The sequence below is a fragment of the Beta vulgaris genome, chromosome 9, assembly GCF_026745355.1.
Source record: "Beta vulgaris subsp. vulgaris cultivar EL10 chromosome 9, EL10.2, whole genome shotgun sequence".
NCBI classification, from domain to species: Eukaryota; Viridiplantae; Streptophyta; class Magnoliopsida; order Caryophyllales; family Amaranthaceae; genus Beta; species Beta vulgaris.
The window spans coordinates 41,056,151-41,128,239 of record NC_079210.1 but is presented as its reverse complement, the minus strand read 5'-3'; the positions used below and the strand labels follow the sequence as shown (position 1 = coordinate 41,128,239).

The 72,089-nt window shown below is 31.3% G+C and overlaps 3 protein-coding genes across 3 annotated transcripts; all 3 read left to right on the top strand.

The window, feature by feature from the left end:
- Positions 1–33,551: 33,551 nt before the first annotated feature.
- On the top strand, positions 33,552–49,097 carry LOC104903831 (cation transporter HKT1;3). The gene is made up of 3 exons (XM_010691955.4): positions 33,552–34,824; positions 43,939–44,172; positions 48,581–49,097. Exons 1-3 carry the CDS (start codon positions 33,638–33,640, stop codon positions 48,777–48,779), a joined length of 1,620 nt encoding a protein of 539 aa, XP_010690257.2. The 5' UTR covers positions 33,552–33,637; the 3' UTR covers positions 48,780–49,097.
- Positions 49,098–58,136: 9,039 nt separating this feature from the next.
- Positions 58,137–67,222, top strand: LOC104903830 (cation transporter HKT1;5). The gene is made up of 3 exons (XM_010691954.4): positions 58,137–59,469; positions 65,001–65,252; positions 66,826–67,222. Exons 1-3 carry the CDS (start codon positions 58,361–58,363, stop codon positions 67,025–67,027), a joined length of 1,563 nt encoding a protein of 520 aa, XP_010690256.1. The 5' UTR covers positions 58,137–58,360; the 3' UTR covers positions 67,028–67,222.
- A 570-nt stretch (positions 67,223–67,792) lies between these two features.
- On the top strand, positions 67,793–70,083 carry LOC104904169 (uncharacterized). Its single transcript, XM_010692364.1, has 3 exons — positions 67,793–68,830; positions 68,931–69,185; positions 70,012–70,083. Exons 1-3 carry the CDS (start codon positions 67,793–67,795, stop codon positions 70,081–70,083), a joined length of 1,365 nt encoding a protein of 454 aa, XP_010690666.1.
- The last annotated feature ends 2,006 nt before the right edge of the window (positions 70,084–72,089 follow it).

The following is a 72,089-nucleotide window of genomic DNA, read 5'->3' as shown; positions in this document are numbered from 1 at the left end:
GAAAGCATTCTTGGTCTGGAGTAGCTCCAGCCTTAGTTTTGACAACCTGTTTCCCTTACCCTTACTCTGTGGGTATTGCTTTTTATTGCCTTTCTTTTGAAAATCCCTTTCTTTTTCTGAACCTAAGAACATTATTCTTAGGTGCAACCTTGATACTTGGTTCAGCAGTCTTGAGCATTCCTAGAAGCTCATTCATAGTCTTCTCCAACTCATTCATGTTAAAGTTTAACACGAATTGGTCATACCCCTTATGAAGGGAGTGGAGAGTGATGTCAATTGGTAGCTCATCACCTAAAGTGACACCTAATCGTTCCAGATTCTCAAAATAACCCATCATTTTGAGAACGTGTGGACCAACAGGTTCACTTTCTTTGAGACTGCTCTCAAGGATAGCCTTAACCGTTTCATAGCGCTCAATTCTTGCTTGTTTTTGAAACATAGCTCTGAGCTGATGAATGATGTCAAAAGCCTCCATATTTTCAAATTGTTTTTTGCAATTCAGAATTCATGGATGCTAACATCAAACATGTGACATCAAGAGATCTAGCTACTGCCGTATCATATGCTTTTCGAGTCTCAGCAGATGCTCGAAGGGTAGGTTCAGCAGGGAGAGGATTTTCAAGAACATCCAGTTTCATTTCAGACTTAAGAACTATTCTCAAGTTGCGATACCAATCCAAAAATTGTTGCCATTAAGTTTTTCTTTTTCGAGAATAGAGCGAATACCATTAGATGACATAGCGGAGTTTGAATTAGGAGTAACCATCTACAAATGAAAAAGTAAAGTTTTAGGTTTATGATTATAAACAATAACTTCAAATTTTAACCAAGTTAAAACAAGTTAAAGGCTTTTAGTCTAAAAAAACGTCCTCAATTAGGCTAAAAGATTCCAAGACCCCAACTCATTTAATCCTAAGCCAGCTTTGGCCGGTCACCTAAGAGATAAATGATTTAGGTAAATAACACTTTATTAGTTATACTCCTATAACTCTTGGTTAATGGGAAACATCGCATGAAAAAACCCATTCCTATACCCCAAAGCCCAAGCCTAATTGGATACTTTGTTGAATAAAATCTTACATACTTGTAAATATCTTAAATATACTCTAAAATTCTAAGATAAAAAAATAATACCTTGCTTTGGCAAGCCTATTACCAATGATCAAAGACATAATAGAGGTGTCTAAGGGTGGGTATCTAATTTATTCAAAAATTAAAAGGAGGACTTAAGTTACTATGTCAGTTCTAAATTCAGTGAACTAATAGTAATTAGAACAAGAGCATAATAACAAAATAAAAGCAATAATTAAATGCATAATTTAAAATGATCCTAGTATCGCCCCTACATCTTAATCTAAACTTGAAGATGCTTCCGTGTATCCGCCTTTTGATCTCCATCAAAGCTTGATTCTCGAATCATCATACAAGTTATTTGAAATTTAAATAAAATTACAAAAATACAAAACGGCGCGCATCCGTATTTAAGATACAAAAATACATAAACGGTACGCAGACCGTATTTTCTATCCTAATTTGGCCATACTAGTCATCCAACATTCAAGCATTAAATTATTCAATCATTCACTTACATAAAGTAAGTGACCAATTTATATTAAACAATTTTAACACAAAAAATTAGTTAAACTAATCAACAATTTTAATTAGTTCAAAACTAACAAAATATTTAATAGTGTTAGAAATTATACTTGGACTTTATATTATCATGATAATAAAATTGCAACTTTATCCAAAAAATTTGAGAGTTAAATATTAAACTAATAAACTCCCACTAAGAAATGGATCACCTAACTATTAGGTTCAAAATTTGGATTGAAGAAACTGAGATTAAACATATTTTAAGCCCAAAAATTAAGTGTAAGCAATGCTGTCCACACAAGCAAAACAAGCCCAAAACATTTTTTTTTAATAAACATGTTGTAACCCAGGCCCAACAGTAGGCCCACAAGAACCACTGCCAGGCCCAGAGAATAGCAAATCAGACTAGCTGTCCGGCCTAGCTGTCCAGACCAGACAGAAGTCCAGCCCGGACGCTGGATGCCAAAACAGCAAATTGCCACAAGTTGACACTCAAAAACACATGCGGCCAAAAAAACACTTTTCCTTCTTCAATTTTCTTTTTTGTTTTCCCTTTTTTTCTTTTTTTTCTATTAAAAATTAAAAACCCATTGTCAATAATTAAAATGTGTAATTTAATTTGAAAAATTAAACAGATTAGACACCCTTGCCTACCAATTTGCATAATTTAAAAAATAAAATATACACACCTAAAAAAAATTGAGTAAGGGATTTCAACTTTTTTTTGTTTATTAAAACAAAATAAATTTAATAATCATATTATTCGAACTTATAATCGAAAAAAAAAAGATTACTGATCTCATCAAAAAAAAAAAATTCGAATATAAGAAAAAAATTTATATGAACCATTCATAATAAATTGAAAAGCGAATATTAAATATCATATATTAATATTATTCGAATTCCAATAAAAAACAAAATAATACGTTGCAATTTCACAAGTCCAAATTTAATACTAACAAGATTAAATAATATGCATCTACAGAGATCAAAATAGCATAAATACCACTAATAGGATTTACGATGCGGAAATACAAACAATTTGTACAAAACCTATTCCCAAGAACACCCTAAAATACTATAATGAATCTACAAGAGGGAGTTAAGTTATTATACCTTTGAAGCGTGCCTCGTTGATGTTTTAGAACGTCAATTGAAGTTCCTCTACAAAGGTCTACCACCACAAGTTGATTATACCTAGGTTTACTAGATCCCAAAAACAAACCCTTATGTTTTATTTAAATTTTATTATCTTGTGAGAAACCTTTTGCTCACATACAAAACTCAAGGCAACTTTGTATATGTGTGTAATTGTGGTCAAAATAATTCACCTCTATTTAATTTGCTTTGTATGCTCATAAAAGGAAGGATTTGATTTCCTTTCAATTAAGAGGATATTAATCCATTAATTGATTGACTTTCTCAATCAATTAATATTGATATCAATCAATTATCCTATAATTGATTTTGATCCAAGATATAGCAAGATATTACCCATAACTTATTATGGACAAAAGAACATATTGGTCTTATTGTATAATATTAATCTTAAAAAGACTAACTTATCAACAATGTAGTTTATGTGTGACCCTGTAGGTCCAATATAGTTTAGTAGTAAATATTAATCGTTTATTAATATTACAAGTCAAGATTGGCTCCTAGCAAAGCATCATGACTACCCAAACTATATGGGATATAATTAATAATTTATAACTTTTGAGTTATGCACTTGATCATAGGACATACTCCAACACAGGGCAGGGGGTGACTCTCCATAGCTAACCTGAATGGATAACATCCTCTTATAAAATGTGAGAGGCTTGAACAGCAGGGATAAATAGAATGAGGTGAAATGTTTTATTGCTTCTCATAACATTAAGCTGCTCTGCCTCTTGGAAACAAGGGTTAAAACCCCTAATATTAGTAATGTGTATTTAAATTTGTGTCCTAGGTAGTGCTTTAATTTACCCACAATAATAGGTGCCACAATAATGGTACGATAATGATTGGGTGGTGCCCAAATTCTTTTATTGTGAACATTGTGCAAGTTAATAGGCAATTTATACATTGCCATGTGAAACATAGGAGTGGGGAGGGTTTTAACTGCACTTCTGTTTATGGGTTCAATGATGGTCATGATAGAGAGGATCTGTGGAGTAACTTGAAACAGATTGCTTCTAGTGTCTCTAGTCCTTGGGTTTTGATGGGTGACTTCAATGCCTTAAGTAATGTTAAGGACATAGTGGGTAATGCTGTGAGACATGGGGAAATTGCTCCAATGTTGGAATTCTTGAACCAGTGTAGGCTATTTGATGTGAAGATAACACGGAAGCGCTTTACTTGGAATAATAAACAGGAAGGTGATAAAAGGCCGTGTTTTCTAGGATTGATAGGGCCCTAGAAAACATAAAATGGATTGATAGATATGAGATGGCTGAAAGTGTCTGTTTGCCAGAAGGAAGGTTTGACCATACTCCATTGTTGTTATGCATGTACCCTGATATTGGTCTGAAAAGATCTTTTAAGTTTCATAATATGTGGTGTTCTCATTCCTCTCTGATAAGTACTGTGCGGAATGAATGGAACAAGGAAGTGAGGGGATGCCCTATGTATGTAGTTTCCATGAAACAAACTGGTGAAGCAAGATTTGAAGGAGCTCAATAAGCATGGGTTTTGGGAGGTTGATATTTTTGTAATTAAAGCAAAGGAGGAACTTCTCAAGGTCTAGGGAGATATGCATGGGAATGTGACTAATATTGAGTTGATTGCAAGAGAAAAAGTGGCCCACAAGAATCTCTGAACTGCTGTTCAGAATCAACTATCTTTCCTTAAACATAAATCAAAGCTTCTGTGGCTTAAAGATGGTGATGAGAACACCAAAGTGTTCTACCAAGCACTAAAAGCAAGAAGAAATCGCAATAGAATTCACTCTATTCACATGGAGGAAGGAGTCTGGGTGAATGAAAAACCACTGGTGGAGAAGGCCTTTTTGGACTTCTACCAAAATCTCTATGCCTTTAAAAGACAAAAACAGGCTTCTCTCCTTAGTCTAATTAGAAAAGGGAAGATCCTAACAGATGAACATATTCAATTACCATCAAAGGAGGTTTCCAGAGAGGATGTTAAAAGTATCATTTTAGTATCCCTGATGACAAGGCCCTATGGGCAGATGGTTTTAATAGCAAGTTCTATAAGCATTGTTGGGAAGTTGTAGGGAATGATGTCACAAATGCTATCCTTGATTTCTTTATAACTGGGAAGCTTTTATAAGTAATTAATGTGACAATAACCCTAACTTTAGTGCCAAAGGTTGATTGCCCTGAAAGTGTTACTGATTTTAGAACAATAGCCTGTTGTTCTGTTCTATATAAATGCATTACAAAATTGCTGAGTGAGAGGCTGAATCAAGTGCTTCTAGATATTATATCACCTAGTAAAGGTGCGTTTGTCTCAAGTAGAAGCATTCTCAACAACGTGATGATTTGTCAGGATTTGTTCAGAAATTATAAAAGGAAAAATAATACTGCAAGCTATTTAATGAAGCTTGACCTTAGAAAAGCGTATGACACTGTGAGCTGGGAGTTTGTGGAACAAATGTTGACTGGTATTGGTTGTCCTAATAAATTCATTGACCTAGTGATGATATGTGTTAAAACCTCAAAGTTCTCTATCCTGCTCAATGGATCAATATCAGGTTTTCTTAGCTCATAGAGAGGGCTCAGACAGGGACACCCAATGTCTCTGTTGTTTGCTTTGAGTATGGACTACTTGGACAGGGTTCTGTGTTACATTGGAGAGTTGAAAGGGTTCAGATTTTATGCTAGCTAGGTTGAAATAGTTGAGATTGATGCACTTGTGTTTTACTGATGATTTATTACTGTTTTGCCATTGTGATTTTAGGTCAATTTACACCATATTGCAGGGATTTAAAATGTTCTCAAATGCCTTGGGCCTGTAGATAAATAATAATAAATCTGAAGTGTATTATTCGGGGATGTCTGATCAGGAAATCACTAGAGTCATTGAAGTTAGTGATTTTAAGCTTAGTTGTATGCCATTCAAGTATCTGGGAGTTCCTATATCCACTACTAAACTGAGGAGGAAGGATTGTCAGGCTTTGGCTAATAAAATGGTGAAGAGAGTGAGAATTTGGAGCTCCATGCACCTTTCCTTTGCTACCAGGTGCCAACTTGTTAACAGTGTGCTTATGAGCATACATGTTTGTTGGGTGCATATATTCATCTTGCCTAAGTGTGTTATTGGTGAAGTCAATGCTGTGTGTAGGTGTTTTTTGTGGACTGGCACTTATAATGACTGTAAACTGGGGGATGTTGCTTGGGAGAACTTATGTAAGTCTAAAAAGGCTGGTGGAGTTGGCTTTAGAGACTTAAAATGCTGGAATCTTGTTGTTATTAGCAAGCTAGCATGGCACATTACTCAAGACAAGGAGAACCTTTGGGTTAAATGAGTCAATAGTGTGTATATAAAGGAGGTTGACTGGAGTGGGTATGTGGCTCCAAGCAATGCTAGATGGGTTTGGAACTTTGTATGCAAGGCTAAGAATGTTGTCACTGAGAAATTGCAACACAATCACTTGCTTCAAGATACACATTTCAATACCAGAGAACAATTTAAGAAGATTAAAGATGAAAGAAGGGCTCAGGCTCACTAGGCTAAACCTGTGTGGATCAAATATTTTGTTCCTAAGCACAGATTCATTTTGTGGCTTGCTGTTCAGAATAGATTGAAGACTAGGTGCAGACTTCACCAGATTGGTCTAAGCAATGATGACAGATGCTATCTATGTATACAGAGGCCTGAAAACATTAAACACCTATTTTTTGAGTGTGAATTTAGTAAAAGGTGTATGCAAGAGGTGATGAATTTTCTTGGTTTCAGATGGGGTAGCAAAAATCTGAGCCAATCTTGTCGTTGGATGAGAGATAGTCAAACTGGTAACCAGTTTAGAAGACATATTGGGTTAGCTGCGATTGCTGATGTTGTTTACAAGATTTGGTTGAATAGAAATCAAGCTGTTTGGGAGGATATTGTGGATACTATTAGTCATACTGTAAAGGAGATTAACTACGTAGTGAAAAATAGAGTTGTACAGATCTTGAAATCAAAGGTGAAAGAAAGTGATAGGAGGTGGGTCGAGACGTTGTAATTGTTGGGGTTTGTCCAACTGTAGGTTGGAGCTTGCTATCTGATAGCTGTCTTTAGGTGTTCTTTGTTTTTTGGTTTAATATATTTACGTAATTACCAAAAAACAAATTACCTATTGTTTCATTTCTTTAAAAATCATGCCCAAAACCCATTGTTCCAGTAGAAATAGAATGGAGAAGTATTTTTCACTAAATCTAATTTCTATATTTTTTATTGCAATATATAAATTTTATACTTATTTTTTAATATTCAATTTAAAATTATAGTTAATTCTATTTTTAATTGATATTTCTAACAATAGTTAAACACGATTTTAACATGAATAATGTTCGAATGATATTTTAAGAAAGTAGAGGGTAATAATTTAATAAATGTGGGACAGATGAATAGAGAAAAACATGAGTGTCAACCACAACTTCAACTTTTCATATACCAAGTAAACACTAACGCATATATAATGGAAGATGGAAAGCCAAAAAAATCATGATGACAGTATCATGAATAAAATTGATTTAATATAAAACTAACTTCTAATAATAATCGAAAATACTATGTAAGAAAAAAAAATACCTCTTCATCAATATGACCAGATCAAGACTTATCAAACTTCTCCCTTTATATGATCCGTGATCTAAAACAATATAGAAACACAAACCTTAATTTTCAATTAGTTTTAGGAAAATTAAGTTCATGGAGAAAAGAATAAGAGCTGGCATATAGATATATGGAAAAAGACAAACATAAATAATTATGTATACAATAAATATCCTAGGAAAAAAATAATTAGTCAATTACATATACCTCTGCAATGTCGTTAACAAACTTTCATTTGTTTTTCATGTAATATCACCATGGTATGATACAGGTTCAAAATTATAGATATGAACTTTTTATCTTTATATAACTTAATTTTCATACTTATGATTTTGAAAGATATAATTGCTAATGTCACATATAATACGCTATTCTTATTAGGGGAAAGTTCACTTGGTACTACTGTACTTTGGGATTTTCCATTTTGTACCCTTTTTTTTTGGATTCTATACGGTATCACTACAGTTTGAACTTATTTTCTACAGTAACATTATGTTAAACAAAATATTAATTTAGGGGTTAAATAGGGTTAGGGGTTTGTCTAATTTTGCATAATTAAGGTTTTGGGAGTCATTTTATGTACTACTCCGTATTGGATTTTGGGGGTGTTACATTTTGTTCTCAAAAAATAAATCTAAGGTAAAGTTTGGTAAAAATAAATAAGTAGGTATTTCCTGACATGTAAAATGAGGTTTTAGTCTTTTTTTCTCCAATTTTGACTTCCACTAGATTCATAATAGCCAAAATGACTCCTAAACCTTAGCTGAACTATTCAAGATGCACAATGCACGTAGATGAGGCAAACTACTAATACTATTTTTTTCCAAAATTAATGTTTTATTTAACTGCTGAATGTTATGATAGAGAATAAGTCCAAACTACAGTGGTATCATATAGAATCTAAAAAAAATTGAGTACCAAATTAAATGGAAAAGCCCAGAGTATAATGCTACTAAATGTAATTTCCATTTTTATAGTTATTTTTATATGTATATAAAAAACGGATAAATAATACGTCATTGTTCATCTTGATAGATATAACTTTGTAAGTTGCAAAACTTCATTGTATATGAAATTTGTTTTGAAGCATATTTCGAGCACTCTACAATGGTAAACAAATTTTATAGAGAATTAACTTTACATAAAATAATAATTTAGGTGTTTATTTGAAATTATACTGTAATCTTCACTTATCCAAAACACCTTATATGTATTTATATCTTTGTTGAACACTATTTTAAATTAAAAATTAAAAATAATGACATGGCATGCTTAGGTGGAACTCTTTATAATATTCTAATAATATTGTTCTTTATAAGCAAACTCTAATTTTTTTCATAATCCAAAAATTCTAATGTATATGTAAATTTCTCGCTATAAATTTTAGTTTTTGTTGTAACAGTAAATTTTGTTGTAATATGAAATTGTTTTGGTTTGTTGATTAAGGTTGATGTTTTAAAAAATAATATATTTAATCTCGAAAATTCAACCTATGATAAAATGTTATAACCACATATATTACAATATACATATAGCTATTATTATATTAATCTAAAAAAAGATTAAATGGTGTCTTACCACTCATCTGACTAAATATATTTTAATGAGTTGTAATGGTATACATGGGAATTTTATTCTCATGAAAGTTTCATTTTCTAGTAAATTATTTCACTTTATGTAATTCCTATTAAATTGACTAAATGAATTTGGTTGGCATCAGAAATTTTTGATTTCCATGAATTATTATGAGAATTTTGAATGACCAAGGGGGTTGGTGAATGAATTCCCACGTTTTGTGAAAACTTCAATTTCCTAGGAATTTTCGTAAAAGATAAAATGACATGGCAATCCTTCGTAGCACGCTCTATGCTCTCGAAATCTTGAGTAGCTTCCTATGCTCTCAAAAAGTTCCTCGCTCCTTTACATGAGAAATGAGAATGAATTTTACGCGCTATAACTCGTATGATTAAGTAATGTAACTCTAATGAAAAAATTATGTAACTCCAAAAAAAAAAATATTAGAAAAAAATAATATTTTTTTTTTGGGCCTCAAATTTTTTAGGGGGGTATAACTCTAATGAACAAGTGTTGTAACTCTAATCCAATCATGTGATTGAGATTTATTCTCATTTCTCATGTAAGGAGCATTCTCATGTGATCTTGCCCCATTTCGGAAAACAATTTTAGATATAAAGCATGAATTATATATTGATACTAAAAATTACAAAATTACTTTAGCCATAAATTCTTTTTTAATTCAATAAACTCAACTCTAATTTTTTTTTAAAATTTATCGTTATCAATTTATTTTCAATGTGATAATTAATATAAACATAATTATAATATTGTTTTAATAGACAACCCTTTATAAATTGTGATAAATAATATCGTAAGAATAAAGTTTTCTTAATCAATTTTATTGTAATATTAATTTGTTTTCGCTTAAATTAAATAAAGTTAAGATTTTGAAAGACATAATTTATTTAATCCTATAAACTCCACCTAATTCTCAAATATTTAACTATTTTAATATGTATCTAACATAATCAAATAAATAATATATTATTAATTATCTACTCCCTCCGTTCCCTAAAGATCTCCCCTCTTTCCGTTTAAGTGCGTTTCCAAAAGATCTTCCCTCTTTTACTTTATTCCTTATTTGGAAATTTTTTTTCCCTTTTTACCATCTCATGTCCCTATCATATGGTTCACTATTATATTATTAATTCAATTTTACTCCCTTTCTCTCTCCTACTTTAACCTCTTTTTATTTGTTTATTTATTTTAACCCCTTTCTCTTTCCTACTTTACCCACCCCATACCCCACACAAATGGATCCTCCTTGGTATCTGTAGGAACAGTAACAAGGAAGATCTTTAGGAAATGGAGGTAGTAAATAACTATCTTTTCATAATTATAAAACTATATCCCAAATAGATTCTATTTTGAAACATATTTCAAGCGCTCTCCAATGGTATAAAAATTATGATTAATATTTTGAATTATGTAGGAAAAGTTATATTCTATTTACATAGCGTAATAATCAAGGTTGTCTATTCAAAATCAAACTATTATTTTCTTTGCAAAGCTCCTTATATGTATTCATATTTATTTAGAACTCTATTTTTTAAAAATTAAATATATGACATGCCATGCTTACATAGATTTCTCAATAAATACATTTTTGTATGTTTTTTTTACCCAATATTATAAATCTATCTTATTTCGAAGTATATTTTGAGCACTCTCCAATGATACAAAAATTATATAATATGATTGTGGGGCAAAAGTTATCTTTGATTTACATAGTATATTAATTTAGGTTGTTTATTTAAAACCAAATTCTAATTTTCCCAAATCTAAAACTTATTATTTGTATTTATATCTATGTAGAACTCTTTTGTTTTTTTAAAAATAAAAATAAAAATGGATGACATGTCAATCCTACTTGGCACTATCTATGCTATTAAGATCTTGAGGAGCTCCCTATTAAGAAATCTTTTTTTAAAAAAAATTAAATATGATGACATGACTTGCTTACATAGCTTTCTCTATAAATATATTTTTATGTGTTTTTAAACTATATTATAAATGGATCTGATTTCGAACCATATTTTGAGCATTCTCCAATGGCATAAAAATTATAATCATCTGAATTATGTAGCAAAAGTTATCTTTAATTTATATGGTATAACAATTTAGGTTGTTTATTCAAAACATAAACTATAATTTTGCCTTATCTAAAACTTATTATGTATTTATATCTATGTCTAACTCTATTTCTAAAAGAAATGGATAACATGCATGGCAGTCCTACGTGGTGCGCTCTATGCTCTCAAAATCTTGAGGAGCTGTCAATGCTCCCAAAAATTTCCTCTTTTATATATATACTAGTTTCTGGACCTCTGCAAACTGCACTGGAACTTTTCAGTAATTTTTTATGGCTAAAATCATTTAACAAATTAATATACAACATAAACGTGATAATATTAGGATACATAAAAAGGTATCATCAATTTAGTAACAAATTTAATAGTTATTTTATACAAAAGAAAGTTAATAAGGTGAACTTTATACACTTATGTGATGAATTTAAAATTAATAAATAAAAATTTCCATAAATATCATTTAAATAATTTACATTAACAAATTAGGCAACTATATAATCACTAATACTTAAACATTTTGAAATACTTCTTTGTACACCACGTTAGTGGTAATGTTCGACTTCGCTCGATCTTTATTACAGATTAGAATCTTCAATCCTTTTTTGCTCGTAACTCTATAAATTGCCACATAAAATTGTCCATGGCTGAAAACGGGACTAGGAAGATATAAACCAACATGAGATAGAGATTGCCCTTGGCTTTTGTTAATTGTCATTGTAAAGCAAACAACCAAAGAAAATTGTCTCATTTGAAACTTAATAGGAACTACCAACATGAGATAGAGATTGTCCTTGGCCTAGTTTTTTAACTCGTGCAAACTGCACGGGAAGTTTTTTGTTTTATAAATTTAAGTTTTTAAGAAATTTAACCGAAAATTATAGTAAGTTTTTCTGAAGTTTAACCGAAAATCATGGTGGTGAATAGTAACTTGTGATTTAAAATTTTTTAATCATGCATTGAGATATTTTAAAACTCACTTATGACCCGTGTATTCAATGGCTTATGTAGTTAATATTAACTTGATTATTTTACTTTTTCTACTAATTCTTTTATTAGAGGCTCAAATAAAATCATAATTCGCATCACCACTTGCACTCAACCATACACCCGCTTTCTCTCACACTTCTGGCAATTCCGCTCACCCTCTATCTCTCTTGCCATCTTGCACCACTAATTTTCTTGTGCAAAGTCATATATATAGTTTAGATCACAATCTATATTAAATTGTCAAATGAGATTCTCTGTAGAAAATTACTTGAGTACTTACAACTTGTACCCACATTACCATTGGCTCCAGTCATGTCAAAAACCACGCCCATGGTTCTATAGAATTGATGATTTAGAAGTTAACCACACCAATGGTTTTAGACCCATGCAAGTTACATTGGGTACTTTTTTGTTTTACAATTTTAAGATATTATGATATTTTCCATAAAACTATGGTGAAAATATGTAACCCGTGAATCTATGAAAGTGATGATTTAAAAGTTAAGAATAAAAAATAAAAACATATATATATATAAGTATGAAAATGTAAATTTTAATTTTAATTTGCTTTTTATCTACTTCCTCCATTTCAATTTAGTTATGACACTTTCCTTATTTGGCATGTTTCAATTTAGTTGTGACACTTTTTTTATTACCTTAAATGAAAAGTTTTAGACTGTGATTTTACAATTTTACCCTTAGTTATAACATTTAATGAAATTGATATCCTACTTAATATAACCACATTAATCCTAATGCATGTGATTAAATGACTCCCACCAAAAATTAAACCCCCACCCACATTTTCATCTCAATCTTCGTCTTCATTTCTACTGTTCATCCTCTCTAACCCCAACTCAACTTTCTCTCTCCTCAAATCGCCTCTCTCTCTCTCCTCAAATTAAACCCCCACCCACATTTTCATCTCAACCTTCATCTTCATTTCTACTGTTCATCTTCTCTAACCCCCAATTCAACTTTCTCTCTTCTCAAATCGTCACTCTCTCTCTCCTCAAATTAACCCCCACCCACATTTTCATCTCAACCTTCATCTTCATTTCGATTGTTCATCGTCTCTAAAACCAAATCAACTTTCCCTCTCACAATCACCACTCTCCAGGATGTTTGCAATGAAGAAAAAGCTAAGCAGTTGAGGTTAATGACGAAAGATACGACGGTGTTTCATGATGTTATGTATCACTCTGCTATCGCTTCTCGTCTCGCCTCTGATTTCTCCAACCGTAACTCCGATGATCGGTGACGATCTGTATTTCTCTCACCTAATTCCTTAGATTCTTCATTTTTTCCTGTAAGTATGGTGTTTGATGCTGCTATCATGCATGAAAAATTGTTTTTGTTAATTTTTTGATGATGTATTATACTTGAAGTTTATTTTATTTTTATTTTGATTCCCTGATTTGCGGTTTGAATTTCTGATGGTTTGCTAATGGTTTTGACGATGGTTTCCTCCAAACTCACGTGGGTCCCTGATTTCTCTATCCTCTCTTCCTTTTTACCCCATGTGAAGTGTTCCCCCATCCCCTCCTAATCACTTTTCCTTACCCCTTCTTAATACCCCATTAAAATTTTGCATAGGGAGTTGTGAAAAAAAAGTGTCACAACTAAATTGGAACGGAGGATGTATAAAGAAGTTAAAACATCTAAATATTAAGATGGTATTATATCAAATATTTCAAAATTTGACCTTGGACAAAAGAAGTGAATGCAATCTTGGAGAAGGAATAAAGATTTTTTTACATGTAATTACCAATGTCGCATTGCCGATCGCAAGTGCTTGCAAATTTTGAGCATTATTCCATTTGGAAAATTCTAGATGATTCTAACACTAGTTGCTTGTGATATAAAAGTTTATAATATAGTAATAAGAATATGATTTAAAATTGGATAAAAACACTTACATAGTGCGCTTATGATTTATAATTATATTTTTTAAACAAAAAATAATGATATTTAAAGTCAAAGAGTTGTAGTGGAAAACAGGTACAACCAAAAAAGGAGGAAAAAAAAGAAATGGAAAGAATACTTTACATAGTTTTAAAAAATTACCTTGCATCCGCTCAAAATAATGGTATAGTTAATGCTAACAGTAATTATGTATTAAAAACTTTATTCAGAATATGATGGCATAGTAACCTATATTTACGTTTAAAATGTACACAAAGACATTGTAAACAAAATCTTAAGCAATTATGAAACATGCATATGATTATAAATTTCAACTATTTTCAAAGTATTATGGTTTGGCAATTAAAAAAATTAAAATATTATAAGAAAAACTAACCACAATAATCAGAACTATGATCGTCTACTTTTAGTGATTTTCACTATGAATTATTTTAAAATATTCCAAATTATGGGACAATGAATATTCCTTCTTACATTGAATTTCGCTCGTCCCTGAACAATTATAAGACATCTTGACATTATGACTAAGAAATACAAAAATTAGTCATAGTAGTAGCAAAAAGAAAAAAAAAAGAAAAAAAAAACTACTGGACTGGTGCCTGGTGGTAGCCTGTCAAACCAGGTTGTGATGAAAAGTAAAGAATATGATTCAGTTAATGTCCCAAAAAGTGCTTAGCCGCTTAGGTGAAGGACATAGACTTGCCAGACTTGCCAAACTTGATGTCTGAGATTTCCTATTTTCTCTTTTCTTTTAGTTTATTATATCTCCAAAATTGTAGCTCCATATATTCTCTAGAAATATTTTCTGACATTATAGTATAAATTATTATTAAGTAATATGTTAAGCCTCAATCGTCATATAAATTAAGACATAATTTTGACTAGTATAAAATCCTAGGTACTAAAGGCAAGATTTCATGTACAATAATATAATTAAGATTACTACTTTGTGAGATTTAGTTTATAATTATATACGTAGAAAGCCACATTCTTTTCTAATGCCTAATATAGATTAAGGCTAATTTATTGTCAATTTTGCTCCTGATTTCAAAATATTGTTATACATTATTAATGAAAAAATGATAAATATGTTAAAATATCTTATAGAATATACCCATTTAATTGCACTCACTTGTTTATACGTTATTCTATCATGACTTCAACATTATTATTATGAGTTCACTAATGTTACCTAAATTATCTCCTTATTTCTCTCCTAATTTATCTACAATTTCTGCCAATCTCTATAATTATACGAAATATATAGAATATCAAAAAGTATTTATATGCCAAGGAACGTATTATAAAATCTTAAATTTATATGGAATGTATCAAAAAGTATTTAAATAAATGTTTTATATTTTAAAATCTTAAATTTATCGAAAAGTATTTATATTAAATATTTATATAGTAGATAAAATGTTGTTGATATTAAGTCGTGAGGGTCAAATATTAAGTCGTATTTTTTTTAAAAAAATGTTACAGTAAGAAAATTATGTCTTAATAGTATTAATCCATACGAATTAATATTACTCCCTCCCTTTTCTTTTGTTGTTCCTGTACTCCTCATTGTGAAATTTCAATATGTTGTTCGAGTTAAGGGTACTTGAGGGTACTGAACTTTGAAGAAAGTTTCAGTTAGGGTACTGAACTTTCAAAAGTTCCAGTTAGGGTACTCAAATTGGACGGATGACAATTGCACTAAGGACCCTTCACCACACTGACTTGACCCAACTCCACTCTATCCATTACCCACCCCAAATGGCCTAACTATTGCATGTTCTATGTACTCATGTACAAGCTTGTATTGTAAAAGCAGTGCTAAAAATGGATCAAATAATTGCTTAGCATAGTCCAAGAACCTAATACCAGTATTAAAGTCTTTCCTAGGATCAACAAAATGAAGCTTAATGATATGTTATTCTAACCCAAGTTCTCTATGATTTGTTTTACATATGAAGCATCAACATTATCTGGTAAGTTTTCAAACACACTTACTTGACCACCATCGTATCTAATGTCACCATTAACAAGCCATTCTCCACCATGGTGCACAATAATGCAAGATTTTAGTTCCATAGAATCTGTCATACAAACATTTATATACTAAATTAAGTGCAAGAAATGGTGAAACAATGACATTGTAGAATCCATATATACCATTCATATATAATTAAAGAGTAAAGAGTATATAGAATTCATTCATACAAAATTTGGCAGGCTCCAACCAATTAACAAACCAACAAACTTAAGTTTTTTGGAGCCTGCATTCATATCAACCACAAAAATAAATCTGTCATAACAGTGACAACCACCCTAAATAAAGCTAGTGGCTGTCACATTATCCCCTTCCTACAGCTATGATAGAGGCAAAAAATCTAAAACCCACCCAAAAAAGCAAAAAATCTAACTTTCTTCCTCTTCAATCCTCCTTGAACAACCATGGGAACCCATCAAAGTACACCGTCATGTCTTTGTTGATCCAAGCATGGAGGTCCCTCCCATTGTTGAAGATTATATCATCCAATATCCACTTCTCAATATGCCTACGATCGTTAAGCCAGAAACTACTACCATAAGATCTGAGTCTCCACCACAGCCTCCATTTTTTACAGGTTTGCTAAATCTTGATCTGATCCTCCCACCTTAGCATAGTGAATATGTGGGTCACTAGGACGTCTTGGTTCAAACATAAAGGGTGTGCATGGCGTAAAGCTTCCATACCTACTCATTTACAAAAAAAAATTAATTAAATTTTACTTAACCCGAATTTTTATAAATTATACTTTAACTTTAACAACTAAACTTCAATCACAATTAACACCCACACAATGTTACTTCTGCAAAACCCAAACCCCAATTACGAAAAAAAATTAATTTACTAACTTTACCCTTATTATTAAACCCTAAGTTTCATTAACATTAAACAAACAAATCCAACAAAAAACAACTTAAACTAGTTCCAAAAATCGCCTTTTTGAACAAGAAAGGAAAAAAAATAACTTTTTACTCCAGTTAAGCAGAACAACCAAAAAGGTAACCAAAAAGTACTAAAAAGGAAAACAAAAGACATAAATGAAGATCTGTAAAAAGAATGGAGTAAATGAAGAAGATTATACCTTCTGCAGAAGTCTCAGTTATTCTTGGAAATTTTGGTGGTGGTGGTACTGGCCACATACTATGTTTAAAAATGTACTAAATGAAGAGAAAATGATAAATGAAGAGGACAAGGGTGTGCAGTGATTTAAAATAAAGAGTGAGTGAGAAGGAAATTAAGACAATGAAAGAAGACATAAAAGACAGAGAGTTGATAATAAAACCCGCCAAATAAACCGCCTAAATAAAGTTAATCATTAGGTGGCGTTTCGTGTGGCACATGCGCCTAGGAATATGCACCAAACGGCGCATTTGACAGATATTCTCCATAAAGTAACGTCCGTCCAATTTGAATAGGTGGCGTTTCGTGTGGTACATGCGCCTAGGAATATGCACCAAACGACGCATTTGACAGATATTCTCCATAAAGTAACGTCCATCCAATTTGAGTACTCTAACTAGAACTTTTGAAAATTCAGTACCCTCAAGTACCCTTAACTCTATGTTGTTCATATTTTGAATCTTTCCATATATAATTTATGAATTAAATTTCCCATTAGTTTTAAGTTGAAATAAATATGTTCATCACACTATTAAGTAGTTACTTTTTACCTTTTTAACCCTCAAACTTTTGTCTAATTGGTTATCTAACATAGAGGAACTCAAAGAGCAATAAATGTGTTCACATTAGTTTGTAGTTACTTTGCTCTTTTACCCCTCAAACTTTTTGTATCATTAGTTGTCTAACATAGAATGACTCAAAAGGACTCAAATCTTTATTTTTAATTAATTTAATTTTATTTAAAATAGTGGAATCTTGTCTATTTTTTGAGTTGCATTGTCTTCTTCCTCGATTCCAAATAGGAACAACAAAAGAGAACGGAGGGAGTAGTAACTCTAATTGGAATATACTTAGCACTTACCATCAAATGACTTGGAATTTTTTGACCCATACAACTTAATATTGATGAAATAAAACTTTCATGCTCAATTTGCATTGATCCAAAAGCAATCTAGCCAGTTATGTAAGATGATAAAATTTGAATGAACTAACACTTGCGATTTCATGTACAACAATAACTTTGAGTACAATGCTTCGTTTTAAATGTTAACATTATCATTTGACAATTGAAGTTCAACCACACTCACTCTCTCCATGTCATACTTTGCTAAACCATTATACTCTACTAAACCTCCCCACTTTCCTCTTCAACATCTATACAACTCTCTAACCTCACTAACCCAAACTCCCAATAATCCAAAATCTTTCTATCTCATTCTTATTTATCCTCTTAAAAAATATCATGGAGATTTCAAGAAATAAATCAAGATATTTATTGCAATAATGATGAAAAAATTTCGAAGACATCAAGTACTGCAAACGTGGTGCTTTTTGGTTGAAGATGATGATTGCAAATTCATCATTATAATGAAAGATCTTCTTTTTTTTAATTTCTCAACTATATATTCCAAGGATTGATTGATCTTATTATAACAAATAAAAAGAAGCTACAAAAAGAAGTTGTTGCTTCTGCCGGTGGGGTGCACCCAGTCTCATGTCGCTTGAGTAACTGTGCTATTGGCGTTTCTCGCCTCTCCGATTGTCGGACCGCCATCATCTCAGCTCGCTATATTGATGAATCGTCGTTGTTGTTCTCTATCCTGATGAAATATTTATTGATCGAATAACATATGGGCATTATATAACATTAAGGATTTGGTCTTTTTTATTTTTACTTTTTTGAAGAAAAGTGAAGAATCAATCTTTGATAGCCGAAAATCAAGGGATAAATCTTCAAGTTATGGAAAGTTTTAAATGATTTGATACAATTCCTCTAATCAAAGGATAGAAAAAGGAAGAATTTTATTATAGTTGATTTGCTGCGTTAATTGATTAGCAAGGAAGAATGCAAATTTTTTTTAGCTTTTAATTAAGGCAATAAATCAAAGCAAAGAGGAGGCTGGAAATTTGGCCACGTGGCATATTGAAAGAGACACTGGGAAATTGAGGGTGAAGGAGAGTAGAGGAAGGGTAATGACTTGCCACATAGGCAGAATTTTTCTTACTTTAATATTATATATGATGATTAAGATTAGAATTAAACTTAAGATTTGTCAGACTTACCTTTTAATGAATTAAAATATATTGTCCCATTATTTATATTTCACTTGTACTATGTCACTGGTTTTTTATTAGTTGTTTTATTTTATGATTACTATGATCCACCATTATAATTAGAATTTTAAAAATATTTCTACTCAACTAATAGAAAACAATTACAAACAAGTAGACTTGGCAATTATCCATGATCAGTGGATTATCCACCCACCCGCCCTATCCACCTCACCCGCCCCATTCACGGTTGATGGATGCGGCAGATACTCCCTCCGTCCTCTATTAGTTTACCCGTATTCTTTTTAAGGGTGTCCCTTATTAGTTTACCCCTTTCTTTTTTTGTTGTTTTTGGAATGGGACCACAAACTTTTCATCACACATACATCCAACTTTCATATAAAATAATAGTTTCTCTTTCTTTCTATAACCTACAACACTATTTCTCCTAAAATTATGTGCAAAAGAAAGGGGTAAACTAATAGAAGACGGAGGGAGTATCAGTTTAATTTTTGGTGGGTTATATATGGTGTGGATGGAAATTTGGTTCACGGTGATGGGGTGGGTTGAGGCCTACCTGTTCCATCTTTGACCCGTTGCCACCCTACACACGAGTGGTATACAAAATATGAGGCATAAGAATTGAATTCCCATTTACTAATAAACACTTTAACGTGAAAAGATTTACTAATTAATAGCAAGTCTTATGTAACACCAGATTATAACAAAATGTGTTGTAAAACTACATCATATTTTGCCCTAAAAGTTTAACTTTTTAAGTTCAAAATGTCACTTTTTAAGTTTAATGCTACTACAAGTGACCTCTTTATTAGGATACAGGAGCTTTTTTTAGTGTTCCACTCAGCAAAGCGACTCGAGACACAAATTTTTAATGTGCTTGGGAAGCTTGTTGACAAAAAGTTATCATTGTCTTGTAATAAATTGTTGTACAATGTTCTGATATTTAAATTTTCAACTAAAAAAGGCTTTTTTAATCGATAAATTGATTATACATATGTTTACATAATAAAAAATGAGTATTATATCAAGTAATGGCTTAATAGTATTGGCTTCAAGCTTTGATTCCAAAGTCTTGGAAATGAATTTCAGTGCCTATAAGAAGAATCTCTATATGTTTTCTCCTTTTAAGGAATATCAACTCACGTAGCTAAAGGAGAATGAACAAATAATATTCATTTTGTTAGTGGTAAATCTACAAGGTAGGTAAGAGACTAAGGGTACTACTGGGGTAGGTCAAACGAGCAATATATTCAAACAAAAGAGGGGTAGATCAAATAAGCAACATTTTTTTTTCACCAAAACAAAAATGAGCAACATTAAGTATCAAAACAAAAGTAGTTAATAGGTTTTTTTTTGGGTTATACTATATGGAGCTCTTAGGGTTGCATATAAGATATAAATATATTGCTTAAAGTGGAAATTATTTGTAAATTTATGACAATTTACAAAAATTTGCATTAATCTATGTAATAAATGATCAGTTAATGTTTGTTTTTTCCATTTTTAGCTTCTTATATGCAGCCCTTAGGGTTGCATTTAGCTTTCTTTTTTTTTTTTTTGGGCTAGAAATACTTTACATATCAACTTTTCTTTGCCATGCATCGCTTTCTTGTTTCTTAAGAAGTTAAGATGCCTTATATTTGACTATTTGAGGAGCCTCTTCAGGTATACATAACGGCACCGCCTCTGCCATCTCGTCCTTTGTTGATCAGTCGAAAAGGTCGTTTACAATTGGTAAATATTTGTTGCATGCCCAAGTCCCAACACCCTAGGCAAGACTCAAGAGTAAGTCTTCATACTTTCCAATATTGGATGTACGTGGTCATGTGGATTGTGGAGGATGTGTTTTTTGATAGAAGACAAGCCACATATAGTGGTCCTTCCCTTTTTAGAAAGTATATTTTTATGTATTTAGATTATAAAAAGAAGAGAATATGCGTATTGAACTATTGATACGAAAGTACCAATGAGTTTATCCACATGGTATCAACTATCAACTCCACCTTCAATGAGGGAGGTATTGGGTTTAATTCCAAATAAAAGCATGAATATTTGCTATTGAAAGAGTAGGGTTGGGGATGAGGGGGGCTCCATTTGAGCCAGAGAGTACCCTTATATATAGTAGGGTCAGACACATCTCGTTGTTAAATCATCAAACAAAAAATGAAGTGGCTGGTGGTGATTAGCGTACTAGTCCAAATTAACGCGTATCTTAATCAATTTAGCTGCTAAAGTTATAAGAAGCTTATCGGACTTGATTATAAATTGATTACCTTACCAACCACCTAATTAATTACCTTTACCTTGGGCAGTTGGGCTTACAGGCTTTGGTTATAAAGTAAAGCTTTTATGATCAATTCTACGGGGTTTGGACGTATATTTAGACGCCAACAATCATTATTGTTATTATAATACTCCCTCCATCCCAAATATAGTTCCCATTTTCCTTTTTTCACGGTAATTTATGCAAGTAGAATCTAAGAGTGAAAGTAAAGTTTTTTTGTTTATTTAAATAAATATTGTATGGGAAAAGATGATTTTAGGAGAGGGAATGGAGAATAATTGGTGAAAGAGCATTAGTTGTAACATTTTGGTTGAATAAACAAAGGAAAAAACAAAATTCAAGAAACAAGTAAATGATGGGACACGATTTTTCTAGACAAATTACCGAAAAATGTGGAACTAAATATGGAAATGGGAACTATATTTTGGGACACCAAAAATAGAAATGGAAACTATATTTTGGGACGGAGGGAGTATATTATATTTAGTTCAATTTAATATAGTTTTTTTTTTTGACGGGCAGTTTAATATATTTAAGCACTATTTAGAGTTTAGTAAAAAATAATAGAGTATTAAACTATTCTTGGGACAGCAGGACTCCAACCAGCAATTTAAGCTTTCGGTTGAATTGGTCCTTTGACATGTAATCAGAGCCAACGTGACATAAACGTCACGGGTTCAAGCTCATCCACGCCCTCATTTCTAAGTGGAATATTTAGCGTCAAGCATGAGGGAGACTTATGTTGTATCCACACTTCAAGCCCAATGGGCTCTCGTGTGATCGAGGGGGATTGACAGAGCATTAAACTATTCCTGGGATTCCGGCCAACAGCTTAAGCTTTTGGTTGAGTTGGTCCTTTGTAAAAAAAAAAAAAAACAGCGCTAGGATGAGTTATAAATTCGGCTAAATATGTGCCACTAATATATGGAGGTGCTAACTCATAGCGGAGCACAAGCTAGGCTTAGCAGATTGGATTAGCTCAAGCTTGATATGATCCATGTGGTTACGTATACATGCATTTCTTCCCTTCATATATTTTTAGTGCTTGGTTTTTGTCACCTTCCTCATTGTCGCAGTAGCCACTTGAGAATAATAGCTAATACAATTCCTGCAGTAGTATTTTCGTTAAATCCCTCTTTAGTTAAATTTAAACGCACATCTCTTTTATTGAATCTCATAAACATTCTTGCTTCTACAACAAATTATCGGCTGGGAGGCCGGCCCCTCGGGACTGACATCAACACATCATATCTCAATAATTTATTTGTGGATAAAAATTCAGTGACCACATGTCAATATCCTTTCATCTGGAATAAACTTGGTTTCTTGGTTAGTTTATTTTAACAGTTCTTAAAGCTGCTGTGGTCCAATATTCAAATGGTTGGGTACAGATTTGGAGTTTAGAGCAATGTAAAACTTGATTGGATATTACTGATAATTATGTTTATCAACAGTACCTTTCAATCTGAATAAGCACATGCAGAAATGTTTACAGAAGTGGGGTTATCTAGCTAGTTTGGGAACGAAACTGGGGATAGTGGGGACTAAAGGCCTGCATGATCTTCATTAAAGGCAAAATCTTCGATGAAGGGACTCCTTACGAGTTGTTGGGATTAGTTTTGAAGTTTCACAATAAGTTATCAAAAAATTTATGATAAAACAAAATTGATGTAGATCGGATGTTAATTGATTTAGTTGGTAAAGTTATAAAAACTACTCCCACCATTTTCAAAATATAAGGCACGCACGATGTTCGAAGTCGAATTTTGACCGTTAATTACTCTCAATTTATGTTGATAGATTTTTTTAAAAAAAATAGTATTATTATAGTATTTTTCAAGATGAATCCAACGGTATAATTTTTATATATCGTATTTAAGAGATATTTGTGGTCAAAATAAATTTTCGTAAAGCGTGAATGTCTTATATTTTGAAACAAATTGAATAATATGTTACGGAAAAAGTTATAAAAAGTGGCAACAATTATTTTAGTTGAATTTCGTGTATATCAATTAACTAATGATTTATTATACACCCGAAAAAAAGTATCATAACAAGTATTTTTTTGGGGGGGAGGGGGGGAGGTCCTTTCAGGAATCACAAGGTAATTAACTAATGGACAATTATTTTTGTTGCACCAAGATTTGAACCTTGGTATCCCATGTGGGAGATAAGAACAAGGATGACTGCAATCCAACACAATTTCCTAAGTTAAATCATGTATTTATGCCTCTTTATTTTATTTACGTAATTTACCCATTAGATTGAGCGAATGATATCTGAACTATATCACTAGGGATGGCAACGGGTCGGACTTGGACCGGATTATGCATAATCCGACTCCGGCCGTACAATAAGTCGGATTTTAAATCTGAGTCCGGCTCCGACTCCGACCCGACTTAAAATCCGGACATCTGACTCCGATCCAACTTAAAATCCGAACATCCGACTTCGAATCCGATCCGACTTATTTTTTGCCCATTTTTTATAATAGAATAGTCTTCTATAATACAGTAATCTAATCATTACAATTTATTCTAATAATCATATGGAAATCTTATATAGTACAAATAATCTAAATATTACTATTATTTTTCACAATCATTTCTTCAATGTAAAATCATATATAATATAATTGGCTGAAAGTCGAAATCAGTTTATACATAAATAATACATTAACATAAATAATAAAAAAAGATTGATTGACTCAAAGTCGGAGTCGGATTCAGATGTCGGATTATTTTTGAAATCCAACTCCGACCCTCTTTCGACTCGGAGTCGGACTTTTTAAACGGATTTGGAGTCAGATTACTTTTTTGTCCGAGTCGACTCAGATTTTTTCCTTCGAATCGGAACAGACAAGGGTCGAATCCGGACTGAATTTCCATCCCTAATATTAACGTCAAAAGGTCGCTCTCAATTTAAGATTTTAACTTGAATTGTCCAAGTCTTATGTTGTGTGACAAATCCTATATACATTCTAATTTTATGTGTCATTTTCTTAAAACAAACAAAATACAAGTTTGGACGTATAATTCTCCTCTCAGTATTAGCCTAACCTATCTTCCGAATGTAAAGATCTATATTTTGGATGGGTACTCACTCACTCAATTTAACTTTGATGACTGATAAACCGATGTCTTGGCCTAGTGGTTAACAAGTGGTTAAGATTGAAGTGCTGTGAAAGATAGGTCACAGTAGTGATGGCCACTGGTGCGGGTTGGGCGGGCCGGACCGTGGGTCGTAGCGGGCTGGGCTGAGATTTCACGGCCCAGGACCGAACCGTGAAATTCATGGGTTGGGTGGGCTGGACCGCGAGCTGAAAAATCTTGGCCCACACCGGTCTGTTACCGTTTTCACTGTTCGTGAAGCGGTTCTGGCAGTTCGTGCGTCTACTGGACTGGACCAAGCTAGCGCGTCGGCATGAGATTTTTTTTTTTTTCAAAATTATTCATTATTGTTACATAAAATCTTTAAAATGAATTAAAATATATACAATTATTAATATTAATGAATAATTTCATTATTTTAAAATTTGATTGAATTATAATATATGCAATTTGAAGTATATTAATTGACTGTTAGAAATATTGAACGGTACCACGTGACGCTTTTTCCTATGGTGTTTTAAGTCATGTAATCCAGGTACAATAAAAAAATTGAAAATGCATTGTATGAGATTTGAACTCTTGACCACAAGCACATATGATAAAGTCTTAAACTCTTAACGAATAAACCAATTTAGTGATACTTGATTTGCCATTCAGTCTTAATCTTAATCTTAATACATACTTCCTCTGTTTTTTTTAATTGCAACAGTTTGACTTTCACGCTTGCCAATGCATAATTTCAACCATCAATAAGTTTAATTACCGATAAATAAAAATTATGAAAAGTATATATTCGAAAAATATACATGCAGACGAATCTAACAAGATCCCACATGAATATGTTTTTCCTTAACTATAAATCACCAAACATAAACTAAGTAGAGTTGGTGAATAGTGTAAAAGTCAAACCGTTGCAAGTAAAAAGAAACGGAGGAAGTATATGGGAGGAAGTTTTCGACCGCATAGGGAGCTCCTCAAGATTCTGAGAGAGCATAATACGCGCCACGTAGGACTGATATGCCATCAATGTCTATATTTTTCTTTTACAAAAATGGAGTAAATGGAGTTCTACGTAGATTAAAATACATTTAAGGAGTTTTGGATAAGCGAAAATTAGAGTTTGGTTTTGAATGAACAACATAATATGGTATATTATGTAAATTGTTTATAACTTTTGCTACATAATTTGAAACATTGTAGTTTTTATACTATTGGATAGTGGTCAAAATGTGCTCTGGAATAAGATCCATCTACAATATAGTTCTACAACTTATGAAATAGAGAGCACCACGTAGGATTGTCATATTATTAATTTTTATTTTAAATATTTTTAGAAAAATAAAGTTCTACATATATTTAAATACAAAAAAGAATTTCGGATAGCAATGAGTTAGACTTTCATTTTGAATAAATAACCTAAATTATTATCTTGTGTAAATTGAATATAATTTTTGCTACCTAATTCAAAACATTATAATTTTTTACAATTCGAGAGTGCTTGAAATATGCTTCAAAGTAAAGATCCATTTGCAATATAGTTTTAGAAATCATGATGATATATTTAATTAGATGAATGGTAAGACATCATTTAGTCTTTCTTTTTATATAAGTATAATAATAGTTATAAGTATAGTGTACTATATGTGATTATATCATTCGATCATAGGTCTAATTTACAGGATTAAATATATTATCTTTCAAAACCTTGGGCTTACTCGACTGAATCAAAATAATTTAGTATTGTAACAAAATTTATTATGGAAACTTTATTGTTACAACAAAAACTAAAATCTATAGTGATAAAATTACATATACATTAGAGTTTTTGATAAGGAAAAAAAATAAAGTTTGATTTTAAAAACAACATTAGGATATTATAGAGAGCTCCACTTGAGAATGTCATGTCATTTTTTTTAATTTTTATATAAAAAATAGTGTTCAACATATATATAAATGCATATAAGGTGTTAAAGATAAAAAAAAATACGTATCTAAAGTTTTGAACATATGACACACAATGATGCTTTACATGAAGAATCAAAGAAAAGTTTATCAACGACATTGCAAAGGTATTATATATGCAATTGACTATTTATTTTATTTCTAGAATATTTATTGTATATATAATTATTTATGTGTTTCTGTTTCATATATCAATATGTCATATCTTATTATTTTTTCATGAGCTTAATTCTACTATAACTAATTGGCAAACCAAGTTAAGGTTCGCGATTCTATACTAGTCACACATCATAAGAAAAGATAAGGTTCGCGATTCTAGTCTTGATATGGTTATGAGTGATGAAGTGGTATTTTTTCTCTGAAATAATATTTTCGATCATTAGTAGAGGTTTATTTTATATTTAATTAATTTTAATCACAATACCATCATTATGATCTTCTTTTTAGCTTTTTCATCTTCTATTCTATATGTTTTAGTGTTTATGTGCTATATTAGAAGTTGAAGTTATGGCTAATAGTCATGTTTTTCTCTATTCTTCTGCATCCATTAAATCATTACCCTCTACTTTCTTAAACTATCATTCGAGAATTTTCCATGTTAAAGTTAGCCGCTATAAGTTATACAAATTATTGGGATTCCATATGACAATAGACTTAATTACAATATTCAATTGAATATTAAAATTATAGAATTTATATATCGCAATAACAAATCTAGAAATTAGAGTATAATGACAAATACTTATCCAGTTCCTTTTTCACTGCGACAATGGATTTGGGCATAATTTTTAAGAAAAAAAAGGGTAGTTTAGCATAGAGGTACCCCTTTAATTAACTATAGTAGGGGATAAATAAATCCTTAATAAAGTAAACACAACTTCATGAGGCAATTTGAGTAATTAATAATGATGGTTTTATCAACAGGAAGTAAAGACAATATTGTCAAATATAGTTGCTTTTTTTGCCAAAAGTGGAATGGTTCCAAACTTCCAATAGATTAAGCTACCCAATGTGGTAATTGGTGCATTAAAAAAAATGTAGGAAGTAGTAAATACAATGGTATTGAAATCCTTTCAAAACAACACAAAATCACCAATGTTAACAAAAAAAATTACAAAAAATAAAATAAGCAGCAACCCGAGCAACCCACGAGATTCAAAAACTAGTGTAAAATAGCAATAAATCAAAGATAAAATTATAACGGGTTGTAGCCCGGGATTAAGATACTAGTGGAAGTTGTAAACAAGAGCTGGGGAGTATTATCTTTACATTCTTCAAATAAATGTTAATTTATTTCATTACCATTGAATGTATCTGTTATACTTTATGAGTATTGACAATGGATTTTTATTTTCTTTTTTGTCGGAAAGGTGCAAGGATTGCGGTCCATATGGTCCCAGTCTCTCAGCCGATTTATGTGGTCCTTAAGGCCCAGGGATCCAATCTTAGCATTTTAGTCCCACAAGGCACAAGTTGTTGGCGTTGGATTGTTGCCAGAATGCTTCCGCTGATGAATTGTACGATTTTAATGTAAGGTATATGTAGTTGTTTGGAATTCTCTGTCCTATTTAATATCTTACCTTTACAATCTGAAATCAATTATCTTAAAGTGTTTTTGGATATACATTTGGGCAATAGAGTATTTTGTGGAGATATATTTTACTAAATTTTTTTTATGGAAATATGTCAATTGCCAACTTAAATTCAAGTTTTATAAAAGATACCAACAATACTATTTCTAGCGAGAAAGTCAAATTTTCGACCTTTGACTTGCTTAATTACTCTTTGTATAGTGCGTGATATTCAATTACTTCTATTGAATTCATTTATCTCCAACTTACTCACTGTCACTTTGTGTCTTTTATCAAGGCAAAGACTGAAAATTTGACTTTCTCATTGAAGATAGTGTTTTTGGTAGTTTTTAACAAAATTTAAATTTCGGTTAGTATATTCCCACAAAAACAAATTTAGTGAGGTATATCCCCACAAAATGACCTATTACCCTGCTATATCCCCGCAAAAACTCTATCTTAAATAATGATAACATGGCATTAGATCAAACAGTGTGGAATAGAGGATTGCACTGCTTAATTGACAATTTGGTATAGTGTATGGTATATTGATATAAAATGTACAAATTCACCTCAATTTTCAATGTCAGTAATAATGATACAAAAAAAATTAGGTTGGCCTAGTTGATTGAAGTTCCTCCTTCCACCCTTGTAACAAGGGCTTAATTCTTATTACTTGCAAAATGGGAATCCATTGAAAACTATTGTTAAGTTAAAAATTGAAAACCGACCTCTTTACTCATTTTGCAGATTTTTGCTCTTTTTTTTTGCTCATTTTATGTTTTTGTTCCTTTTAAGAAACTTTTGCTTATTCTAGCAAACTTTCGCTCATTTTACGAAGTCTTTGCTAATTTTACAAACTTATGTTCATTTTATATTTTAATTTCATTTTATGTTTTCGGTCATTTTTGCTCATTTTATGTTTTTTTGATCATTTTATATTTTTGCTTATTTTAAGAAACTTTTTGCTCATTTTATGTTGTATTTTTTCTGCATAAAGAATGGTTTTCACGTGATCATATATGGTACAAAATGTACAAACACACTTCAATTTTCCATGCGAGTAGTAATAAAGAGTCCTGACCAATTATATGCTTCAACTGTAGCCTAGGTTTCTTCCTCTAGAAAGAGCAAATAATCTACTTTTGTTGAAGTTATGATATATAGCGCATAACCATGTGAGTGTCCCACGTTGATAAAAGAAGAAAAATTAGTTCACTTTATAATGCAAATGGACTATTTCCCTTATTGTCATATGGTTTTAAGGTGGAATCTCCTTAGTATTGTGAAGTAAACTCTCTCTCCTTATAATGGGTGTGGCCTCAGCCCATATTTATCATGGTATCGTAGCCCAACTGGTTGTTGGGCCTTTCATAATGGGCATTTGTCAATGGATAATGGCCTTCCATTGGACGTTCATTAATATTCCCAATGAGGATTATTAATGTGTATTTTACCAGTGTGCTATAATTCTAAGGACATTTACATGTGAGGGAGAGTCCATATATGTTATGCACATGTGAGTTGTCCCACATTGGAGAAAAAGGAGAAAAAAAAACCATAATATATGCTGGAGAAGTTATTCCTATTATTGCCAATTGGTTTTAGTATGAAACCTCCTTTGGGCTTGTATGTGGACCGAACTATCCTCCTTATTGGGTTGTTCAAGCCCATTTTCACTTCTATCAAGTTTATCAACTTTCTTCGTTCTTTATTAATTGCAATATTTGAGTATTAACACTTGCTTATGCATAATTTTAACCATTAATATATTTACGTACCTTCTAGTAACAATTGTAAAAGTTGATATATTGAAAGTATATGTTTAGACGAATTGAACAAAACCAAAAATCATACAATTCAAGAAGATGAAGAAAAAAATATTCCATACACTAATGAAGCAACTAAAATTTACTTTCAACACATATAGTATGTAATAATGGAGTAACTAAAATTTTAATACTCGAAAATCCCAAAATCATACCATCTAAAAAAATGAAGAAAAAGAATATTCCATACATAAAGTTGACCTGAAATTAGAATTGCAATCTTTGTTAGGCTACTACTAAACACTATTGGAATTGCTGGCCAAACAACCCCATGGGTCCCTCTAGAATGACAAATTTTTAAGTAACATTCGTGAAGAATTCCACATGTAAACGTAATAAAGACGAAGTGAAGGACATAATGTTTCAAGTTTTCCGCAAATTAGATCCTGCACCGAGGTGTAGGATGAGCATCCTACACCTTAGCCAAAACTACGTCGTTTTGATGGTTTTAGGAGAGCCAAAATTTGGCAGGTTTTGGCAGTATTTTTGAAAGTGGGCCAGCTCTTTCTCTCTCATCACTCACTCATTCCCTCTCTTTCTCTCTCATTTATTTTTCAAGAACCATTTCAATTCTCTCTCTCATTTATTTTGTTCTTCATTTATTTCTCCCTTATTTTCATTCATTTCTATTATAAATTTCCAAATGTTGATATTTGATTTTATATTCTGTTTTGCATTTTTTAAAACTTTTTTTAATGTACAAATGCATATGGTTTGATGTACAATAATATACGAGTGTACATTTGGGGATTTTCAGTTATCAAAGTAATGACCATCAGTGTACATTGTGATTTATCCTTATTTACGTTGGTTGCGGTACCTTTTTTATTATTAGCTCCACCTACAGTTGCATGTACATGCACGTACCTTGCATGTACACTTTGTTGACATTCATGTACATTAACTGGGTTACAATCATGTTGATATGTGTTGACCTTTTGTTCTAGTACCCATATTGAGTTTTTTTTTGTTTTGTTTGTGTCTATAGAATATGTTATGCATGCATGTTAGTGAAGCTAATGTATATTTAGTCATACAAAGTGATCATTAACGTAACTTTAATGTACACAGAACAAAGTCAGCTCTATAAAATAACTTGAACATCCAGTCATAACAACATTGTACATTCAGGCTTAGTAGTTGAACAATCTTGCTAGAATATTTGTACATTAAGTCATATCCAGTGAACATTCAATCAAACAATAATGTATCCTTATTTTCAGTGATAAAGTAATGACCATCAGTGTACATTGTGATTTATCCTTATTTACGTTGGTTGCGGTACCTTTTTATTATTATTACCTCCACATACAGTTGCATGTACATGCACGTACCTTGCATGTACACTTTGTTGACATTCATGTACATTAACTGGGTTACAATCATTGTTATGTGTTGACCTTTTGTTTTAATACCCATATTGAGTTTTTTTTGTGGCACCTGGAGCACTATGAGGTATAAGACTTTAATTGTACATATTGAATTTCATTAATGAACAAACACCAACACACCAGTGTACAAAGATTGCAAATTACTCACTTGACATCAACTTTAGGAATTGGGTTACTTTTATTCTATTATGTTTCTTTGTATATTCTTGGCTTCGTGGTTGTTCATTAACAAAATCAAAATGTACAATGACACCCCCCATAAAATCGTCAATAACACACAATGAACAATAATAGACATCCAAAGTACAATCCTTGTGATATAGTGAACAATGTGATAACACACAATGAACAATAACAGACATTCAAAGTAGAGGTTCGGATATTTCTTCAGATTTTTTCCCTTTGTTCTCAAAAGGGTGGCCAATGGTATTTCTTCGCTTTGTGTTCTTGCAACCTCAAAAAAAAAATTAGTAACTAGAGTATGAAATTTAAAAAACGAAATCATTAAACATGGAAGGAGGTTGAGTGTGGAAAAGAGAGAAGTGGTGAACAATATATAGGGGGAAATGATGGCAGTTGACATCAAATCAGTTATTAAATGGTGAACAGTACTGTCAAATCATTTACTTTTTGAATTTTCGACATGTACATTGAATGTAAGGGGAATATACATTGGCTGTCAAATCAATTACTTTTTGCATGTTGAATTGTGCGTTTTATTCTCCTTGCCTTGCGTTTTGGAGCTGGTGTAGGATGCTCATCCTACACCTCTGTCCACCATCTACGCATTGCAAGTTTTCAACTGTTGGGTTATTATACATCTAAAGGCCAAATAATAAACGGCTTTGTCTAAAGAAGTCAGACTACTTCTTTTTCCCAATCAACATGCATGTATAATTTTTAATATATAACCAACTTAGTCACACATACGCCTCGTGTTAAGAGCTCAGTAGGAGTGTGCATCAGTCTAGTCTCTATGATCGAATCGGCTGAAATATGAAAATTCTATGGACTGGATCGGAATATCCTGGCCACCGATCCTAGTCTGATCTCAAAAATGATCTAAACACTATAAACTTGAAGTTCATTCGAACCTCAATCGATATAATAACTCAACCGGACAGTGACATGAAAATTTTAGAATCGCACTTCATCTAAAGTCAAATACAAGACTAGAAATTACTCGACTCAATTATGATCCAAACGACTTTTTTACTACCTCTTCTTACCACTAGGCCAAATATGAGTAGAGTATAAGAGTATAGCCATTAAAACTTTTAGATATGTAAAATTAAATACTGTATTTTTAACTTAGAAAAATATAAATGGATCATGTTGTCAAGCACTCAGAGCACCATTATTCATGATTTTAAACAAAGATTATCCACTCTCTTTCTAACTTTCTCTCTCTAAAAAATAACATCCCACAATCTTTTCCGATCTATCCTCCTAACCACGAACAACATAAAAGATCATCACAACTACTTTACCGTCTCTCTTACTTTTTGACCTCACCCACTATTTTTTCTCTTTTACTCTTTACTTTTTATTTTATTGAAGTATAAAAATGGAAGATATTTCATATAAAATAAGCAAAATTAGAGAAAATCAGTAAATAGCTAGGAAAAAACTGTCCAAAATATAGAAAAATGGGGCACTATTTATAGAGAAAGATAAAATAAAGCCATTGGTATTTTTTTTTATGTTTTTTACTTTGTATTTTTTAAAATAAAACCATTGGAAATTTTATTACAATCACTATATTCTAAAACCCAGTCAGAAAGTAACACTTGGCATCACTCATCCCATAATCTTATTCACCATTTCACTAATCCCATGCAAAATTTTCATCCCAAATTCCCAATCAACTCGTAATCTTATTTTCTTTCATTGAGGATTTTTTTTTAAGATTAAATACTTAATCTTATTTCTTGATATTAATAAGGATGTTCTGAAGATATGCGGTCATGAATTATGTCATATGTGCATTTGATAGTTTTTTTGGTTAAAGAAATCTATAATCTACCTACTCAAACACTAGCTTAGACCATTATTATTTATTAGTCCCGTTCTACGTACCCTAGGAATAGAAGTTTCTCTTTTAGAAAATTTACTTAATAGTCTTTACATAAAAGTACACATTGGGTAGGTCTTGTCTATTTACTATGGAGTATATGTTGAAAAGTTTATATGCCATCAAATTCTAATGCACTATTACCTAGTAAAATATGCAATACTCAATAAAAGCACTTTTGTTACACTATATATAGACATATTTCGCTCTTCCATCCTTTTGTGCTTAGCAGCTTAGGAGAATCCCATAATGAATTACTTCGCCTTTCTCGCAAACAAGCTAGCGCACCTTTGTAAACACTATTTTCCCAAAAGACCAACCTTCACTACTTCCTACTCCCTCAAAAACTCTATGTTTCACTACATAATTTCTCATGCAAAACCATTTTGGCTTCATCTTACTTATTTTATTGTTGTTTCGTTGCTTGGTTACATGGCTTTAAAGGTCTCAAAACCAAATACAAATGCTAACGATCTTAGCAATTTTGATCTATTTTTCACATCAGTTTCAGCTTCAACTGTTTCAAGTATGACAGCACTTGAAATGGAGGTATTCTCGAATGACCAACTTATAGTCATGACAATTTTAATGATCCTAGGAGGTGAAGTATTCACTTCCATGCTTGGTCTCTTACTCCGAAGGTGCAAATCTTTGTCAAACGAGAGTAAAAAGATAGATAATACTTCACAACCCACAATAAATTCCATAGAATTAGGCACAATTAACCAAATGCTCCCACTTCCTTCAAATACAAGGGGTAGTTCTTTTAATATTGAGTCCTTTATTAGTGCTGATGATTGGAGTTCAAAGTATAACAACTCTATTAAGTGTTTAGGTTATGTGGTTCTAGGGTACATAATTACTATGCATTTAGTTGGATCAACTTTAGTAACCATGTACATAAGCTTAACTCCAAGTGCTAGTAATGTGCTTGAGAGAAAAGGACTTAATCTACATACTTTCTCCTTCTTCATCGTCGTTTCGACGTTTGCTAGTTGTGGTTTTGCCCCTACAAATGAGAATATGATGGTCTTTAGGAAAAATCCTGGACTTCTTTTGATACTCATGCCTCAAGTATTTCTAGGAAACAGCTTGTATCCGCCATTCCTAAGGTTTGTAATATGGGTTTTAGAGAGGTTTACTAAGAGAAAAGAGTTTGATTACATGTTAAACAATTATCAAGAGTTGAAATATGGTCACTTATTGTCTAGTAAAAAATGTTGGTATCTTACTGCCACTACTCTTGCCTTTGTGGTGCTACAATTTGCGTTGTTTTGTGCTATGGAATGGAGCTCTGGAGTTATGGAGGGAATGAGTTCATACCAGAAGATTGTAGGATCTTTTTTTCAGACCGCCAACATAAGGCATAGTGGAGAATCTATTGTTGATATCTCCCTACTTTCTGGAGCTGTCTTGGTACTGTTCACTGTTATGATGTGAGTTTTCTCTCTTCTTCTTCTCACACTCTTTTCTATATTATAAGCATTATTATGACACATTTGATTAGTATGCACCTTTGCCTAAAGTGGTGCACCTTGTTGACTTTGTGGAGTAGTGTTTATCTTTACATTTCAATGGGGACTCATTTTTTTTTTTTTTTTGACATAGGATGTGGACTCATTTGTGGTGGTAAATAACTAAGCATTTATGATCGGTCCAGTGATGTATAATAATTCGTCAACTCGTATGCTTTGAATAATTTTGGCTTGTACATCTGTTTGTACCAAATAGGCAAATATATCATAATATTGATCGAAAACTAAAACGTGTAGCATCATCTTCTAAATTCTCTAATCGGTAATCTTAATATAAGTTCAAAACAAAAGTTGTTCTTATATAATTATTGAAGCTATTATGATATCTAGGCATATAGCGCGTAACACATACGAGTATTAGTATTCCACATTAATAAAATATGAGAGATGAATTAACTTTATAAGATAAAGTTCTCATACTGTTATCTAACAATAGAGTGTTATTATTCTACAATATGGTATCAATATAGCCATATTGAAAACAACTAATGATCAACCACGTAAAGATGAGTGGAAATGAAGCTAACATATATATCAAGCCACCCTAATCTAAAGGCTATTACGGGACAAATTCTAACGTGGTCACCGTCAATAATGCATGTTACAGGAATATTAAGACCACCTTAACTTCTTTTGGGTTCCCCAATTGAGAATCCAATTCCAAGACTTAGAATTCTGACCATACCATTACCTTGCATGGAACCATCAAACATGTGAAGCTGCAGTATTTCTTCTACAATTATACTCTAGTATACAATAAAGTTGTTATTCATCGAGGGTAGCTAGTGTGGCATATATTATATATCTTGAATGATCTCTTTCCTTCAAAAAATGGCATGTATTGACTATTGAGTGAGACCCAAGTGGAGTGGCATCCATGCCATTATGACGGTTGCCGGATGAACGTTCTTATTTATATTGAGAATGATGTAGAGAAATGATATGAGTCTATAACATATGAGATATTTTTAGGTTTATTTAAGTTTTTTTATTGTGAACCTTTTTTTAGTATGTTTTACTATAATCTGATCTGTTTGTAAAAATTAATTATTTAATAAGTCAAAATTACTTAGTTTTAAACTTATAGTTACTAATTAACACGAAAATAACGCTAGAAATTTAGCAAAACTAGTTGTAATAAGTAAATATCGGTCTTTATAGCAAAAATTAATCATGACTAGTAAAATAAGTATTATAATTTATCAACTCTAATTTCATAAGTAAAATGTTGAATATAAAAGAAGAGATGCAGAGAAAGAATTATAAAAATGGAATTACGTGCATTCATAGAGAAAACAAGTACAAGGCTTTATATAACACTAACACACTAAACAAACAATAGCTATAAACTAGGAAATGTGAGCTAAGTGGATGGAACATGGACCCACTACTCACTACAAATTCTCAACTAAGCAAACCCATGATCTATTTACTGTAACTAGAAAATAGAACTTAATTAATTAAAACAATTTTGAAGCAATATTCCAACACACCCCTTTGCTTCATAATTGGTTTTAGATATTTTTTTTTTTTTTTTTTTTTTGGTTTTATGAAGTACTTCCCTTCATATGTGATGCACTTCTCATCACCAAACATTTGTTGATGCACTTCTCACCAACACCGTTGATGCACTTCTCATCAACTATCTATTTGTGGAGCACTTCTCTCCAACACGGTGCACTTCTCACCCATTGCTCTAAAATAATGTTTCTTCTTCGGCTACTTGTGCCATGCTTGCATGCTCCTCATTTTGTGATCTGCAATGTTTTGCCAAATGCCCAAATCTTTTGCACTTAAAACATTGTTTTTCCCTTATGCCAGCATTGATTTTCCTCATGACCGAGCTTCTTACATACACCACATTGAGGAATTTTGCCTTTCCCCTTAGAATAAGAAGTTTTGGCCAAAAAAGCTTCTTCACCTTTGGTTGAGTCATCATTTTCTCCTCTCATTTGCCTTCTTTGATCAACAGCATGGAGTGCATTGATCAACTCTCCAAAAGTTAAAGTAGACAGATTTTTTGAGTCTTCAAGAGTAGAAATTTTTGTTTCATACCTATCCGGAAGAGTTACAAGGAGCTTGTCTACTACTCTTTGACTTGAAAAATCACCACCGAGGAGCTTTATTTGATTGACAATAGCCATCATTCGGTTTCCGTACTCCTTGGCACCTTCGGATTTTTTCATGCTTAACATCTCAAATTCCCTTTTGAGATTTAAAATTTGCATCAACTTGGTTTGACTATTGCCTTCAAATTTTAGATATTTTTTTTTTTTTTTTTTTTTTGGTTTTATGAAGTACTTCCCTTCATATGTGATGCACTTCTCATCACCAAACATTTGTTGATGCACTTCTCACCAACACCGTTGATGCACTTCTCATCAACTATCTATTTGTGGAGCACTTCTCTCCAACACGGTGCACTTCTCACCCATTGCTCTAAAATAATGTTTCTTCTTCGGCTACTTGTGCCATGCTTGCATGCTCCTCATTTTGTGATCTGCAATGTTTTGCCAAATGCCCAAATCTTTTGCACTTAAAACATTGTGTTTTTCCCTTATGCCAGCATTGATTTTCCTCATGACCGAGCTTCTTACATACACCACATTGAGGAATTTTGCCTTTCCCCTTAGAATAAGAAGTTTTGGCCAAAAAAGCTTCTTCACCTTTGGTTGAGTCATCATTTTCTCCTCTCATTTGCCTTCTTTGATCAACAGCATGGAGTGCATTGATCAACTCTCCAAAAGTTAAAGTAGACAGATTTTTTGAGTCTTCAAGAGTAGAAATTTTTGTTTCATACCTATCCGGAAGAGTTACAAGGAGGTCTACTACTCTTTGACTTGAAAAATCACCACCGAGGAGCTTTATTTGATTGACAATACCATCATTCGGTTTCCGTACTCCTTGGCACCTTCGGATTTTTTCATGCTTAACATCTCAAATTCCCTTTTGAGATTTAAAATTTGCATCAACTTGGTTTGACTATTGCCTTCAAATTCTTCCTTAAGCTTTTCCCACGCCTCTTTACACATGCCATTATAATGTAAAATCCCTTCCGACAATGCCGAATGTAAGCAAGAGAGGGTCCTTGGCCTCTTTGCCATATCTTCTTCATATTTTTTGTTTGGGCTACGGATTGTTTAAGAGTGAGGGAGGATCATCATTTTCTACCACATCCCATAAACTCAAAGCTTTTAAGTAAGCTTTCATTTTTATCACCCAAGAATGGTAATTTTCACCATTAAATAGGGGAATAGGAAGAGAAAAATTGCTTGATGTCATTTTATAGAATGTAAACTCTCGAAATATATATATCTATATATATTAATGTGGTTGAACCTCACAAGCCCTCTAGATCATTTTGGCTCTTGATACCATGTTGAATATAAAAGAAGAGATGCAGAGAAAGAATTATAAAAATGGAATTACGTGCATTCATAGAGAAAACAAGTACAAGGCTTTATATAACACTAACACACTAAACAAACAATAGCTATAAACTAGGAAATGTGAGCTAAGTGGATGGAACATGGACCCACTACTCACTACAAATTCTCAACTAAGCAAACCCATGATCTATTTACTGTAACTAGAAAATAGAACTTAATTAATTAAAACAATTTTGAAGCAATATTCCAACATAAAAATCATTTACTTCAATAAAAATTTTGTGAAGCGGACAAGGTACTACTCTTTTTAATAGCTGAATTATATTTAAAATATATTGAATTTTACAATAGGATTGGCCTTGAGTTGAGTCGTGTCGGTTGAACTTTTATATAAGCTGGCTTAATTTGATTTGACTTTATCGAGTTTAAACTCAGATTCATGGGTTTGAACTCAACTCATCTAGAACTCGAAAATTTGGCTTGATGTTCCATTTAAGTGGCGGTTTCATAAAAAATGGCTTGATAGATAACATAACTAGTACAAGGCCCATTCTTTTGGATTAGAAAAACTAAAATGAACTAAATCGAACTATGCGAGAAATAGAACTGAACTAAAATGCGCGAAATTGAACTGAACTGCGAGAAAGCTGAACATGAGAAAGTGTCTGAACTGAACTGCAAGAAACTGAAATGAATTGAAAATGAATCCAAAAGAATAAGGTTTAACTATAATAATTTGATTGCAATATAGTGCAAAGACACGTAAATAAGGAGCTTGTCTGATGAGCAAAGAGATAAAAAAGAATTGAAGAACGAGATAGAGATAACTTATTAGTTAAAACTAGTTTTCAGGTCTGGGTTACTCGAGTAATTAAAATTTTCATTTAATAATATTTTACTTTAAAATAATAACACCAAATATGCTTGGTTTACTGGTTAACAATTTAATGTATAAGTTTAAAGTCGCGAGATCAAATCTTATACAATGCGTTTTCTATATTTTTGTTTGTGGATTACAATCATTATATGATATAAAACACTCTAAAAAAGAGTGTTACGTGTCACCATTTCTTATTTAGGAACCTCTTTTAATCTATTAGTATAAATGACCTAAAGTCACAATTGTTTTAATGTTTAGGAAAAGGAACTTGGTGTGGTCATAATTAAAACGGAGGAGTATATTCCTCATGTTCACTAAAATTCTCCTGTATTTCATAATGCAATTAATGTCCAAAATGGTAATCTTGGTACCTGAAATATGGAAATCATACCCTTATTAATATACTACCTCCGTTCTCTTTTAGTTGCAACGTTTGACAAATTGCACTATTCATGTTCTCTTATTTGACCATATTTATTGATTTATATGTTAAACAAAATATAGTCATGTGGGGTCTTGTTTGATTCGTTTCGATGTAAGCTTTCATAATATCAAATTTTTATAATTTTTACTTACATACAATTAGAGATAAAACGATTTAAAATTGTACATTGGCAAGCGTGAAAGTCAAAACGTTGCAACTAAATAAAAACAGAGGTAGTATGTGGACCCTTACTAACTCTTTCCCTCACACACACACTTTTTTTCACAACCAGTATCCATTATGTGCAATAATAAATTGTCTACTTCCTCAATTCTTCACTACTTTTGTGCATCTGTTATCTTAGTGGGGGTATATATACATACATGATGAATTAATCTTTTGTTTTTTTAATAGTCTTGTAAAGCTTTTGTTTGCATTTGTCTCTATAGAATATTCGTGGTACTTACATTATCCTGGACCTTAAAATTTGGTATATATAGTACAGAGGTTATAAATAAAAACTTATCTGCTTTTATAGAGAATAAGTAAAGCAAGGAATTATGAAGAAATAAGTTTAAATCTTTAGTCCGCATGAATTGTTGTTTACTTAATTCAGAGGTTTCTATGATCTTGATTCACTTTGGAACCTAGTCCTCATTTTGTGCGGTCTATAGGTCAGACAGCATGCAAGGAATTATTGCATAATTAAATGAATATGTTATTAATGGCTTTGATTAATTGGAAAAAATTAGAAGTATTATATATTTTCTTTGTTTTTTGGAATTTTTGTGGAATCATGTTAATTACTTTCATTTTGAGTTGTTTGTAAAGAAAGTGTTATTGTATCTTGTTAAGGAGTTGTTCTACCTAAAGTATGACAAAACATGCTTTGTTTGTTGGTCATATTAATTAAGTAATATTTTATTAACTTGTTAAGCTTAGTGTTCAAGTATTATTTTTTTTCTAACAATTTCAATTTCAGGAAATCGTCTATATATGTAACCATTTTACTTTTTTATACCTATTTTAGCTTTTATTATCTTCTTATAACTAAATGACGGTATTGACTATCTTTAATTTTTTATAAATGTGCCTTTTTAATGAATGTCTCTCCTTTTGTTTTAAAAAAATTGTTAGAGCAATATTTAGAACAACGTTTTATATAACACTTCTTATACCCAACTCGTCTCACCATTATTTAATGGTGTAATGCTTGTCATAACTAGTATAAATATGGTTAACGATAGTTTATATAAAATTACTTATATATATTACTAGTATTATAGTAAAGTTGATGTTAATGCATTTATGAACAATATTGACAACCGTATAAAGTTACGGTAAGGTACATAAGTGTTACTCATGATGTCACATTATGATGTGTAATAGCTCACATGGTAAACATATACTTTTTTAATAAGCTTGTATCAAGCCAAAAAAACTGATATAATTAAGATCTGATACAAAATTATAAACAAAATCGCGAAATATTTGTGACTAAACCAGTATCATTGGCTACTTTTTTTAAAAAAGATTGACTAGTACAACCATTAGCTACTTCACTATAAGAATTTAATCTTTTCTTGAAATTGACTATTCTATGTGATTGGAGTTCAAAAAATTTAATGTCCTATATATTACTCCTATTGCACCAAGATTCTATTAGATCGCACCCAAAAAAGAAATAGAAAAAGAAAAGAAAGATTCTGTTTGCAGCTAATTAACTTTATTCTACTCAATAAAATAAATATAAAAAGATATGAAACTTTATTCCAAGCCATCAAAAGAAAATTGATTTTTTCTACAAACTTTGTGGAAGCTATATATATAAATTTCATCCAAATGTCACCTTCCTAGTTGGAATTGGAAATTGAGGTGCGTTGACTTTGTTTTAATCCACGAGACCAACATTTAGTCATGTAGTAATAGCCAACTAGCCACCTCCCAGTCCCCCCACGATGCTCATGCCGCATACGTAAAGGTCATTGGTCCATGACCTTACTTTTCTTTTTCCTTTCTTCTCTTTGAAATTTATTCATTTATATTAACTTTCAAATGTGTGTAATACACGATTACACACACTAAAATTAAAGAATATAAAATATGTGTGGTGTTGGTGTTTTATTTATTAACTTTTATGATTGATATCTCATATGTTTTCTTTTGATCAATACACTTTAAACTTTATATTATCTATGGACATCCCACTTTGATCATATTTGTAAAAAAATAGTATAGGTGACTGTATTTGATAATTCAACTCAATACATACATTAAAATATGAGCTTAGTGGTGTACTTATTAGAAATTGGAGATATTATATTTATCAAACTTATTAAAATCGCCATTCAAATCTTAAAATCTTACGATTTTACGATTAAATATATGGTAGACGATTCTATTCACTATTCTAGACGATTCTATACATTTTTGTTGACTAGCAAAAACTCATAAATTTAAATCATACTAACAAATAAAAGAAGAGATATACATTTTTAGTTATTGCTAATTAATATAGTGGGTAAAGAACTATTTTTTTCCAATTTTTAGGTCTTTTAATTTAAAATTTTAGCATCAATGAAGATTTAGTGCAATATCTTGATTATACGTGTTTAAAGAATCTTACGATTCTATAGTTTGATTTTACGGTTCGATTTTATAGGTTGTTTTCGATTCAAACTATAATCTTGATTTTAACAACATTGATGTTTATAGTTCTGTATCTGAAAGCATGAAAGTAATTTTACGTATGTAGATTAAAAATTACAATAGAACTTATATAGTATGTATAGAAAAGCAGTTTTACTCTTCATGCAATGTTTGTCTTATAGGGTATAGCAATATAATTCAAAATAGTATATAAAAGTCATTTCAAAGTAAATTTTGATCTTTCGATCAATAAATTTTAAGTATACTTTTGGTACGTACCGATATTTACAGTACTTTAGTGTCTTAGGTACTTTGTAGAAAAAAAACCTCTATATTTCAATATCCTAATTGTTATATATCCATTGTTTTAATAATTTTTAAACTCAATATTTCAAATTGAAACAATTTCATAATATGACATATTTATTTTGCACTTTTCACAATATTTAGATTCTTATTTCTTACTGATAGGTAGATTAGATTATTTTGTGGGTTTCACATAACACTTTATATAATCCATACATAAATACTACTTCTTTATTAATTTGTTCAAATCAATTATTACATTGTTCAAACTCCGAATAATTTATATACATTAGTATTACGTTTTTTATTTTTTTGTTTACTGTGTCCCTTTACTTTATTTTTAGCTCAAATACGAACACAGAACAAAATCAAATGAGTGGTTTCTACAATACTACCTCCGGTCTTTATCAGTTTATCCATATTTTTTGGAATGTCTCGTATTATTTACCCATTTCTTTTGTTTCTATTTTTAGAAGGAAAGATAAACTATTATTTTATGATATTATATTTAGATTCAACTCACGAACATTCAACTTTATCATAAAATAATAGTTTCTCTTTTCTTCTATGTCCCACAACATTGTTTTTCCTAAAACTTTGTGCAAAAGAAACGGGTAAACTAATAAAAAACGGAGGGAGTAACTTGACTTTGGAAAAAATATATACAGGAAGTATAATTAAAAGATTATATGTAGCAAATAAACTATTTTCTCACACATCATTATAATTACCCAAGGGATCCAAATCTTTAGTCTAGCAATTCATATACCACTAGTATGCAATATTTTTTTCAATTGATTGTTATTATCACTATGACCTAGGAACTAAACATATATTTAAAACACATAATAACAAACTAATAATAAGTGACACATAATTGGTACACTAATTGTGGGCAAAAATCTGGACTTGTTTTTGTAAGTGTCTTTCAAATAAGCGAACATCAGACCAAAACTATATTGGAAAAGTGACAATATTATTTATAAGGAAAAGTGCTGGAAAAACAGAAATCCTAAAATTTTATTTGGAATCTGTTTTTTTAGTGCGAATGAGCCAAAAGGATGGGGATGAGAATCGATCTCAATATTACTTGAAATCGGAAGGAAAGCGCTCTAAGCAATTGAGCAATCCTTCACTCTCAAACAACTAAATATAATTCACTTTTCATTTGCTTCTCCACATCTAATAATCGATGATCCAATAGTAATAGATAAGCTTTCCAATGGAATACCGTGCAAGAATGTCTTCATAACATCATTTTATAGAAGACCTCACTTTCTGGAATTTGTTTATTTTTTATCTTAAAAATTTATTTAGTGCATATATTTATAACTCATCATGTCCAATCCTTTGCTTGAAAAAAAAAGGTATCTTCCAGCGTACACTTCATTTCTCCCAATCAACGACAAGCAAGAAGAAGCACTAGAAAATAATGCAACGATGAAAAAGCAGAACAAGAAGAAGATTGTAGAGAATATGCTATTTTCGCAGCTGTCTTATCTGGTCATCTTTGTTATTGTAATATGCATCACTGAAAGGAAGAGTTTGAAGGAAGACCCCCTCAACTTCAATGTTCTAAACATTGTCTTCGAAGTCATAAGGTAAATTATTTTCGAGATGAAAATGAAAATGCCATCAGTAGTTTCTTTTAAAATTTTAAATTACATTATTACTTGTATTTTCTCCGTTTGCTATATATTTATTTCAATATAGTAGGAGTATAAATTAATTCAGTTTCACAAATTATTAGAATAGGCCGTCTAATTTTAACATAAAATTAGACGAATTCAGTACTGAATTTTTTTTAACAAGTCCATCCCATTTTACTCTAAGTCAACAATATTTTAGTCATCCTTTCTCTTTTTGTTCCTTTATTTTCTTCATTCTCCAACTACAACAGACAATTTCAAAAAATAACTTGTTAGTCTTACCGAACGGATTAAACTAGTTCCTAAATGAATTAAACTAGTCATTAAATGGGTTAGAGAATTTCAGTACTGAATAGATTAAGTCTGTCTCAAAATAGATTAAACTGGTCCCTAAAATAGATTAAACTAATCACTCTATCAAGGCCATGTCTGGCAAATAGAGTTTAGAGTTTAGGTGTTAGAGTTTAGAGTTCTCTGTTAGAGTTTTAACTTTTTGTTCAGCAGATTTGACTGTTGATTTGACAACTTTTTTCATAAACATGTAAAAGCTTATTGTCATTTGTTTATGTAAAATGACATGCATTTATAGACATTTTAATACATATGTGTGTAGTATTATTATTAGAGGCAAAAAAGTTATTAAACATATTTCTAACTAATCCTCTAAAGAAAAAGCTCCTAATAGGAGCTTTTTCATTTTGAGAGTTTTTATTCCAAAACTCTCTCTAAAAATTCCTTTTACCAAACATCCCTAATAGGAGCTTTTTCATTTTGAGAGTTTTTATTCCAAAACTCTCTCTAAAAGTCTCTTTTACCAAACATCCCTTTTAGAGTTTTTTACTGGTCAAACTCTAAAAGTGGTCCAAACCTCTCTTTTTTACTCTAAAACTCTAAGGGTCTGTTCTCTTCGGCATAAAACAGCTGAACTGAACTGAATTGAACTAAATTGACTGAACTGAAATAAATAGTGATATGTGAGAGTAAAAGTACTGTCAAAAGTTGAACTTAACTGAACTGAATTGAACTGAAAATAAGCTGGAGAGAACATGCCCTAATTGCCAGACACCCCCTAAAAAAGCTTGCATGTTCTTTACTTAATATTGTGCTTGGACCATGTCTAATTTTAAACTAAAATTAAACGGTCTCTTACAAGACCAACTGATTTATTTTTTGGTTTGGTTTTGGGATTAACCAAAACGAAATAAATTTTATTTCTCATTTTAAGTCCAAGTCCAAACCAAAATTTAGCCCAACTAACCAAACGAAATCAAAATTATAAAATCAAAACCAAACTGGAAAAATGGATTTTTTTTTGTACAAACTTAATTATGTTAATCTAATATTTTCGTAACTTTACCCTACTTCATAGATTTGCGCAAGGTATTAAGGGTATGTTCTCTTCGGCATAAAACAGCTGAACTGAACTGAGCCGAACGGAGCTAAACTGAACTGAATTAAATTGAGTTGAATTGAAATGAATTGAATCAAATTGAATGTAATAAATATATAAATAATATTTAAACAATAATGATATGAATATTAAATAATTATTATAATGATAAGCAATAATAATGAATAATTAATAATGAAAATAATAATAGTATTTTGGATATTTTTAAATGATATTTATAAATAATTTAATATTAATAATCATAAAGTAATAATAATAATAATAATAATTAATGATAATAATGATAAGTAATAATAATTATTTTATATTATTTGTATTAATATATTAATACTTGATGATGATTATATAATAACAATAATATCTAATAAGTAAATTAATATTACTATTTTAATAATTAGATTTAATAATAAATAATATTTAGTAAAAAAATAATGATTGGGTCGGACCGCGCAAAATTACATCATAAATCGTTTTGATGCAATTTGATTGGTTTATGGGCTAAAAAAACGTGGGTTTATTTGTGTTTTGCGCCTAAATCATGTTCCTCCTAATAATAATAGTAATAATAATGAGTCAAGCTATAATAAACAAAATAATATATTGAAATAATAATTATTATAATACTTAATAATAATGATATAAAAATAAATAATAATAATAAAAGTAATATTTAACAAAATAATTATGAAAGAATGAAGTTGAACTGAACTGAACTGAAATGAGCTGAACTGAACTGAACTGAAAATAAGTTGGGGAGAACATACAAGCCCTAAAATTGCAAAACTTCTTTTGACCAAAATAACAAAAATTGCAAAAATTATGAAGAAAAAAAGGAAAATAATGAAAATAAAAGGGGAAATATTTGATTGAAAAACTTACTTAGGTGAGAGTTTTGGGGCTTTCCATTTATGGGTCTAATATGGTAATTAGTAGAATTCTAGGCCCATAGATAAAATTGGATTTATTTGGGTTTTATTTTTTCAGTTTTTCAAATCCAAAATTGAATCTAGACCGAAAACTATTTTTTTTAATCCAACCAAAACGAAATTAAAAAGAATTCAGACCATATTGTAAATTCAATTAGGTTTGATTTTCAATTTTTAACCAAATAACTTATACCACAAACTATGATAATAAGTAACCCTAATAATTATAAATAACCCTAACAATCATAAGTAACATCAAATGAAAATATAATGAGAAATCTTATATATATAGATGAGCCACATTGTTTAATATATTTGTAGCCAGCCATATATGAGACTTAGGGAAAAACTAGTTATTGCATACTTATATAATACTCCTTTTGTTTTTTTTATTGTTTTTACTTAGGACATGTTCTCTTCGACATAAAACAACTGAACTGAATTAAACTGAACTGAATTGAACTGAACTGAAATGAAATGAATAGTGATATGTGAGAGTAAAAGTATTATCCAGTGCTGAACTGAACTGAACTGAATTGAAAATAAGGTGGAGGAAACAGGCCCATAGAATCTTGACACTATTTATACTTAGAGAGAATCTTCTCAATTTATTTTCAATTCATAAGAAAAGATATAGTCATGTGGGGTCTTGTTTGATTCATCTCAATTAGTACATTATTAATATTCAATTATTATAATTTTACTAATATATAATAAAAAATATTTAAGTTCAAAAATATATATTAAGAGATGTGAACAAGAAAGTGAAAAAAAAACAGAGAGAGTACATAAGTTAGAATTTTGAATAAATCTTTCTTAAAAATAAGAAAATCTAAACAATAGATGCTTAGCCGTCATTAACATATTAGTGGTTGTCACTTGTCATACTTCCTCCGTTTTTTTTTACTCGCTACACTTTTTATTTCACGGACTCCTAGGCAATTTTTGGAGAAGAGAGAGGTAGAGAGTAAAAAGAAAAGGGACCCATGTGGGAGGAGAGAGATAGAGAGAGTTTATTGCCCAAAAAAGAAGTGTAGCAAGTAATGTGAAACTTCCCATAATGGAAAATGTAGCGAGTAAAAAGAAATGGAGGAAGTATCTCATATGTCATGTATGATTGTTCAGATTCATATGTATACCTTGAAATATCAAAGGAACCCTCCATAAAATCATACCCTTGCGGCTTGTAGTAGCCATATTGATAATGAATTTTGACCCAAATGTCTCTACATATGGCATATATCAAGTGTGCCAGTGGGTCATAGAGCCACTTGCCCCCAAAATAGTATTGCAATTATGTAATCAAAAAAAATATTAATATATAATTACAGAGATGAATGAAAATTCTTTTTGACTATCTCCTCACCAGATATTAACTAGGCAGCTACCATCATAGTTATATATAACTCGGGGTATCTTCCAATCCAAAAACTCGTTGTACTTTGAATATTGTGTAAAATTACCCCCTCCGTCTCATAATATAGTAACTTACTTTATTTTTGGTGGGTCAAACTTTAAAATCTTTGATCGAATATTCTTATTTGTATATATAAAAAAACATATATTCATGTGGGCTCTTGTTATATTCGTCTCAATGTGTAGTTTCATAATATCAAATTTTTATATATTTTTTGTTAATACGGAATTGAAGATATTAAAGGTCAAAATTACGTCTTAGAGACCGTGTAAAAAAAGAAACAAGCACTATATTATGAGACGGAGGAGAGTAAAAAGTGATAGAGTATAAATCTATTCTTGGGGCCTCAACCATCAGCTTAAGCTTTTGGTTGAGTTGGTCCTTTGATATGGTATCAAGAGCCAGCGTGACAAAAAGGTCATGGGTTTGAATCTCATCCACCCCTCCTTTCTCAGTGGAATACTTAAGTTTTTGGTTGAGTTGGTTCTAAAAAGAAACAAATTTATCATTATTAATATTTATGTTTTTTTCTATAATTATAGAAGTCCGATATAAATTAATCATATAAGATGAATAAATATCATCTTCTACATTGATGTGTTTCAGTGCCTATGGAAATGTGGGATTGTCAACGGGCTATAGCTGTAAACGAAGATTAAAGATAGATGGAAATTGCGAGGACAAATTCTATGGGTTTTGCGGACGATGGACTAATGGAGGGAAATTTACCCTTATTCTAGTCATGTTTTTTGGAAGACTCAAGATATTCAACATGCATGGTGGAAAAGCCTGGACAATGTTCTGATTTCCTATACTAGTAAATAATTAACATGGATATCATTAACTAATTTCCATAGTCATGGAGACCTCTAGACTTGATGTACATATATATATGCGTGTAAACACGATCGACCCCCATCCCCTACACTAAAAAAGGAAAAAAGAAAAAAAAAATTACATATAAGTTACCTTCTTGTTAAAATTTTAGCATATTATCTTGAATGAAAGTTTAAGAATAAACGACTAGTAGGCAATGTGAACATTATATGTGGGTTGCCTTTGTGTAAATAATTTTTATCCTTTTTTAATTTAGTTGAGGTGTGGTAAAACGTTTACCTGATCATGCTATGTAGTAAACCCTCTGAATAAGTGGCTTTGTGCGAGAACCACCCAATGAAAATTCATTTTTACCACTGATTTTCGAAAGAAGGCTAAAAAAAATAAATACCCAACATACAAGACTGTTAAGCACATCTAATAAGTAAATTAGCAAAATGAGATAATGAGTATCAATTATCAAAATGTCTTGATTGTACCATTGACTAAGTAAGAGGTTAATATATATGGCCCACATTTATTCAACATCCAAATATGTCGTGCATTAGTGCATTATATAAACCTATAATCCATGCATGGTTATTATTGTTCGTGACTCACCGCTGCAGCTTCAATTAGGTTGAACAATGAACAATCAATAAAGAAAAACCGAGATAGCACTAGATAAACCACAAAAGTATCTAGCAACTTGGCAATCTTTTGTGGTTTATATAGTGCTACCCTCTTTGGTCTTCCACGTTACGTGCCTTCAATATAATTCATGCATCACAAATTGACAATTATTGATCGACAGCCCAAATGGGTCCTTCCCAGACATGCTTTTTTCAAGTAGTGGTCATCACTGAATCCGGATCCTTTACAATTTTAATAGAATTATATAAGGTAGAATTATATCTGAATTATAGTACATGTTAAAATTAAGGACTTATATTGGTGGAAAGTATTAGGAGGTTAATTTTGATGAAAAAAAATAGAAGAGACGTTGAAAAGATAATATATAAGCCATTAATTTTTTTCTATATATATAGTGCTTGATATGGTTCAAAACCTCATAGAGTTATTTTAAAACTCTATAGGATCCAAACACGTTATTACTTGCCACAGCTAGCTAGTTGGTCCTTTACTTATTTCAGTTTCAACACGCCTTCCATTTTTTTTGTTTTTGATTAGGAAAGATAATTGGTCTGAAGATCAACCCCTGATAGGCTACTAGCCTACAGGGCCAGTGGCGGAGCCACTTGGTAACAAGGGGTAGCAAGTGCTACCCCTAAAAGATCTTGAAAAAAAAAATCAGTTTAGCTACCGCCAAAGTGGTCGCAAACAAATTAGCGACCACTTTTGGTGGTCGCAAACGGTCTTAGCGACCAATAAAACCGGTCGCAAACGGTCTTAGCGACCAATTTTTCGGGTGTTAGATATAATCATGATATTACGCTACCCTTATCTCTAAATCCTGGATCCGCCATTGGCAACACCAGCTCAAAAGCTGGGTACAAGACTAAACAGCCCAGAATTAAATGTCCAACATATTGTTGGGATGAAGATTCGAACCCTGGGCAATGTCCTAAAATTCGGGATAGTACTCCACTGAGCTACCGCATCTTTCTCAGCCAGCACCTTCCATAATTAGCTAGTTTTTTTTTTCTTATTTCCTAGTTTTGTCAGTTAATTACAACTATATATTGTGGCAAGATGAGATCAAGTCAACAGGCTATTAGCATCACTTAGATTTTATATCCACTCCTTTTTTTAATGAAAAAGGTTAAATCTTTTCTTCCTTTTTTTTAATGTCTATCCAAACTTTTTGGATTGATCAATCACTTCATATTTATCAAAACTCATGATATTCATGAAAACACTATTATATTTCTTCCGTTGATCTTAATTAATTGAAATGTTTTCCTTATTTGGAAGTTTCAAATTAACTGTAACATTTCTTTATTTGGTGATATTTTTACTCTATCTCTCCTATGATAAAGGTCCCACTTTTATTTATCTATATCTCTCTGTATTACACATGACTTTGTCAATTAATAATGTGTGAAGAGGTGATGTCGAATAATGAAATGGAGTTCACATTATCTTGTTTAGATATCAGATTAGCTAAAGTACTTAAAAACGATAATAAAATATTAGGCAACATAATTATTTATGCTGCGTGTATTATTATTTTAATCTAAAAACCATTCACAGATAATATATCATAATCTACCGGCTCGATTTTTTTTACTAATGTATTGTTAAACTAGCTATCTCAATAGATAATTAGGTCTTCTACACTTAAAATTAGTACATTGTTTGACCTTAAATAAACGTTGTGACATTATTTGGTTAATAAGTCTTTAAGCATCTCAATCTTAGCAAATTATATGCACCCTTTTTAATATTAGCTTGCCATTTTTCCAACCGCTAGGTAAGATACTACTTACTAAATGTTATTGGCTAGCCACATGGAGGATCAACCCATGATTTGGTCAATGGAGACAGATATCATTGTCAAACAGTACAAAAAACCATCCTTATATCTTGTTTGTAGTAGAGCCACGAAATTAAACTCTAAAAGACCTAGAATTACCTTTTAACACAAAATCGGATATATATAAAAAGAGTCTATTACATGTTAGAGTGAGCTACTTATTTGGTACTATTTAACGAAGAGAGATTTGGGGTAAAATTAGAGCTTTAAACTCATTTTGGAGAATTTGACTATTCAATTCTTAAATTTGTATGTTTGGTAAAGTAAACTTTCAAATAACCTTTTGAGCTCAAAAAACTCTTTTTGAAAAGTTGAGGGAGGAACTTTTTTGATATTAGAGGTTTGTAAATGAGTGGAAAAATTATATGTATGTCCTCAAGTTCTTTAAGAATACTATCTTTACCAAGGTGTGCATGTTTTTTCCTTTGATTTTTCTTGTTCTTGTATTTTTTTTTTTTTTGTTAATCTTGCATCATTCTTGACTTTCAACTTCTGTTTTTTTCATTGAACTAGCTTTTAACCCGTGCAAAATGCACGGGAGGTTTTATATAGATATGATTTGGTCCCGTGCATAATCTATGTGTTGAATTTTGTTTATTAAGTAGTGTTTTATTTCAATTTATCTAATTCATAATTATTAGAATCCAAGTATTTAAAGTTGAAAGATTATAAAATGTAAAATTATATATCTTGATATTTGTTACAACATTTAAAGTTTGAAAATCTTATAATTGCGATAAATACATTATGAAAAAAAAACACATCAACATGCACATGAAGTTTTTTGTTTTATAAATTTAATATTTTTAGGATGGTCTCGTAAAATTATAGTTTGAATATTAGCTCGTGATTTAAAGTTTTTATAATAATATCGTGTATTAAGAATACATTTTAAAATCAGTTTTAGACTTGTGCCACTTGCACGGGAAGTTTTTGTTTTAATAAATTTAAGATTTTATATTATTTTCTCTCCTAAAATCATGGTGGAAGTATTTAACCCGTTAACTTATAAAATAATAATAAAAAATTAAGAATTAAAAAGTGAAACATACATATAAGTTTAAAAAGTAAATATTAATTTGCTATTCTCATATACAAGTTTTCTAAAGTATGAGTGGTCAGCTATAGAAAATCAATGGTTGAAATCATGATTATTTACTTACATAAAAAAGAAAAAATTGTTCAATACTTTTGAATTGGTATGAAATACTTTGACATATTATTATCAATTTCAATGATTATAGAAATGCTTTTAGACTTTAAGAATCATGAGATAATTCCATATAAATTTTAAACCAATAACATGTGTTTTAAATTTTATGATCTTGTATCGAGAGTATTAAATGTGGCTATGACCCGTATGTTATATAGTTATGATTTTTTTTAAATGGCCTTGATATCTGAAAATTTTGCTCATACTTTTAAACTGGCAATATAAAATACTTTTTACATATTTCCGTCAATGTTATTGACTATACCGTCCGTACTTTTAGACTTTGAGAACTGCATTAGAACAATTCTATCTAAATTGTAAAATTAATAACTTGTGATTTAAATTTTATAATCTTGTGTTAAGAATAATTAAAACCTGGTACGTTGAATAGCTACAATTTTAGGGAGAAGTGTTTGTTGTTGTAATGATTACTTAGCTTGTGTTCAATCAATATTCTTGTATTGAGAATAATTAAAATTGCCTTATGACCAGCACATTATACAATCATGGTTTAAATATGTATGAATTATATTATACAATGAATATTAACTACGCGATTTTCATAACTTATATAAATATACTATCTAGTATTGCAAGTTGTTCCGATATAAACATATAATATAATTTTAGTTATTAAAAGATTTATGCATAATATGATGTAATTGATAAATTTTTAGCAAGAAATCGTAGTGATTTGATTGCGTTTTTAATAGTGTTTTATTAAAAAACGTGAAAAATAAATAAATGGTGACATATGATTTTCGTTTTTAACAATTTTTTGAAAAAAATAGATAGATAACTGAGATCATTTCCAAAAAAAAAAAAATTCAAAGTCCTTTTTCAGTTTTTGAATTTCAAATTTAAAAATTGTAAAAATTACAGCTAAAAATAAAAACATTAGCTAGTGATTAAAATTTTATGATCTTGTATTTAGAATACTCGAAAATTAGCTTGCAACCCATGTGTTGAACTATGAATTATGACATTCATGTTATATCCATGTTATATTTTACAATGTCAACGATCCTGGAGCATTTACTAACAAAGTTATATGGAAAACTTTTTAGTGCTCGCAAAGGTAATATAATAGTGTTATATCCTTGTTATATCGTACAACATATATTATGGTAATAACTAATAATTGAATATGTAATATAATTTTGGAAATAGTTTCATTTTTCTTTGCTCAAGTTACAGATTTTTTTTTAAATCTCTATTCTCTTCACGTGGCTAAAATAAATTTTGCTTTTAGATAAATATATAGATTACTCATACTTTTAAAATTATGTTTGCTTGAAATAGTGACACTTCATTTATTGTTTCAATACTTGGAGAAAATATTTTCTAAACTTTCCTTAAAAAATGGTGTAGATATCATAATTTCATTCTAGGTCATCATACAAATTTGGTTTGGTCAAATTATCTATATATATTTGCCTAATGAAATGTTTTAAAAAACATGGTCCAAAATTACACCCTAATTTTATGTAACTAAGTTGTTAATCTTATTTTTTCTTTAAAATTAAAGTCTTTCTACCTGTATCTACTATATAACTTTGTAGATAATAAATCATTTATAACTTAAAATGTACCATTTTTCCTCCTTTTGTTTAAGTGACATTATATTAATCGATGCAATGGATCAATGTATTATGATTTTTGTATTGATGGAGCAATGAACTCAGCAAATGGTATAACAATATTTTATGATCATTTGAGACTGATTGACATGAACTCATCACGTGTAGTATTATGATTTTTGTATTGATGGAGCAAATGATTTAAAGATGATAACAAATAAATCTTCCAATCAAATTTCCTTAATTCTTGTACATAAATCTTATATATGTTTATTTGCTTGATTTAAGGATGATTATAATACTCTTTCCTAATGAGAGGATTGTAATTGATTTACTTGATATTCTTTCCTAGCTTTAAATATTATGGCACACGTCTTGAAATAATATGCAAACGACACATAAGCAATAGATTTCCTCCAATTTACACGTGGCATATGGATTGTGAGAAGGCATGAGAATTTGACATTTGGCGAATTAATTGTGAGGGTGACACATAGGATTTATGTACCCGGCTTTATATAGATATATAGATGCCTCATTCCCAATATAAATTCACCAAAAATATTTATTTTATAAACAATAAAAGGTATAATAAGGGATTATACCCAATCAGGATCCTAGTTTGGATCGTAGGATTGGTAGGATTGAATTGGTGGGATCGAATCATAAGATCTTAAGATCCTACAATTTCGTAAAATATAGATAATTATGCTAGAATATGGTGAGAAATTAATGCTAAAAAATTTACACAGATTAATAATGACTTATTTTATTAACAAATGGTGATAGTTTTCCAATACTATAAGATTGAAATAACACGCAATCAAAATCTAATAGGAGAAATATAATATATGAAATTTCTTTATGGGATTTTTACAATATGATCGGATCGTAGAGTTGTGGGATCATATTTCGCATAAAGATCCTACCATGTGATTTTTTGTGGTTGAATAGGATCTAAAGATCCTGCAAAATTAAGATCATGCATAGGATCGGGATCAATGAGGTCCTTCAAGATCGTAGAATCGTAGGATCATAAAATCCAGATCGGGATTTTAACAATATATTTGTAAATCATCAACTCATAAAATTGAATATTTAAAAATTTAAATAATGATTAATATCGAAATTTATAGATGTGGTGAAAATTATTATTCATTATTATGTCTTATCCTCAATATATATTCACCAAAGATATTTATTTTATCAAGAACAAATAGTACAAAATTAAGAGTATTATAGCTTAGGTCAAGTTTCTCTCCCCTCCAAAGAAAAAACCCCAAACCCTATCTCAAAAACCCCTTTGGGGAAGCCGCCGCCTAGCCTCACGGCTGGTGTAAGGCGTGTCTCCCGTTCCTCCGCGTGTTTTTCTTTTTTGTTTATGCCCGATCTATTTTCTCACCCCCATAGCTTCTTTGCCCTCATCTTTTTGCTCTAGTTAGATTGTTGGTTGTGGCTTTTCCCCTCCCATCTATTCTGATTAGAGAAGGTGAGGCAAAGTGTTTAATTGTGGTGGCCCTGAGGCGGTGATCTTCCTTTTCAATAAAGGTTTTGTCTTCTCATTTGGTAAAAGTTTGTTCTTTTTTTTTTTTTTTTTTTGCTCTGTTTTATGGTTGTCTCGGGAGAAGGTGTGATTCAAAAGATGAAAGATCTGATCTACAACAAGGGTATTGATATTCAAAAAGTTACAACACGTTCAGTGAAGATTCAGTTAAAGATGCGTAGACATTGATTCAAATGGGCTCGAATAGATTTTCTGTCATCTTCTTTGGATGATGTATTACTTGTTGTTTTCATATCTACTAATGTATCTCATTTATCAATCAATGTAGATGTCGGATGGCTTTTTAATGAATGATAATTTTCTTCCTGTCAAAAAGAACAAATAGTACAAGAGTGAAAATTATGTCCACGTCTTGATTGGTCATTTTACATAATCAAGTATACCAATCAGTTATCACCTACTCCCTCCGTCCCATAATATAGTGCCTATTTCATTTTTGGTGGTCAAACTTTAAAATCTTTGACCGAATATTCTCATTTGTATATATAAAAAAACATATTCATGTAGGATCTTGTTAGATTCGTCTCAATGTGTAGTTTCATAATATCAACTTTTTATATTTTTTATTAATAAAGAATTGAAGATATTAAAGGTCAAAGTTACGTTTTGGAGACCGTGAAAAAAGAAACAAGCACTATATTATGGGACGGAGGGAGTACTTAACAATCAAGCACCTCTACATAAATAGCTAATAAAATCAATTAGTTAAACCAGCTAATACAATCAACTAGACTTACTAATACAATTCACTAACAATTATCCGCTAATTGCAAAACAATAGAATCCTTGATCTTCTTGTACTCCTTAAATATATGGAAGACGTTCGGAAATAAAGTTCCATAGCGACCACTTATAAAATCCACAAGAATAGAATAGAATATCATTTAGTACATGTGGCCACCCTCCTTGGAATATTATATTGAAATTATGGCTCGTTGTCCTACTCGCATTTACTGACTCCTCTATTATTATTAAGCACATTTCTTCATGGGACTGATTATCTTGTTGACAAGAGTGTCAAATGTAGATCATTTGATTGATTATTACATGGATATTCTATTAGATCCTATCTTAATTTAAATGTAATACCTTTATAACAAAAAATAAAACAAATGGCAATCTTACATATAATATCGTTTTCTCTGGCTGAGAGTTAGCCAAATAAAAGTCCAAATTGTTTGCTGAATTGAGTGAAGTCCGAGAAGGTTGCTGAGTATTCAACCGTTTGTCAACGGTATCGTGTTCTGGTATTTTTCTGGGGAGAAATGTATAGAGCAATGGTTTAATACTCCATCCGTTTCTTAAAAATCTTCCCTCTTTTAGTTTAAGTGTGTTTTTAAAAGATCTTCCCTCTTTTACTTTATTCCTTATTTGGAATTTTTTTCCCCCTTTTTACCCTCTCATGTCCCTATCATATGGTCCACCATTACATTATTAATTCAAGGAAGATCTTTAGAAAACGGAGGTAGTACTATATAGTGACATAAGTTAATACCCAAATTAAAGTATAATATATAAAATTTGTTTAACATTCTCTTTGTCTACATTTTTTTATCCTGCGCCAAAATGATGTATATATATGTGTTGAATGTGGTCCTAAGCTTCAATCTCTGTAACCCCAAACTAGTTGGAGATTATTAACTTGTTTCTGTTATGTTCTTTCATTTTCTCTTCTTATTTTCGTTATTTCGAAGTTCATGAAATGATATTAATTAACGTGGTGTCTAAATATCAGATTGTTTTCTACTCACGCAAAATACAAAGTATAATATATTCATATTAGTAATTTTCTATTAGTACTTATCAAGAGATTTGATACTATATGATGACTATTCTTTTTTTCATTCTCGAATTTATACATATCATTTCCCTACTTTACTCTTATGTCAATAATAACATCTGAGATGCTAATTACATTATAAAGTGAAAAAGGAGGATCTAGATAGATTTTGATGTATTGGGCCTTGAGGGCCAAAAAATGGAGACACACAAAAACTTCAAACCATAGATTTAGATATTCTTTAATTATGTCGTTTTTGATTAGTTTAAAACAATTTAAACATTAAGGGATGGGCTAAATGCTTTACCGTACCCTCTTTTCCCCAACTAAAAGTAATAAAATTTTCGCTTTCAATTTCTCATTTTTATCCCATGTTTATATACATATCAACTTCATGTTACTTAAAGCATTGAAACCATGACAAAGCGAGTCTGCTGATAAATTCTCCCTCAGTTGTTCCCTCCCTTCAAATTCCTTCCCACTAAATGTAGGAAAATCAATTAGATCTTTCATTTATACATTCATTTAACCATCATACATCACTGTTATAACAAAACTTTAGTAAAAGGACAATTATTTTATCATATCAACATATATACACTTCATCCCCTTGTGATAGATAGATCCTCTATCAAATTTCATTGGACACCAATAATACGAATACCCTACCCCACCCTCTTCATTGATAATTCTACAGTTTACACGCTGTTCACTCGTCTCTATTCCCTTTATGCATTCCCAATTTAGGTGGACATAAATTTATTGACTACTACTTCCTACTATATATAGTTACGTAAAATTATATTAGAACCCAACAAAACCTACATTATAATATAATATATACAACTCGTCAAGCCTTCTCCCCTCAGAAAAAAATAGCTAATTAATCATAGTACTATAGCAAAAAAGAAAAAATCACACAAAATAATCCAAATTATGCAACTTCTTCCTCATACCCATAAAATGATGGAGAAATACTTGGTTTTCCTACATGAGAAATTAGATGATTTATTAAAAATCTACCACAAAAAAGTAGAACCATTTTTTAGTCATCTCTTTGAGTATTTACTATTCCAAATAAACCCATATTGGCATCACTTGTTTTACTACATATTAGTCTCTCTTTTAGGCTATATCTCCTTGAAAGGTTCGAAACAGAATTCTTCTGTTTCTTCAAACCCTCATTATGATCTTGACCTCATATTTACGTCGGTTTCGGCTACGACCATCTCAAGCATGTCCACCATTGAAATGGAGAATTTCTCAAGTACCCAACTTGGAGTTCTTGTGATTCTCATGTTCTCTGGGGGTGAGGTTTTCCTATCTCTCCTCGGCCTTCAAATACGAAAGCTTAAGCATAAGAGGAGAGCGCGAAATCATGTGTTAAATCCAAGTCCTGCTTCTGAAGGTGATGGTATGAAGTTTAGGTCATTGAGGGCACTTAATCATGTGGTTTTAGGGTATCTTTTGGTGTCCCATATTTTAGGGTATAGTTTAGTATCCTTATATTTTAGCATTGTTCCAAGTGCAAGTAATGTCCTTGCAAGAAAAAAGATAGAAACTCACTTTTTCTCTCTTTTCACCACAGTTTCAACCTTTGCAAATTGTGGGTTTATCCCTACAAATGAGAATATGATACCATTTAAGAAAAACTCTGGCTTACTTTTGATACTCATACCACAAATTCTTATGGGTAACAAATTATACCCATCTTGTTTAAGGTTAGTAATTTGGGTACTTGAGAAAGTTACCAAAAAAGAAGAATATAGTTTCATGTTGCAAAATCATGGAGGTTTAGGATATGGGAATTTGACATCAAGTTACAAAGCTTTTCTTTTGGGTATTACAGCAATTGGACTTGTTATGGTCCAATTTGTGGTGTTTGGTATCTTGGAGTGGAATGCTTTGGTGTTGGAAGGGCAAAATGGGTATCAAAAATTTGTTGGTTCACTCTTTCAAACTGTGAATTCAAGGCATAGTGGAGAGTCCATTGTTGATATCTCTCTAGTTTCACATGCTACACTGGTGCTCTTTGTTGTCATGATGTGAGTCTCTTTCTCCTTCTTACTCTTTTTCCTTTTTTTGTGGTCCATCATGTCCCTCCCTCCTGATTGTTTTATCAGTAGTACTTTTATTTTATTTTATTCTATAGTAAGTTTTTATGTTAATTGATGTCCTTCAGAAAAAAATAATACTACCTTTTATGCTTAATATTATTAATAACTCTTCCTAATAAAGAATCTCTATATTGAGATGTTTTCAAATGTTTTTAAATACATACAATCAACCCGGGTTTAGTAAAGTGTAAACTTTTGACACACTTAGCTTCCAAAAATTATATTACTCTTTATGACTCTTTTTGTGTTCTTCATTGTTAGAATCTTGTAGTAAAGATTCAAAATTTTGTCTTCATTAGCTAGGAAGAAGATATGTATTGTACGATTTTATTAGATTCGTATCGACGAATTTTTAGAACGATTTAGGCGTACTTGAATATATTAGTGGTCATAAATGTAATGTGATGAGAGTAGTACAACATAAGCTAGAGGGAGTGCATGTGTTATGTCTTACCCAAGTGTTTACTTTTTTGACATGGATTAGGATTAGATTTTGATAAAATTGGCATATATATGAGTGTTTTTTCAAAATAATATTATTATAATATAGAGTAGTTTCCAGAGAATTTGTAAAAGGATATATGATTTGTTCAATCATTTCAAAGATGAGTGAGAAACTCTAAGGGTGATACCAAATGGATAGCAAAAATCACAGTAGACCCCTTCTGATCTTATCAACTTCATAATGGTGCGTAGCCAGGTGGGATAGATGCTCTTGTGTGTGCATGTTAACCATCAATCGGACTCTTTAGACGAAGTAATATTTTATCACGTTACTCTTACTAGATTTTATGTATGATAAATAGGAGTATGATGTAGGTGGGTTGGGGGGACCGAGTTGCTAATTAAAAGTTTTACGTGCCACAAAGTCGTGAAATCCATGCATAAAATGTTGTTTTCTTTCTTTTTCAAGCAAATACAATGAATAAGCTATAAGAGCCAACTGGCATATATGTTAAAATGATATATAGAAGAGATTCAATCATATTTATATAATAATATTGAGTATCTGCTATATATTCGAAGACCATTAATTATTTGTACACTATATAGAGAGAATCTTATGAAATGAAGGATAGTTCATGTATAATTTTCATCTAATCAAACCAATTATGCAACAACCAAATAATTAACTTCAATAAACACACACATACCAAATAGGCGAGGAGAAGACTTTAAGGAAACTTATTATGTGGACCACTTCCTCAAATTCTAGAGGTTTTAGGTTCGAGTCTCACCCCTAAACAAGTGTTAATATAGATTATAGTACCTAACAATTTTATTCTATGTAGTACTACTACAATACTACAACATAAAAATCTTAAAAAATAACAAAATTATCACACTCCTATTAGGATGCTATTATTCGTTGTATCTATATAAATATATTAAAATGCGTTCCTAAACAAGGAACGGTACCACGTGTCATTTTTTCTATGGGCGTTTTATTTCATGTGCTTCATGTACAATAAAAAAGAGTTAGAAATTGCATAGTATAAGCTTTCATACTGTTATTATGACCTCAAGTTCATATACTAAAGTCTTAACCACTAGACCAAGTGGTATTTAGTGTTATCATTTTAAATTACAATATTAATAAATGAAAATTTTCCTTATTCGGAGCATATATAGTCCGGGCCTAATAACTAGCTTATTACATTGATTCTGTAACCTGTAGGGAGCTTATATTTTTCTAGCAACAAATTTTAAAAACTTAATTAATCAGCTATTAACTAGCTTATAGGTGAATTATGAAAAATAATTTTGGTCAATTGTGATATACTCCCTCCGTTTTATTTTAATTTACTCACTTCATTTTGGGGGAGAATCAATGAGGAAGTACAAAAAGTATGAGAGAGAAACTGAAAAGTGAGAGAAGAAAATAAAAGAGTTGGTTAAAATATTAAAAAGTGAATGACATGAGTGGAAAAGGAGGAGAAAGTAGATGTGATATGTTACCAAAAATAGAAAAAGCAACAGTGTATAGATTAAAAAGAAAGGGACTAAAAAGAAAAGTGTGTAGATTAAAAAGAAATGGAGCGAGTAGTTTATATGAAAGTGTATTTATATTTCCTCCTCTTCTATTTGTTCACACGCAATTTTTTTAAAAATAATTTTTAATGTATACATTTAATTATTATATATCTACATGGGTAGTAGAGAACTTTTTTTTTTTTTACAAAAAAGGATATTTATAATATTCAAGTATCCTGTATGACCCTAGATAATAATTTTTTCATGAAATTTTATGGAACTGAGGGAGTATCTAGTATGACCTTATACATTAACTTTTTTATATGGACTAGTGAAATTGTATGGTCAAAATTTTAATTCTTTATATACAACTAAAAATATGGGATACTTTTGTACTCACTCGGTTTTCTTTTGTTGTTCCTATTTAAAATTGGTTATTAATACCAACAATAAAAGAGAATTAGTTACAGAGCTGAAAGTGAAATGAACTAAACTAAATTGAATTAAACGCCATTCTAAACTAAAAAAAACAGGATCTGATACACCTTGACCCAAACCCTATACCTTTCTTTAATATGGTTTGATCTCATAACTAGGTCATGGAGATAAATCAATTAGGTTGCTCTTATTGAACTACATCAACCATAGTGATATTGGGATAGACTTTTCCAGTGGCACGAAAACTCAATATTATGTATATGTAAATAGACATAAAAGTGATTCGCCCTCTCGCATTTGTTTTATCCATGAAGCATTTGTATCTCTATTATACTACCTCCGTTTCTTTTTAATTGTTACACTTACACTTTTCACGCATGCCGATGTATTACTTTGAGTCTTTATATCTCTAATTTTGTATTTGTAAAAAATATAAAAACTACATATTAATAAAATACATACTAATGAACTAAACAATCCCACATGACTATGTTTTTATTCACGTATAAATCACAAACGTGGGTCAAAGTGCAATTTGTGAATAGTGTAAAATGTCAAAGTGTAACAATTAAAAAGAAACGGAGGTAGTATAAGGCAACACATGGGGGACACCAAAAAATAGAAAAAGAAAAAAAGAAAAAAAAAATAGAGGATAACTAACTATTTCATTTGAATGAAAAAAGGAGGGAAAAGTAAGATATTTAAACTAAACATCAGTTTTTTGAGAAAACAAAATGTAAAAACAATTTTTCTACCCAATTAATTTTATTTTCTACTTCATTTGTTATCACACGTTATCGCACGCATTGCGTGCAAGTAAGACTAGTCACTGATAATATCAGATAGTTCAGCTACGCTTTTCAGAGCACTTATGCATATCTATTGCAATGTATACCTAGCAATTGGAGAAATCTTTACTATGAAAAGAACTAAAGAATAAAATTAGATACTCATAATTGTAGAATCAAAATTTTTAGAGGTCGTTTAAAGGTGACAATTCTTTTAACTTGTTCTCAAATTTCTAATGCTTGTTAGGCCTCTGGATGAGTACCCTGTGCGAGAATACTTCTAAGGAAAAATTATTATTATCATGAGATTTTTGAAATGCGTCCCCAAAAAAAATATCAAAAAAAAAAGCATAGAAAATAATTATATGTAAAAAAATTATAAAAAATACCGAAATTGGTACTCATGTACAAAACTTTTTTGATAGATACATTTTTTTTTTTGATATATTATAAAAAGTTAGAACATCCTTCTCTTAAGTCTCAAACAAGTGTTTTGATGGGCACATGATTGCATGTTCTAAAGGACTCTTTATTTAATTTACATTTTGGCATCATCTAAAGAGCTCTTATAATTGGTTAGAAACGAACACTAAAAATGAGCTGAAATTTTATTTTCCTGCTATCACTATATCACACTATTATCTGTCAATGGACCACTTGGACCTTCTTCACAAAATCAGGTAACTGGATAGAAATAATAGCCTTAGAAATCATTCAATCTACGCACGTTAATAATTATTTTGGCCCCATCCCAGAAACCTAGCGTTTCCTCACACTTAAGAAAAAAAAAAATGTTCGGATGTTTTAGACGGCGATTTTAATTTTGTTACGGATGAATATTCATAGATGTAATACAGTCGTGCACGTAGATGAAGCCATTTAATCTAAACGAGCTACTTTCATAGTGGGAGTCCAAAAATCAATTTTATCATTGTATCAATTACATTTATTCGTAATTGAATTAGAGTCGAAAACAAAAATAGCCGAAAAAAAGAAAGAGATTATTTTTAAATTTGGTTGTGAGACGAGAAATTAGGTGATTTTTTTAATTTTTAAATTTTTTTCTTCTTATTATCAGTGTGTTTATACTTGTTAAAGCACATTACTATCTCACAACTCTTGGATTCTTAAAAGGTAGTATAAATATATAAAAGATTTAAATTTCATACTCTATACGTGTATGACATTGATTTTGAAATGATTGAACCAAATGTTTGAAAAGGAGTTCAGTCTTTATTTCACCTCATATATGTTGAAAATTCTCCTTTAGGGTGTGTTTGTTTCCAATGATTTTTGCTCAACTCAACTCAACCAAACTTATTTTGTCATGAATTTAATCCAACTAAAATTCATTGACCACAAAATTAACTTTTATAAACCTAACTTATGGTACTTATAAATTGAATCTAGGTATTCTTGGCCTCAAAACTATTTCATTTGAACTATTATCTCTGAACATAACTTATGAGATTTATAATTACTAACATTTACTTATGTAAACAACTTAACTTTCTATCCTGATATATAAATGAAAAATCATGTGAAATAAACTTAAACTCTTATATGCTTAGAATTATAACTCTTCAAATCAGAAGTTCTAAAATTACCCTAATTTCATATCAATATATCATGATTAAATTGGCATTTAATCCGTTTCATTTTAATCTACGCACTTACACTTTTCACGCATGTCAATCCAAAATTTTGAGGATATATATCTTTAGTTTTGTATTTGTAAAAATTATAAAAATTACAAATTAATAAAATACATGTTATGATGAATCTAACAAGATCCCACATGACTATATTTTCACCCGTGTATAAATCACAAATGAAGATCAAAGTGAAATTTGTGAATAGTGTAAAATATCTAAGTGTAACCGGCCATTAAAATGAAACGGAAACAGAGGGAGTATTAGATATTGATAACAATAAGTTGAATTTGTGTTTCACCTAGTTTGAAATCCATTTGCATCAAATTAAATATTTTAGTCAATCAACATCCGAACATTTTACATTATTTCTTCCCAAAGAAGTAATAATATAAAAAGTAAGACCACTATTGTCATAATATACTATTTCTATTATCTCTTAAAAAGGTTCGAATTTCTATTATTTAGTTTTAAAAAGAAAGGTGGAAATTGTATAGATGTGAAAGTAGTATATAGTAGTACATATAATGATAAAACTAAAATATATATATTCGAGTAAATTTATGACCAGTGTGCATGCATAACGCATAAATGAATAAATTCGCAGGTACCTTCCATCTACCACCACATTCGTACCGATCAGCTACAACAAGGAATCAGCATTAATTGAGAACAGCAGCCAATCACAGACGAGTAGGAGTAGTAAAAAGCAAGGGAGTAGCATCCTTGAGAATCTCAAATTCTCTCCTCTTTCTTACTTGGCTATCTTTGTCATACTCGTCTGTATCACTGAAAGTAAAAGTTTGAAGGAAGATCCTATCAATTTCAGCGTCTTCAACATTATTGTTGAAGTAGTCAGGTACTTATTATTATTATTATTATTCTCTATCAATTCCAAGATCCAACAAAATATATTCTCTATGATCATTATCTAGGGAATAATACTTTCATATATTCATTAATTTATTACTACCCTTTATGACTTTATACATCTATTTACACACGCAGACACAAAAATTGTCGTAAAACTCAGGATTATAATTGATCTACCTAGACTACTTGTATAGTTGTATACAGGGCCGTCTCATAAAATTAGGGGCCTTGTGCTAAATTAAATTATAAAAATTACATTTTTTTTGGTGAATAGGAACAGATGGGAGGGTCATTAATGGTCTTTTTTGGAGAATAGGAGGAGAAGAAACACCAAATAAAAAAATAAATAAAATTTGCATCCAACATTACACTCTATAATATTGGAAATGAATAGTTTTTAATTAGAGTTAGGTTTTTTTTCTCCTTAAAATGACAACTAATAGAACTGGGCCCCTTATATTTTGGGGGCCCTGTGCAGTTGCTCACCCTGCACATGGCCTTAGCCGCCTATGGTTGTATATGAGTAAGAATACTTTGAACTAGATACATGCAGTCATGCATGCATGGAGATTAAAAATTACAATACACACGGCCCGTTTGGTTAATGGTTATAAATAGTGGTAATGGTAATGAAATTTAGTGTAAATTTGTAAAGATTTTCACATACATGTCCATAACCATGGGAATGAAACTTTATCACAAAACATGGGTTTTCCTTTATAAATTTTTCATTACCACCTAATACCACCTTCCCAAGTGGTAATGGATAGTAATGAGATTTTAGGAAGAAATGGATATCTTGTGATTAAGTAGCATTACCATTGGTAATGACATTGGATTTCTAGTACAAATTTTCACTATAATGCATTACACCATTCCCACCATTATAACCTCTTACCAAACGGGCCGTCAAGGTAATTGATCGTCATAAAACGAGTATGTTTCCAAGTTTGATAATAGACGGATTGTATTTATTATATCTCTTGTATATTTTAATGAGACATCTCACATGTATTACTTACACATATAACATAGGGTATCACCAAATCAACAATAAAGTATAAGATCCATTTACGAAGATATATATGGAGCATTTTGCATATAAGCAACAATATTTCCTATCTATTTATTAACAACAAAACTTATACAGTTTAAATTAACTTTTAATGTCGGTCGATACAAACAAGTAACACTATTACCGGGTTAAACAAACCATGTGATAATGTGAACCTGCCAATAGCCAACACTCAATAGCTGTTTTTTCAAACAACATTTGAAATACACTTAAATTATATATACATTATATGATCATTTTAAAACAAATTATTTTTAACAACTGATTTGTACTATATTGTCTCCTATTGCTAGAACAACAAAAATAAAAATAAATTCAGAACAATAATTCTATCAGCAGATTCTAATTTTGTTTTACTCGTATCAAACAGCTAATCATATTCTCATTATCCTTAAATTTGTCGAACCTTGTAACTTATAGAAGTAACTATAATTTAAAATAATTAGGGTAAGAAATACTAAGAATCTTGGATTTTGTTTTGCAGTGCATATGGGAACGTGGGATTCTCAATGGGCTACAGTTGTAAACGAAGACTTGAAAACTTCAGCAACTGTAAAGATTCTTGGTATGGTTTTGCAGGTCGATGGAGTTGGGAGGGGAAGTTCCTCCTAATTCTGGTCATGCTTTTTGGAAGACTTAAGAGATTTCACTTCCAATCAGGAAAAGCATGGAAACTTTCTCTTTAAGTTATAACACTTAACTTTTTCCTTCTTTTATGAAGCAAAAAAAGAGAAAAAAAAAAGTTTTGATTTGAGAATGTTCAAGGCACAAGAGTAAATTATCTAAGTGTCCCAAATGAGGTTTGTATATATGAAAACCAAAAAAGGTAAATGTATATTTTTTGTGTGAAAAAAGGTAAACGGAAAAAGGATTAAGCTCAAGAGTAAATGTATGTTGGTCTATTTTAGATATTGTTGAGATCCCCCAAAAAACTCACATGGTCACAACTCACATATAAGTATAAGTGTTATCCCACATCGAAAATAAGATGAGAAAAAGCAACTTACAAGCAAGCTCATCTTCTCCCCAAACACCTCAAGTGAGAGTAGGCACCAATTCCAAGAAACAATCCACGTGGAGGAAAATGAGAATCTAGGATCCTATCTTGGCCTTCCCTTATCACATAAAAGGCCTTCGAGAGCTCAAGTTCAATATGTGATTGATAAAGTGAGATCTAAACTGGCCAGGTGGAAGACTAGGTACCTCTCGAAAGCAGGCCGCTTGTACCTTATTAACTCTACCCTGTCCACCATCCCAGCTTACTATATGCAAGCCGCCTTTCTTCCCTCAGCATCCCTGAAAGAGATCGACTCTGTTTGTAATAACTTTTTGTGGGGTGATACCAGACAAAAGAAAAAAAATCCACCTAGTGGGAAAAGATAACACATTCAAACCCAAAAATAGGGGGGGGCCTAGGCATCAGAGACCAGGAGAAAGCTAATAGAGCTTATATGGCCAAATTAGGGTGGAAAGTTTCCCAAGCACCTAAGAATCTTGCTCAGGAATGCATTAATTCGAAGTATATCTATGATGATAAAGTTACCAAGTTCTCCAATGGCTCTAATATCTGGAAAAACATAGGAAAAGGCTGGAGGCTACTCCAAGATAATTGCTTTTGGAGCCTTGGAAATGGTCGGAAAATTAAACTATGGGCTGATAACTGGCTAAGCATAGGCTCGCTTACATCCATCATTCAGGGCCCGCTGATGCCTTATGAGGAAGAAATGATGGTCTCTCACATTGTAGTTAATGGCAAATGGGATGTTAATCAGCTCTCAATGGTCCTCCCCCATAGAATCCTCGATAGAATCCTCAGTTTTCACCCTCCTTCCGATGAAAATCGGGACGACATGCTTATACCCTCCTTTACCACCCTTAAGGGTTTTTCTTTGGCAAGGGCTTATGAGGCCCAATTTCATGGCCCATGCATGAAGCTGGACTGGTTTTGGAACCACCCCATGGAGCCTAAATTAAAATTTTTCTTTTGGCTATTATGGAGGGACCAGATCCCCCATAAATGGCTTCTGTACATTCGTCATATTACTCCTAACTCTAATTACCCGAGATGTGCTTCCCGTGGGGAAGATTCCGATCATGTCATCCGAGGATGTACGTTTTCCCAAGATGTCTGGGCACTCTGTACACAACCTTTGCACTTGATTGTCCCCTTAGTAGATTGGTTACAAATGAACTTAGAGAGTGAGGGGGTCTTTAGAGGGTATGCTTGGACGGACATCTTTCCTTACCTATGTCATGAATTATGGAAAGAGCGTATTGAGTGTGCTTTAAAAGGGAAGAACCCAGCCCAACCCTCAGTGGTCGTTGACCGCGCAATCCCTCTAACAGCCGCTAGGGCCCAAGCATACTACCAGACCACGAGTATTGAAAATTTGCAAATTTTTAGTCAATCTAGCCCCTTCATAATTGAAAACCAGGAGATGTACATCAATGTGGACGCTTCATTCACTCATATCAATGAGAATATAGGGGTAGGTGGCGTTGCTCGAAATAGGTGGGGGGAGTGGGTAGTGGGTAGTGGGGTTTAGCCAAAAAACTTATGCTTGTGATTCTTTTATGTCTGAATTAAAGGCCATTGAACAAGGGCTCCATATTGCGAAATTACATGACATTCATCCAGCTACTTTATATTCGGATTGTCTACAGGTGATTAATCTCCTTTGTAATAATGATGGTTTTCTTGACAATTATATGAGTGTGTTGGAAAACTGCCAAAAGCTGTGGAAGGACCTCCCAAATTTGAAGATTAAGCATTGTAAGAGACAACACAACAAGATCGCAGATGCATTAGCTAAAGCTTGTCGTATTAGTAAGGATAGTACAAATGTAACTAGGACTTTCCCCTCCCCTCCTAGTATTTGTATGAGCTTGTACCTTTCGGAATATATGAACACTTAATTGATATTTGCTAGTTACTTTTTTCACCAAAAAAAAAAAAAAGGTTAAGGAGCTACTCGTCTCCGTGCTTATTGGTTTTAAGACGGAACCCCTTTTGGGCTTGTAAGTTGTAAAAACTCTTCTCCTTGAATGTGTGCGACCCAAGTCCAGTTGAGATATCTGAAAAAATATCTGGCAGTCATGGCTATCGAAAATATTGACCATGTCAAGGACAAATTAGGGACTTATCTAATATAAATTTCCCCTACCTGCTCCATAGATGATCAATGAACCATAGATTGAGTTCGAGGGTGATGATACGAACACGGTCATGAACCACATTCGCCCATTGCTGGCCTCAACTTAATATCAATTAATGTCAAGTTTTATGCATAAGAATAACCAAATAATATTTTAATGCACCCTCAAAAAAAATTAGTCTAGGTTGGTTCATGAAATAAATAAATAGACTATTTTTTAATAATATGTTATTAAGCAATCAATATTACAGGGAACCTAATAGGTTGTTCAAAATATCTAATTACTATTAGAACAGTTCTTTAAGTCTTTATTAGCAAAAAATACCATATGGGGGTGGTGAAAGCATTAACACAAAACAATCATAATATCATGCATGTATATGTAAAATATATAAAAAAGAAATAAAAGGGTTAGAATGTAAAAAGGAACGATTTTTATATTAAAGATCTACCTCAAGAAAGAAATAATTAGTAACTTCAATGTAAAAATAAAGGATTTATTCAAATACCTTCAGGATTTTGGGTCTGAGAAATTGAAAACCTCCAGGACGAGCAATCGTGAAGCCAGAAGATATGAACTTGTGTGATCAATGTCTGAATGTATTTGTTTGTTTTGTTTTGTCACAAAATATGTGTTTTGTAGAGATTTTTTGTAGGTGTATTCATAAAAGTGTCGGAGTGTTGTATCGAAAAAATGTGCGTAAAATCGTGCCCTTGATTCAGGAAATCAAGGCCTATTTATCGGAAATCAAACTCTGCATGTCAAGCAAAGAGTGCGTCAGGCACACGTCTCTGTGTGACACACAATTATACGTGTCAGGCGCACATTAGTGCATCTGACGAATCATGTCCTATCAGCTGTGCACACGTGGCACCATGAATAAATATCAATCAAATCATAATATATAGACATGGATTTCCAAACCCTAGAAATAATAACTACTCTATCATGAAATAAATAATGAAATCTAAATCTACAAGGAAAAGCATAATCAAAGAAATCAAGGAAAGAAACTAAAAGAATTAATGAATTAATGAAAAAGAATAAAACTAGGGTTCACACTAAAAACTAGAGAGAAAGAGAGGAGAGAAAACTAAACTAAGAATAACATGCTGGGAGAGGGGAGAGAAAAAGAATGAAAACCTAACCTAAATAATCTTCACCTAATATGACTAGGAAAGTAATTTACAAGATAAGAAAAGTCTTAAATAAATCATTAATAGGCGGATTAGTGATCCGCGCGTACGCATGGAATATCCAGCAGAAACAGTATAATCTTTCGAAAGGCATAACTCATTGACTAGAAGAGAAAGAGAGGAGAGAAAACTAAACTAACAATAACGTGATGGGAGAGGAGAGAGAAAAAGAATGAAAACCTAACCTAAATAATCTTCACCTAATATGACTAGGAAAGTAATTTACAAGATAAGGAAAGTCTTAAATAAATCATTAATAGGCGGATTAGTGATCCACGCGTACGCGTGGCATATTCCAGCATAAACAGTACAATCTTCCGAAAGGCATAACTCCTTGACTAGAAGTCTCCTCGGGGCGTGCCACCTATCGTTGGAAATCTCTTCAAGTCTAGTTTCCAAATCTGATGGAATTACTCGATTTTAAGAAGCACATCAAAAGTTATGATCAGAAGAGTAGACGTGACTCTTTTTCCACATTTCTTCTAATGATTTTCCGCTGCGTTTTTGCTCAAACTCGTACTATGACATATCCATACGATCCTTATTCATTGTAGCTTCTTTCCACGTGCTCCTAATCCTCAAGTTTAGCTAATCATACTCCAAATACGTTATCAATCCCTGAAATTCATCAAAAACAAGAAAACATACCGAATAGGAGTAGAAAATCATAATTTAAGAATATAATGCAATAATGAGCCTAAATATGAAACTAAATGCTCTAAAATGCAACCTAAATGCACCTAAAAACTATATATAAATATGACTTATCACTCTCCATACCTGATAATTTTCAGCTTTGATGAAAATCTCCATTATGTTCTTCCAGTAGGAGTGGAACTTGCCATTGAACATTGGTGGCCTCTGTGTAGAGTACCCTTCTTCCAGTTTCTCTCTAGTATTCATATTTTTCAATATCTTGAACTCAACGGGGTTTCCTGTATTTTAGAGTTCCCGCTCTAATACCAATTGTTGTATAATATGAGCACTATAAGAGGGGGGGTAAATTATAGTGAGAGAATAAGCATAACTTTTTGCGGAATTAAAAGCTAGTTATGGAACGCACAATGGAAACACAAGAGATTTTAGCGAGGAAAAACTTCCTAGTCCCAGTTAGGAAGAAACAACCTCGACCACAAAGGACTTTAATAACTCAAACTTTCCACTATAATAGGCCAACAGCTATGTTACAAACCTACTAATTCTCTAGAGCCACAACCTGAGTTCCTAAACTCATATTCCCAACACCATCATTTCCCTCTAACTGTTGTTCCTCTCAAACTTCACTCGAAATTACTTTCTCTTTCCTTTTCTCTTGCTTCACTCAAAGCTTTCTCACACTTACATGAGTTCGCTCAAACCCATTAAACAAACAAATACTATTTATGATAACCATGGA

Coding starts and splice junctions, on each gene's coding strand:
- LOC104903831 (XM_010691955.4), top strand. CDS start 33,638: ATGAATTACTTCGCCTTTCTCGCAAACAAGCTAGCGCACCTTTGTAAA. Junction 34,825..43,938: donor GTACTGTTCACTGTTATGAT/GTGAGTTTTCTC, acceptor TGAAAAAAAAAG/GTATCTTCCAGCGTACACTT. Junction 44,173..48,580: donor ATTGTCTTCGAAGTCATAAG/GTAAATTATTTT, acceptor GATGTGTTTCAG/TGCCTATGGAAATGTGGGAT.
- LOC104903830 (XM_010691954.4), top strand. CDS start 58,361: ATGCAACTTCTTCCTCATACCCATAAAATGATGGAGAAATACTTGGTT. Junction 59,470..65,000: donor GTGCTCTTTGTTGTCATGAT/GTGAGTCTCTTT, acceptor ATAAATTCGCAG/GTACCTTCCATCTACCACCA. Junction 65,253..66,825: donor ATTATTGTTGAAGTAGTCAG/GTACTTATTATT, acceptor TTTGTTTTGCAG/TGCATATGGGAACGTGGGAT.
- LOC104904169 (XM_010692364.1), top strand. CDS start 67,793: ATGGCCAAATTAGGGTGGAAAGTTTCCCAAGCACCTAAGAATCTTGCT. Junction 68,831..68,930: donor ATATCAATGAGAATATAGGG/GTAGGTGGCGTT, acceptor TCTGAATTAAAG/GCCATTGAACAAGGGCTCCA. Junction 69,186..70,011: donor TTAGTAAGGATAGTACAAAT/GTAACTAGGACT, acceptor AAATACCTTCAG/GATTTTGGGTCTGAGAAATT.